The sequence below is a fragment of the Eschrichtius robustus genome, chromosome 7, assembly GCF_028021215.1.
Source record: "Eschrichtius robustus isolate mEscRob2 chromosome 7, mEscRob2.pri, whole genome shotgun sequence".
Lineage (NCBI taxonomy): Eukaryota > Metazoa > Chordata > Mammalia > Artiodactyla > Eschrichtiidae > Eschrichtius > Eschrichtius robustus.
In genome coordinates, this window is record NC_090830.1 from 135941911 (window position 1) to 136013999 (window position 72089).

Consider the following 72089-nt stretch of genomic DNA (forward strand, 5'->3'; position numbering starts at 1 on the left):
CACAAAGTCTCAGGGTGTAGAATTCACTTTGTAGTTCTCTCTCTGCAAACACGACACACAAACAACCTGCCTAGAGACCCTGATGGGTCACCAGGCGAGCCGGGTCCCTCTGCGGCGGCTGTCAGTGGCCAGCGGGGGCCAGGCTCTGGGCTGGAATAACGTGATCGCAGGCAGGACGGCAACTGCCCTGCGGTGTAGAGGGAATATGGTAATATTCTGAAATGGCAATTCTCCTAAATAAATAGCACATCAACTTACTTAAACCTAATCATAAATGGTACAAATTGGGCCCATGTGCAAACAGAAACCCGAGCTCAACTCCGGAGTTAAAGCAGCCATTGTCTCTTTCCTGACCTGGGCTCAAAAGCCTTGCGTGTCCGATTACATCTGTTAAAACGATTTGAGTGCCAGCCCCGTATTTTAATTATAAATATATAAAAATTTTTAATAAGACAGCATTCTGGGCTTGCTAAGCTTTTAAAATGCTCTTTGGGGGGTGCAGCGGGTAGAGGAGAATTCCGTGTGCCCCAGACCCAATGCCAGCATCTAATGATTGAATGTTTTCCTGCAATAAATTGAAAAAATCTGGTTTGTAAAAATGGATCCAAATCGCTTGGCATTAGAAAGGTAATTTGTTACCTGGCTTCCAACGTGTTGGACCTTGGTGAGGAGCTGCCTTTGCCAAAGAAAGGGAAAGATACAAGAGGAAGCCCGAGGATCCTCACCCCGCCCCCGAGAAGGGTCTCCACCCGCCCTCCCCCTGACCTCACCTCCCTCCCCCTTGCCTCACTTTCTCACGGCTCCAAAGAAGAGGTTCTGCCGCCCAAAACAGGGATGGGGGCGTCTCAGGACTAAAGCCAGCTCCGAGCCACCTTCTCTGTACCTTTCCAAACCTCAGGCCTGCTTAATTATGATTAATTGCCACATGGATAATCAGATACAGTTTCAAAAGGTTGGAAATGACATTCCAAGGACACCAGGGAAGACGCGAGATCTTTCTTTGTTCGCGGGAAGAAAAGGCAGGTCCCTCCCTCAGCCCCATAACGTTTTCTTATTTTAACAATTCCAAACAGAATTAATACCATCAGTATATTGTTCCCACCCCAGGGAATTGAACTTCAACTGTACAATTTCTGCAGCTGTCAGTGTTTCAGACCTCCTGTCAATAATGCAATGTTGGGGTGCCCTTCTGCTTGAATGAAAGCAGTTTCAAGTTTCTGCTTTACGTCTGTGCTTTCTGGGTGGTGGGACATGATGAGAAAGTACAAAAAAAAAAAAAATAACCGCAGTTAAAAAGCTTCCACTCTTGACTTAACTGGATCAAATGTAATAGACTTCAGTCTTTTCTCCTGATTTCCTCTGCTCGTTTTAGAAAACACTGTGAAAAGTGCAGGCGATTTTGTCTTGCCAGCTCTTCCCTCCATTTAAAATCCCTTTGGCGAAGTCAAGGATCACAGTATGTCATTTCCAGTCTAACAGAAGTGCGGGGCCGCTCAGCTCCTATTACCAGGAGGCAAATCCCTCGGTTCCCGGCGCCAGGGTTGCTGCACTTGGCTCCCATCCCAGTATTGTTCCCTCATTACATTCCAGAGGCCTCTCTTCGAGTTAATGTTTGCCCTGGGAGGTCCAAATATCCAGCAATCAGCACTGAACTTTTCTTTTTGTTGAGAATTGTAGGTTTCAAATGCAATCACTGGCTTTACAGAAAAACTTACAGGTGAACACAAAAGCACTAATTTACATTTTATGCACAAACAGTAACATTTGAAGCAGTTTCACCATATGTGCCCGTAAAAGACTTTTAGAAGATGTCTGGCTTTTTAAGACTTTATGGTGGCTGGAATTGGTTTACCAATTTAAGGGCCGTCATTTTATTTTATTTTTTAAACTCTGAATAGCATAAAAGTATTTTATCCTAGAAGGCTAACACTCCATACACGCTGCATCGTTAATACATGTGCTCACGTGGGAAACAGCCTTCAGAAAAGGCTAAACTAATTTGAACCAGTTTCAAGCACATAGCATTTAATTAAATCACATCTTCAGAATGGATTTTAAAGGTTGGGATTTTCAGAGCACGTGGACCACGCTCAGCATCTTGGCCGTGGTCCTGGGCAGCTCTGCCAAGATGCCCACGACTGACGGGCCATGATCGGGACCAATGTTTCATGGAGTTTTGCACAGGATTTCATGCCCAATCGAAACACCAGGGGGATGCGAGGTTTTGACCGTCCCGAGCGCTGCATAGACCCTCTGGCACAGCCAAGTGCTTCTCAAGAGCACAGCCAGGCAAAGCCCTGGTTTACTCGGGTCCCAGCAGCGGAGCCACTGGAGGGCCGCCCCCCTTCCCCATCAGGGAATCTGGAGCCAGGTCCACTGCACAGGGCACTGACGCTGCAGACCACCCCTGCCCCCCACCCCAAGGACCCCTCACAATCCAGAAGCTTCAGCACAAGCTTGCAGGGGAAATCGTGATGGTGAGGGGTCCAGCGTTTCCTGGGAAGATGCCCTTGGAGCCATGATGCTGAAGGCTTAGTCTCCCTGGAATGAAGGTAAAGGCACAATGCCGCTCTCTACCGGCCCAGAGGACAGACTGGCGGAGGGTGGCTGTTCCATGAGACAATCCCCCAAGGGTTTCCGGGCCTGATCCCAACACGCAGAGGACAGGAGTAGAGAGAGCTCTCTTCTCTGCCCACCGTCACCCCCAGCACTTCCTCTCTTCTGATCCGTTAGTGTTTTTCTGAGCCTCAAAATGTAAACAAAGACAATCCCCTTGTTCTGTCTCACTCATCAGAAACTTAAAAATGAAAAGAAGCCTTGTTTGGACTGTTCTCCCTCATGTTGATTTCACTCCATTCTTTTGAAAACCACAGCTTTAGGAGAATGACCACAGCCTCACTCTCACTTTTCTCCCAGAGCTGTCTGTTCACTTTCTTTTGCGTGTCATGTTCCTCTTGCCCAGATAGATGAGAGAGGCACAAACCAGTGTCCCCTGCAAGCTGGTGTCCACCCCTCCAGTGCAGCTCATCCCCCACTGTGTTTCCACGCCTCCCAGTGGCCCCCGGGAGAGTGAGCAATACCCCCCGTGCTGACAGTCCTCAGTAGCAACCTTACCTGAGTATTATCCGTGTATACTCACCTCACCTGCTATACTCACCTCCCATATACTCACCTTCCATACACTCACCTCCCGTATACTCACCTCCCATATTCACCTCCCATATGCTCACCTCTAATACTCACCTCCCATACACTCACCTCCCATACTCACTTCCTCAACTGCTATACTCACCTCCTATACTTACCTCCTCATCTCCCATATACTCATCTCCTTTACTCACTTCCCATACTCTCCTTCTACGTGCATCTCTAACACTCACCTCCCATATACTCACCTCCTCACCTGCTATACTCACCTCCTATGCTTACGTCCTCACCTCCCATATACTCACCTTCCATACACTCGCCTCCCATATACTCACCTCCTATATTCACCTCCCATATGCTCACCTCCTATATTCAACTCCCATATGCTCACCTCTAATACTCACCTCCCATACACTCACCTCCCATACTCACTTCCTCACCTGCTATACTCACCTCCTATACTTACCTCCTCATCTCCCATATACTCATCTCCTTTACTCACTTTCTATACTCTCCTTCTGCACGCATCTCTAACACTCGCCTCCCGTATACTCACCTCTTACATGCATCTCTAATACTCACCTCATATACTCACCTCCTCAGACAGTGGACCCCTTCAGAACAGGGCCTATGTCTCAGTCATCTCCCTCTCCCCCACTCCCTACCACCTCCTTCCCAGGACTAAACAAGAAATCCAGAACCAGAGGAGAGAAAGCCCTTAATCATGGTTTGGTAAAAGAGTACAAAAGCCCAAGTAGATTTAGGGCATTTACCCATTTTTGGAAAAAGCATTTTTAACAGCATTTTTCATTTTATTCTTTGTAGACCCATCCAGACCATCATTGAGAGGGGAATCCTTGCCTGGTTCCTTCATTCTTTAATTCAAAGTCTTTACTGAGCCCTTCTCTCTGCCAAGTACCAGAAGGTCAGGGAGAGAAGTGGCCAGAGGAGGTATTATGAACCTGAGGGCTATAAAAAAATAGCAAAATGCAAAAGTGGGGAAAGAATGAGTGGTGGTGAATCACCGGGCTCCCCACTGTGATCTGAAAGCATAATTAATTTGCCGGTAAGCCTCCAAGGGGGCCAAAGGAACCCAACCCATCTAGAATTTTCTGCAGTGCTGTACAAGATTACACTGTGCTGCTAAAGAGGGGGGTCCAGGGCCCAGAAACGTGTCAAGAGCTAGAAGACAGGAGCAAACGAACAGTCAAAGGGTGGCCTCAGCCCTTTCTCACCCTCTGTTACCCAAACCTAAACCAAACTGGTTCTGCTGTGTCCCAGAACAACAGGAAGGACTGAGAAGCTCATAGGCCAGGATTTCCAAAGCCAAAAAAGACCAATGTGATGCACCTAGTGGATTGCAAAGGGCTTAAACCAATATACAGGTGAAGCTAATTATTTATTTGAAATGTACTCGGGCTGATTATGCTAAACTATGATCAGATACATGTTTTATTATGCCGTATTAAGACAATTTTAAAATAGAGCATATTTAATGATTGTAGAGTCAGGGGTCATGAACTCAAATGTCCATGGGGCAGACGGGTAAGGCTAAGGCAAAGTTAGTGAAGCCAGCTAGGGCTCGAGGTGGGAGAGGAGGGGTGACAGGGCCGCGTGGAACAGAGGCCAATGTCCCAAGCAAGGCTGTTCCCACGTGGGGATGTGGGCCCCGAGTTCCCAGGGCTTAGCTCTGTTTTGGTTGATTTCATGTGTCAACTTGACTAGATCACGGGGTGCCCAGATATTAGGCTCAACATTTCTGGGTGTGTGTGAGGGTGTTTCTGGATGAGACCGACATTTCAATCTGTACACTGAGTAAAGCAGACTGTCCTCCCAGTGTGGGTGGGCCTCAGCAATCCGTTGAGGCCCTGAATAGAACAGAAGGGCAGAAGAGAGATTTGGATAGATAGATAGAGATTATAGATAGATCTCATATTGATTCTATTTCTCTGGAAAATCCTTACTAATACAAACTCCTTTAAGAGATACCAGAAACCTGCATTTTTTAATGTAAAAGCTCCTAACTTTAAATGTCAGTTTAAAAATTTTAGAACATTGTGGGATGAATAGAAATCATTGGCTGATTAGATTAAATACATGGCTGCCATATTGCAGTCTCTGTTCTAAAGTGTTTGTCAGTAATGTTTTAATCGGAATTCTAATGATTTCTTAATTTCAGTAAAGATAATTAATGCTTGAAGGAATTTCTTTTATTTATAATATTGCAAAATTCTCAAATATCGTATTTTAGGTATTTGAAGTAGAAACCCTCCAGCATATGAAGCTATGTAATAAAAACAAGCAACCTTTCCCAATATTTACTAATCATCCAAATGTTACTGCAAGTGTTATTTCACTTAATTCCTATAATCACTCTAAGAGATGGGAACCATGATTCTCTTCATTTTACAGATAATGAAATAAATAAGGAAAGTAATTTGCTGAAGCTCACAAGATCACTACTACTTTCTTGGAGTCCAAAGCTGCAATCATGGCACTATTTTGCATCCTTAAATAAAGATTAAAGCAACTTTTATTATTTTTTTGGGTGGGGGAACCTTTCTCTTAGCAATTTACAAATAGTGAACATGAACACAAATATAAGCTTTGATTTCATTTCTTAAATAATTAGAATCCTGTTTTTTCCCTCATAAACAATTCGCATTGCTCATCTTATAGTTGTTGATATTTGGGGGGTCATTTGAAAGTCATAGTTCCTTAGTTACATACCAGTTCAAGTACAACATAGCAGAAAATCACAGGTATCTAAGTGAAATACTTCTCAATTTGTATCCTAGCTCTGACATTTGTAAGTACTGTATATTGGGAAACTGACTTAAGCCAGCCTCTGTTTTCTCCCCTGTTAAATGGGAATATTCCCACCCCAATTTCAGAGTTACTCTCAGGACTAGAAATAATGTACATTAACTGCCTCCCAGTGGCTGGCACCTACTATAGAGTTTCCATTTCTTTCCTTATTGGATTATAATTAGATCTACCTAGAGATAGAATGAGAATAAAATTAGGTAAATTAATTTAAAAATACATATGTAGAAAGGTTTGACCCACCGTTTTTCACTTGTGGGAAAGAAGAAGGATTTCTGATCTTATTATTCTCCCAATGGCCTAAACTTGCCAGGAGCCCTAGAATCATTGTGAATAAGATGCAGGTGATAGCAGCCCGGAGCCAGGACACCTTCGATCCATCGCCTTGTGTCCTTGAACAAGTCACTTCTTGTCTTTTATGTAAGTCGGGCCCTGAGATTCCCCCCCAGGAGGAAGGAAGGGCTCCTGCCCGTTCTGTGTGACAGGGCTTGACAAAGCTCAAACGAGACGTTCAGTGAAAGGCCATTGGATTCTGGAAAGTGCTACAGAGATGCAGGGGTGCTGCTATTGCTGAGATGAAACTCTGTTGACCTTTGCATGGCGCCCTGAAGCGCTGTTTCCTGAAATGACGCCAGTTGACATCAGCACCGCCACTTTGGTTTTGCCCGCTTTGCACGCAATATGTGTACTCACGGGCGGTGGGGGAGGAGGGAGGCATCCTTGGATTACAAGTCCAGCCCCTTGTTGGGTTTCATGTGCCTGCATTCATCACGGATGTGCAGCGAGGCTGGGAGTCAGCCTTAGCGTGGGACACAGCGCCTCAGGCCGCGCTGCGGTGCCCAGCTCTTCTGTGTGTTTCCCTTCTGGTCTCATGCCTTGCCCTGTGTGGTACAGAATCCGCCCAGGCTTTGTGTTTTACAGCTTTCAAAATCAAGTGTGTGGTTTTACAAACTGCAGTGATGTGTCTACAAGCCAAGGAATGCCGAGGATGGCCAGAAGCCACCAGAAGCTGGAAGGGAAGCAAGAGACAGATTCTCCCTCAGAAGGAACCACCGTGCTGACACCTTGATGTTGGACATCTGACCTCCAGCCGGGAGAGGATCAGCTCCTGCCGAGGACACCACTGGGCTTGTGGTACATTGTTGGAACAGCCTCAGGGCGCTGTGCACACTTTTCACCAGCTCAGTGTTTCTGGTGCCCTGGTTCACAGTCACCGCTGTCACGTGGCCTCTCATTTCCTGAAATCCCTCCTGAGGGTCATTAAAGAAGAAATTATTCAAACACTTGTTAAACCTGCAAAGAGTTTATTCAAGACTATTGCAATAATGGCTGACTCTTTCAACAGGGGAGAGAGATCGGGCTTAACTACAAAAACGACAAAGAGAGTGGGAGTTTATAACCAAGGAGCAGAGCGAGGGGGTCAGTGGATGGAAAAATACTAGGAGACGGCCCCAATGGTACAGGAAGTCTTGCTCATGCTGGCCCAAGACTTCTGCATCAAAGGGGGAGACTTGACCAAATTTCGAGGGTGGGGATTCTCGCTAAATTGACTTAGCAGGATTCTTGCTAAGACTAGACTCTGCAGGCCAAGGGTGGTTGGGGTCCAAGGTCACGGCCTGGTTGAGAGCAGGGCTCAGGGAAGCCTGCCTAAGGTTTGGTCAAGGAGAGAGTCTTTGTCAGGGGTATGATGTCCCCTGCTTCAGGCCTCTTCTGGGCCCCATCACCTCTGAGCCTGAAGCTGCAGGTGTGGACTCCGCTAGCCAGGAGAATCTGGGCCCTGGGAGGGGCACTCAGCCCGCTGTGTGGTATTTCCAGCCAGTGCCCAGTGCCCTGGGAGAATCCCCAGGTCCCGTGGCTCCCCCCGCCCCCGCCACCTGCTGATGCTGTGACTTCTGACCTCCTGGGCAGAGGGCGCCCGGCAGGCTCTCCTCAGGAACATCTGTCCCCACTCTCCCGTCCTCCATCCTTATTTCCCGGGCACAGCGAAGCTCGTGTCCGGTGGTCCTTACCTCATGCCCTGTTCTCACAGCCTCCCAGGTGCTGCAGCAACCCTGTCTGCTTTCCAGAGTTCAAAATGCTTCCCGACATCCTCTGTGGCGCCAAGATTCAGAGTCAAGTGAGTGCCCCATTGTTGATCTGTGGGTGATGACACGCCTGTCCCCGCCTCCCCCTTCTCTCTGCCTGCAGTGCCATCCGAATCGGTCCCCAGCAAGAGCGGCCAAGCTGCTGTCAGGGCACAGAGCAGTTTTCATCCCATCCCTGTAAGCGACCTGTTTGCTCCACTGCACCTAGTGCCAGGGCTCAGGCCCGCACTTGAATCCTCAGCAGGTCACTTTAGCTGTCATTTCAATGGCCTGAGCTCCCACGTCCTCATCCATTCGATGGAGAGGCGGTGTGGGAGCGAGAGTGGACATGCTTGGTCAGGGCATCCTATGAAGAGCGGGGCCGCGGGCATCCACTCGTTTACCAAGCATTTCTGGGCACATCACACGCGCACAGCATCCGCAGAGGAAGACCTGACATCATGGTCCCTGGGGAGTGGGGACAGCAGAGCCCCTCCACAGAGTTCAGCGACCCAAGAGGAAGGTGTTCCAAGCAGGGTGACCAGGAAAAAGGTGCTGTGATCACCGGGCTTCTTGACGTGTCAGGAAAGGAGGGAGAATGCAGTCGGTGGGCAGAGGCAAGGCCAAGAGACCATTCTGCTCATGCACCAGGGATTCCAGCCCGTTTCAGGGATGGTGAGGGATTTAACACCCAGAGGGACCCAGCTGTTTGCCATCAAAACTCCCAGAGAGACAAACGCCCCCCTCTGCTTGGTCAGAGTGGCCTCAAGGGCTTCGACTCAGAAGGCAGAATGTCAGCAAGAAGGTCTGAAGCAGGGAATGAAGAAAAGGTTGTGGAAGGAACAGAAACAGGGTCTGCTCTGGGAGGGGGCTGGGAGAACTGGGTACAGACGTGCCCTTTGCTGTGGTTTGGCTACTTCTCAGCATGTGCACATATTTATTTTTCAATTAAAATTTAAAAGATTAATCAGTAGTATTTATGACTGGTCATGGAATAACAAAACTGGAGAGAGAGAAACCATTTAGGAAATTGACTCAAAAATTCACGGAGAAGGTAACCAAGCCCAGAGTGGGAGGCTGGAATGAGAAAGCTCAAGACCTATCAGAGTTCGCTCCCATCTCTGCCCCATAGCCAAGGACAACTGGAACATTCCAAGGGATTCCCCTTGACGCAAGAGGCAGAGAGTTTGATTGCAGTTGAATGAGCTCAAGGTCTGAGTTTAGAACCAGCAAGTGTAAGGGGATCGGAGTGCAGGTGAGGAGCCCAGGTGTGCAAGAGCTGGGGGTAAGGAAGGTGAAGGAGGAGGAAGGCAAGAAACCAGGTCACAGGAGCCCAGAATTACCCTCCACTTCAGCCTCTCAGCCAATTTAGAATTTCTTTTCTGATTCCTTCCAGGGTGAAGCCATAATCCAGGGCCTCCCGGAGCTCTTCAATGGTGGGATGAACCCGCTTCCTAAGCATCCACTCATTATACTGCTGGTTCATTAAAATGCTGAGTATCCCCTCCCTTTCCCAGGCCAAGATCTACCCCCTCCTAGTGTCTGCCCATTATTTCTAGTTCTGCCACTGGGGCACCAAAGAACATGTCTCTCTTTCCCTCACGGGCACTGTAGTTGTCTCACCCTCTTGCTTACCTCTGCTACACACTTGCTGGTCAAGTCATATGACAATTAATGTGTCCCCACATCTGAACCTGTCCACAGGCAATGACCTGCAGGAGAACATGGCATTAGGTGTGGTTAAGGGAACAAGGAGGGAGGGAGAAGATGGAGGCAAGGAAGAGAATATTCTCAACCACAACACCCGGGACGGAAGCCAGAAACAAAGATCAGTGGTAGCTTGAAGGGGCTTTCGGGCTGTCAGGGTCTGAACTGTGCTCCCCGAAATTCATACGTTGAGGTCCTAACCCGCAGTAACTCAGAGTGTGACTGCATTTGGAGATAGAGTCTTTTGAAGATTTTTTATTTTTTGGACCATTTTTTAAATCTTTATTGAATTTGTTACAATATAGCTTCTGTCTTATGGTTTGGTTTTTTTTGGCTGTGAGGCATGTGGGATCTTAGCTCCCTGACCAGGGATGGAACCCACACCCCCTGCATTGGCAGGAGAAGTCTTAACCAATGGACCACCAGGGAAGCCCCTGGAGATAGAATCTTTAAAGGGGTGATGAAGTTAAAGTGAGGTCATTAGGGTGGACTTTAATCCAATATGACCAGTGTTTTTACCAGAAGAGGAGTTTGGGATACAGACACACACAGAGGAAAGGCACACGACAACACAGGGAGAAGACGGCCATCTGCAAGCCAAGGAGAGAGGCCTCAGAAGAAACCAATCCTGCTGACATCTTGATCTGGAACTTCAGCCCCTAGACTTGCGAGAAAATAGACGTCTGTTGTTTCATCCATCCAGTCTGTGGGACTTGTTATGACAGCCCTCGCAAACGAATCCATGGGCTAAGGGAACTCTAGCCAGGAGAGGAGGAGGTCACACCACCAGGCTCTCCTTGATCTGGGGATTCTTCAGCCCTGAGAGGACCCAACCAGGAAACTTCTGAAGCCCCCCCCACCCCGATTCTCTCCAACATTTCTGAAGCAGAGTCATCTGTTGACATGTAAATTGTGAAGAAGTTTCAGGCTACATGGTTCTCCAAGGCCACAGGAGTGGCCTGATGAGAGGGGTGCCAGCAATGCCCCGCCAGCCAGAGCTGAGGGTTGGAGAGCGAGGGTGCACGCAGTTTGCAGGAGCAGGTAGCCCTCACCCTGAGCTGTCCACCGCTGTTGCACCAGCACTTTCCCGTGACTCACACCTCTGGCCACTCGGACAACCCCTTAGGAGCAGCTGACAGAGGAGCAGGGGAAAGTGTAAGCTTTGTTTCCTGATTGCTCACCGCGGTTACTGGCTGCAAGCTGAAGATGGGCAAGGATGTCTGCTCTGCAGGCTGGCCCAAGAGGGACCTTGAAAGACCCTCACGGTAACAGAAAATCCTCCAGGAGCAGAAGTGCAGGCTGTACACCTGGTCATCTCTTTGTGCTGGAGGAGAACTGGCCCGTGGCCAGAAAGAGTGGACAAGCCCAGTCAAGGAGGAGTGGGGCACAGACACTGGGCGTAAGGGTGTAAGCACAGCATGAAGACCTTCGTGTCACGAGGCAATACTGTCCCGAGAGCATCTCCTCCTGTAGAGGCACTAGACTCCAAAGCACACCAGTGACCTGCCAGTGGACATCAGCCACCCCAGTGTTGGCATGATGGGCCCTGAAAGGAGCGGCCACAGTGGGAGGGATGGGGCCTATGTGAGCCCAAGAGCACAGGTTCTTCTTACCAAGGGTGAACTAGCTACTACAGCCTCCAACGTCCAACCTGCCAGCACCAGAGATGACACTCAGCCCCGGCAAGGCCTTCTTCCTCAGGAAGACCAGCAGATTACTTGGTGGCAAGTTGACTTCTCTGGGTCCCTTCCAGGACAAAGGGCAGATGTGCTTATTCTTACAGGAAGGGGCACGTGCTCTAGGTATGGGTTTGCTTTTTCGCCCACAGGGCCTCAGGCAGCACCACTGCCTAAGTGTTCGAGAGGGTGTGACCCGCTGGCATTGATCCCCCGAATATCACAAGGGACTGACTCCACAGCAAAGGAATTGTGGGAGGGGTCCATAATATCAGACAGAGAAACACCCAGAAGCTGCCAACCTGGTGGGGCACTGGTGCGAGGAAATGATGACCAGGAGGTGATGCCCGAGGAGGATGGGGTGTCAGGAGGCAGGAACCCGCGGAAGCAAGGACCTTCTCGAGGGGCTGTGTCCCCAGTGGGAAGAATTCATGAGTCAGTAACCACGGAGGTGAGAGGGGCCCAGCTTGCCATCACTCCCACGACCCGCCAGGAGACTCTGTGCATCCAGCCCCCATACCTCTGTGCTCTGCAGGGTTAGGGTCTCAGTCTCCAAAGGAGGCCTACTTTCCCAGAGAGACCCAGCAAAGTCCCACTGAACTCTAAGCTGTGGCCGCCACTGGGCCCTTCAGGTTCCTTGTGCCTAGAGGTCAGCAGGTGGGGAGAGGGTCATCGTCCTGGCAAGAGAAATGAGCCTGGTCATCTAGAAAAGGTCAGTCTGCTGTGACACAGCAGTGGGGGAGAAGGAGTGTGGCCCCCAGAGACCCCCTTGGGCACCTCTGGTGCTTCCTTGCCCAGTTGTCAGGGTAAATAGATGAGTGCCCAGCTCTGCCTGAGAAGAATCTGGACAGCAGCGGCTGTACTCTGAGGAATGGTGGCCTGGGTCATACCACCAGGCCAGCTTCAAGGCCAGAAGATGTGCTAGCTGAGGAGGGGGGCCACTAGAAGGGGTAGGAGAGGTACGGAGGGTGAGAGCCTTTTGTGGTCCTGGGATGGCCACAGTGTGGAAGCAGCCGGGCCTCAGCAGGGCGTTAAGGCCTGCCCTGTCAGTCCAACACGAGACCACTGTCTTGGACCTGAGACAGATTGAGACCTGGCACCTGGGACCCTTTGCTGCAATGCTTGCACCTGGACAAAGTTCTCCTCAAGCAACCAAATACAGAGAAGCCATAAGGGACTAAAAATAACCACGTGCATGCACAGTTGGGGCAAGTTATGGACAACAAGATACAAAAAGACCAAAAAACCCAACTGCTGCTTCTGAGTAGCCGCGAGCAAAAACGGTGTCGGTATCCGGAGCAAAAGCAGGGAACTGCACATGCCCGCTGCACTCAGCACCACCAAAGCGGGGGGCAGACCATCTACGCCACCGCTCCGGCCCAACGCCTGGCCACACCCCTCCCCTCGCCCCATATAAGGAACCAGCTCACTGCCCCCCTCGGGGAGCGAGCAAGGGAAACTATTACTTGTTCTCGCTCCGCCTTGCTGCAGCAGGGGCCCCGATAGAGCCTTGCCTGAGCTTCTTGTCTGGCCTCGTATCAATTTCTATTGATTAAGGAAGGCCGAGAACCCTGATGGGTAACAGAGTCAACGTTCAGAGTTGCCGTGGAGTGGCTGCAGTTCGGTCCAGCCCCTACTGCAATTCACTTAGCCCCTCCCCCCCAGTCCTGTTTCCTCTCCATCCTTCTAGAGGGGTTGATCACTAACAAATGGCCACCCCCACCCCTCTCCATCTCAGCCTGGGCTCCCAGGGAACCCAGCCTCCATGCAGAACAAGCAGAAACCAGCCTCGGAGAGGGCTGGATTGCACTGTGTTCCCGCTACATCCATAGTGAACAGGAATATCCTTAAGGAAACAAAGACCCAAAGACAAGGAAGAGACATCGGGCACTTGACGTTGTACATTTACTTACTGTAGAGCCAGGCAACCCCACGGGGGAGGGCGTTCTCCTGTCGTGACGCTTCCGCACACACCTGACTGCGGAGACCTGCTAGTCTGAGGGCGGCGTCCTGGGACCTGTGCACAGGAGCCACGCGGAGTGAGGCGGTGACCTGTCTGGGGGTCACCCGTCTGGGGGCATCAACCCATCCAGGGCTGCCTTGCTTTTAGCATGCTCTCTCCAAGGGAAAGAAACAAAACCCCAAAACTTTTCACCTTGAGGTTTCAGATTGTGTGGTTTGCATTTGCACATTCAAAGGAGGCGCTGGCTTTCTTCAGCCTCTTCCCTGCACTCCCCTTTCTGAGAGGTCCTGTGTGTTTTCGGTCTCCTCTCATTTTCAGAGCCACCCCCCCCCCCAACACACACACACGTGTGTGCACACACACGATTTCCTGTGAATCCAACAAACAAGAAAGAAAACAAAAAGCTGGCAGATGCTGACTTTTCCGCTTAACTGCACATATTTTATAGTATTTCTCTCTGTTTTTCTCCCAAGACGCCCACCTGACCTCACTCGCTCTCCAAATTCTCTCCATTGTGGCCAAATGTCACAGATCATGTGAGGCCGTTTCAGCCCATGAAAATATGCTGCAAATGAGTGCATCTGCCCTTTGATCTTAACCCTTGTCTTTCCTTCCACAGCAATTTCTTTTCCTACATGAAAATCCCCTTCATTAGCGAGGTCTTTCTGACACAGCACAGAGAGAAAGGCAGCACCTCCTCACTCACTCTGAAGCAAAAGGAAAACAATCAGAGTTATTGGTTTGTATTTGCATACAAAAGTCTTGGCATTTCAACTAGTATTTCAAGAGCTGGGGTGAGAAAACACCCAGCTGTGCCTCCCACAAATAGTCAAAAGACAATGAACAGGCAGAAATGATCAGAGCCCTGAATACCTACCTTAGAACTAAAAAAAAAAAAAAAAAAAAAAATTAAAAGAAAAACAAAAGAAAAGGTAGTGCCATTACAAAATTTAAACACTTATTTTAATAATCCATGTAAAGGAAAGACCATTCTTTGGGTATCACAAACACACACTGAGCTGACTTCATTTTCGCATCAAAGTCTATGTTTTGTTAAGAGGTTTTCAACAGTTTCTGCAAATACCAGCAATTGGGGGGGGCATATCTGGTGCCAGGCACAGCCAGATTCCAAGTTCAAACATGACAAAAATAGTGTTTTGCTCCTAAGATATTTCTACCAGACGTCTAAATAGATGTCCCAATTTTAAGCTAATTTGGGAGAACTCTTGTGTGATGGTAAACTCCAAAGCCACAGAGTTCTCTGTCTCTAATGGTGCAGAGATGTGGCTGGAGGGGAAGCATTCATAATCGGGCTTCTTATGAAACTCGTGAATTTTCCAGGTTTCTCCAGCACCTGTAAATTTGCTTAGTTTCAGTTTGCTGTTGTAAGTCTGCGTTCAGTGTTCCTAAATGGGAAAACCACTGTGAACATGAAAAATTTTCTTCGGAATGTCTCTTCTCTGCTACTTAGGACCGGGACCAACTGCTGCTTTTAATCTTATACCCACTGGGATTGTGTGGAACTCTCTTTAAAACTGCAATGTACACAACTCCTGAAATTTTTTAAGTACATGAAAAACGAATTAAGAACAACTTAAAAGCTCTGGATTTCTCCGCCTTTCCCCCATTTCAAAGACACCTATTGGAACTTCAGGGCAGAGCGACATTGGGGGCATCAGAGGAGCAGATGGTCTGAGGATGAGATGGCCCCTCCCAGACATCCATCTCAGCTGCAGGCTGCATATCCCTTATTATTACTTCTTCGGTCTGCAGGACATTTTTGTTCTCATTCGCTAGCTCTGCTAAGATGTGCAACATGATGCTGTAACATGGAAAGCATGTGTGTACCGCTGCCCACGTGTGAAGCTTATTGTTACGTGTTTTGTCTTGGTTCTCTCTGTGCAGCCTAAGTATAAATTCTTCAGTGACACTGAAAGAGTCTGAAACGTTAAGTTTTGTAGGACTGCATGGAATGTGTACATACAATACTGTTTGTCTTTTACAGTTGCAGAATATTTTGTTGTTTGGGATACGACACAGCTGTAGTGATACGTTATTTCCCCATCTCCTTAGCAACAGATGCTAACGTCCTTCTGCTAACCTCTACCATTACGTTGATGGAACCACTCTTTGTGGCTCTCCTTCTGACAAGTGACTTTTGGAGCCTTCCTAGGAAGGAATCAAATTCGTTCTTATTAACTTTTTTTTATTGTGGTCAAATATACATAACATAAAATTTAGCACTTTAACCATTTTAAGTGTATAATTATGCAGCATTTAGGACATTCACATTGTTGGGTGTCTTATGGTTTTTAATATTGTCTACATATTAATTTATTGAGCCCAGCCCTGGGCCAATAAAGGAGTCACGATCTTTGTCTTCTTCTAATTTGGTGCAGTTGACGTCCAGCTGCTTTGATCTTGATAAGAAGGAAAGCAGAGGGCAGGTGGGCAAGGGCGTGATTTTTGATAAGATGGTCAGGGAGGACCCCTGTGAAAAGGAGCCCTAGGTCTGAGACGTGAATGATGAGGAGGGCCAGCCCTCACAAGGTCTCGAGAGAAATTCCGTGAGCATGAAAAAGACCAACAGAATGCTTAAAGTTAAGGAAAAAGGACACACAGCAGAGGAAGTTGGAGGGTGGGCAGCAGTCCGATCATGGCGGCCATTGTTGGCGGCCACGGTGGACGTGCCTGGGTGTCACTGGAATACAGTGTTCAAAGTCATGGGGCAGACGAGCCCTCCCAGGAGAAGAATCAGCATCTATTTTTAACGGGCACAGAATAATCAGCTTGTCTTGGCCTGTGACCCTGGATAAGCCCCTACTCTGGTTTCCATCTGAGGATCAAGGAGGTTGTCTTTGGGTGATGCCAAGGCTCCTTTCCAGCTGTAATGTTCAAAGACTCTTCTTTAATCTCCTTCCAAGGGTCTCATCCTTCACACACAGAGATGTTTGGCGCCGTCCACTGAGCGATGGCTCCTGGCTGGAAGGCAGTCATCTAGAAAGCCGCTATCACTCTTGAAATTTACCAATGACAGAGTTCACCACGGGTAAGAGGAGAAAGTCAGTTTCCTTGTAGGAAAACAATGTTTCTGTCTTATTCTTGAGGAATATCGTGGCTGTGGTTGATGGTGGTGGTGAGGATTGGGGGTGGAGGAAAAAGGGGAAATTGAACAAGGACGGGTCACAAAGTATTACTTCTCCAAATGTTCTCAGTAGCTTAAGGTCTAAGTCATCACCGTCTCCCTCTGAAACTTCCCTCTGTCTCTTACACCCACCACTGTTCTCCAATCTTTCTCAGCTCCCAGGGGACCATTAACAGTGAACCAGTAAGATAAGCAGGGAGCTAGTTGGAAGCAAATCAATCTCAGAGTTTACTAAAAAAAAAAACAACAAAAAACAGCCATTGCAGAATATTTATTAACCCCTCAGGGCAAATACTTCCAACAACCATATAAATTCCCTTGGCCTTTGGCTCTGAGCAAACATACCAGAGATTCAAAAATGAACCTGGTTTTAAGCTAGCCAGACTTTCTTGTGTCCAATCCACAGCCATCACACTGATAAGGGTTCGGGGTCTACAGTTTAGAAAACTGAAAAGATAAAACTGCCCTCACAACCTAAGTGTTTTTTTAAAAGAATATTTCCTTTGGTATTTCCTGATGGCTCTTGAATTGACAAGATGGTACTTGTGCTGGAGTCACATAGGTGTGGCTGCAGATCTTAACTTGGCCTCTTCCAGCAGTGTGGCCTGGAGCAGTTCCTAGCCCCCTCAGACCCTGATTGCTCATACATAAAAAGGGGACAATGTCTCAGGGCTCCTGCGACTGTGATTGCTCCCTTCCCTCTCAGAATGAGTGTTAATATTATGATTTTTACTAGTAGAGGCTGGATTCCTCAGAATTCCCTAGTCCCCAAATGAATCAATTTATTCAGCACATGCAATCGTTGGTTTTTCAGAAGTTTCTTTACATTACTATTGTTCCAAGAACAATGTTTGGTAGTGGGGACGGGCTGATCATAGCAGGAAAATTTGAGCTTGAAACCACCTGGCATCAGGGCACCACATTCCTTCAGTGGCTTCTTATGTTGGAAAAGGAGTTGTGAAATCCCACAAAGTTTGAGGTGGGCTAACATCACTTTCCCTACAAAGGGAGTAGGATATTAACAAGCATGGAAGCAATGGTCCACAGACAGGTCTGCGGGAAGACATGGCGGTTGCCATGACCTCATGGGGTCTAGAGCAAATGCTGGGGCACAGCTAGGACTGAGTATCCAGCCCTGAGAGCCACCAGCCCATGTAGCTGAGGAAACCACAGGGACAGGGAACCAAGCAAGGGCATAGAGTCAAGGTCTCCTCCCTACTGCTGGGCAAACAATTCAAAGCCCTCCACCCCCCGTAAAGGTTGCCCAGTTCTGCCCTCTTCAGCCCCATGCGGGGCCCTGGCTTCAGTTCTATGTAGGGCACCCGATTCCCACTGTGGGTAAAGTCCCGTGGGGAGCTCACCCACCAACAGGGCAAGCGCCGGTGCTCACGTCTGCAGACACAGCTTCCACGGCCAGTTCAGGAGCAAGCACCATAATGCTGTGGCCTAGAGAAGGTGCCTAGGAGGTCTTCAGGAGCGATCGCTCGAGGAATGCCAAGAACACCTCTTAAAAGAGGGGAGATTGGAACCGGCCTTGCAGGCTCCCGCTGGCAGATATGGGAGAAGACTCCAGGAGAGGGAGGAAGGGGAACCCCTGGGGAATAACAGCCTGAGCTGGCCAGGACCCCTCTCCTCGGCCCAAGCTGTGCTGACTTGGGGTGTTGGAATCCACAAGCATTCGGAGATCTCTTCCAGGTTTTAGGGGTGGAGTGGAGAATAAGACAGCCGAGACCCTCCCTGGAAGGATGGGTGGGTCGGGAAGGCCTGGAGACAAACACCAACTAAGACACAGATCAACCAATTGTCTTGAGTATTGAGATGGCCGAAAGCCAAGGAATGAGCCACGGTCTGTCACCAAGGGTGTCAGAGGAGCATCTGTGGATCTAAATGTCCAGGGGACACCTGAGTGCTCTGTGGAACCAGGGAAGGGCAGGGGAGAAGCTTGGCTTGTCTGAGGAACAGGAAGAAGGCGGTAAGATAGCTCTGAGCGGGGGACAAGATGGGATGAGGACACAGCGCCCTGTGGGTGTTTGCCTTGGCTCTGGGTGTGCTGGAGCCTTTTAGGCATCACATGACCTGATACGCATCTGAAAGAAAGTGTCTCCTTGACTGCCCTGTGGACAGTGGACGCTGGGAGGACAGAAGCTGGGGTCCAGTTAGGAAGCCATCGCGGCTGATCCTGAGAGAGTCTTGGGACCGGCAGCTTCAAGGAGACAAAGCCTGAGGCAGGAGGGTGAGGAAGACCAAGGGCCACACCTCTGCTTCACGGGCCCTGAAGTACCCGTCCCATTTGTGAAGTCACCGTGGTTGCTTCATTAGCACTTTTTAGAGGGCTCCTCCAATGGTGCTGATGGGCTTGTTCGGAGCCCGCGTGTGGGATCTTAATCTAGGACAGTGTTTTGCCAGGTTCAGGAAGTTCTTGGGGAGGGTTGTGAACTCTATTGGGCCACTAAGGATGGTCCTGCATCCTTGGGGAAGAATCCACGAAACTGGGCTCTGCTGAGGGCATGAACTCATCCCGGTTCTTATTTATCCTGGAGGAGTAATAGCTTGATTCTCTGTAGAATCAGTGAGTGTTAATCTGTTCTAGAATATTCTATTTCGAATGTCGCTATCACGCTATTCTAAACAGAGATGGGATGATATTCTGAGGGACACTAGTTACGCACCTTTAAATTGCCACTTGATATTTCTAAGGATGGTTTCTAGTCGAATCTTCAAGCAGATCACTGAGCTAAAAAATAATAATCAATTGAAGATGCCCTTTGATATTAGTACTAAACATTTTCCTGTTGCAATTTAATTAAAATCATGTACCAGTAGTGTGTCTTAACCTAATCACTATTTTCCAGGTCTACACTGAGAAAATTAACCTTCACAGCCTTTTCTATTCCTCAGTCTTTTTTCAGTTTACTTAACAGAAAAAAAAAATCACGATTTACTATAAATTTTTAAAAAACCAAAAACCTAGCTTTGACATTTCTCTGCTTTACACTGAGAAAACCTTTTCAAAAGTACAAGATTTTGCAGGAAAATTTAGACAAATTTAAAGTATCATAATCATGCACAGAAACCTTGATTATGTCAACTGAACATAAACACCTTAACACCTTCAATAATTAATCTTAACATGAAATTTGGTTACTTATGTAAATTTTTAGCAACAGCTAAAAGCACAGACTACGTAGATTTAAAATACATCAGTTACTTACAAGGCATTTATTTCTTACAGGGTGTAAAATATTTTTAGGTTTTTCGGGTTGGTTTTTGTTTTCGTTTTTTTTTTTTTTTTGGATTAAGTGACAGGAGTTCTTTGTTTCCAAATAGGGTAGACTTCAGAGAAGTTTATTTTGCCAGTATTGTTCGCCTATAAAATCTCGAACATAAAGAAATATAAAAGGAGAGATTAAGTTAAAATCTTTCCCCACATCAAAAACCTAGAATGATGCTGAAATGCCATCAAAAAAAAAAAAAAAAAAATTCGTGTACCAGGCACAACCTGCCACTCTAAAAGATTTATAAGACCTCTCGATAAATTATAAGGGATTTGTGGACGTTGTGTCTATTGATTAAGACATCAAGCACTATGTACCAACCAATAATGAATTACTTCATGCTGGCAGATAAAACTTTGTGATATTTAAAATTACAGACTTGAAAGTCAGTAAAATTATCCCTAATTACGCAGAAGGGAGTAACACCTTCGCAGTAAACACGATAAGCACCTCAAAAAGCACTAATCATTTTAATTAACAATTTGGAGTTTCCTTCCACCTCTTTTCAAGGTCACCTCCTCGTTCCTGGAGGGGCAGCGCTACCGCTGCTGTGGTACCGACTTCCATCTCACTACTCACCGCAAGGATTAAGTAACAAGAATATTTTATAGGACTGAGTTTTAAAAACAAGTTAATTGTGGACCAAAGTAAATATGGAATCGTGGCAGCCCGTTAGCAATGATTTAAAAATGAATTGCAAATCTAATTTTCCATCCTTGTTAAGATTGTAACTTGTCTTTACCAACTCCCTCGATTGGAATCATGAAATATGCCTGAGCTGTTGAATATTCAGATTATAATCCAAGTCTAGGAGAGTTTAGCCATCAATGCCGCAAATGAATCTCATGCATAACACAACCTATCTACATGGTATTTGTATTCTCTGTTGAGTACCGATTAATACATTCATTTGTTCAAGATTTATGATTTTGCTAAACTGTTTTCTCTCTTTTGTAAATTAAGAAACCAGAAAGAATAGGGCTTTGTTATATCAGTGGGTTTGTTCCATGCCACACATTTAATGTACGGGGTCACTCAAAATATAATGTGTAGTGAAAGAATCTCATTAGGGCTAAAATGAATGTAAAATGTGTCAATTTGATCCAAATGAGAACTGTAGTAAAACCATGTTTGATGTTCGTGTGCAATAAATCTTTAACATTTGTCTGTAAAGTATTAGAGACCCCACAGGGAAATCTGTGTTTGTGATAGCAGCACATTTCCCATGGTTTTCCTCTATTATTCTTTGTTGGCATTTAGCATATGGAAGTAAAAAGTGAAATTCTAAGATGGGGGTTATTAACTGTGATTCTAAAGTAAATAGAAAATGTACCTTATGCTTAACGTACTTTATGTACTTAATGTACTTTAGAAAAACTAGGAAGCATTTCAAAAAATGAGAAAAGCGAACCTTTGAAGACACCTTCATTGTGCATTTTGAGAGATGCTGCAAATAATCTTTCAGTTTCAATCTTGGAAAACGGTGCCTGATATGATCCATGTTTGCCTTGAGCGTCTTTTAGATTTGATTTTGGTAAGATTCTAATGTTTTCATTTTATGTTGCAAATGTGATGACCATTGTCTCTCCAATTCATTTTTATTTTGATACATTCATATTGTTAATTACTGTTGTATTTCAATTTTCTCCCTAGTATTTTTGTTCCTTCATAATGGCTTTATGGTTCGCTGGACCGAAATGACTAAAATGAAAGATTTCCAAGATTTCTTCTGGGAGTAATTTACAAAAGACCACCATTTTTTAATTGCTCCTGATGTTTAGTTCTGGATATCTGCTTCAGAAAGAAATCAGTCTCCGTCTTTTAGGTGCCATACTGAGCACATTATCATCTTTTACAGAAATCTTGATAATTAAACATTTTTTTTCTTAAATTACTTAAACATTTTCTTTCTCAATCTGATTTCTCTAGCAGCTAGGAGCACAAAAAAATGCATGACCATTTCTGTTTACATTAATTTAATTCTTTTTGTTTTGCAGAAACGTATTTTGCTTTTTAACGTAGTGAAAAATAATAATAATCAGTGTGACGTCAAAAATAATTAAGAGAACTCACCCAATAGGTGAGTTTTTCCTGTAGAAGTATGAAAAGAAAATTAATTTCCCTGTGTTAGGATAAGGAAAATCATTTTCAGAGTCCCCAGGTAAAAGAAAAAGTTAACAATGGATATGTCTTCAGTAAGAAACAGCTCATTTTAAAAAATCGATATGTTTAAGATTTCATAGCATCATTGATAAGATTGGTGGGAACGTTCTGTCAAGAAGCAATTTCTTGTGAACACCACGCTAAGATTCTCTTAAAAGGTGACATTCCCTGTTTTCGGCACACATTCCCAGGAAATATGCTGATTTCAAAGTCAAATTAGCATGTGGTTGGAAAGGGGAGTCTCCCTTCATCACCTTTAACTAGATGGCCATTGCCGACTTGGCACAGAAAATTGTCACAGTGGGACATGTCCTGTAACTATTTTCTGTATTATGTAGTCACCCAAATTATAAAGTCTGCGGTAATTGATAACTGATATTCTCGTTTTCTTTTGTGAAACTTTGTTAACATTGACTCTGATTTAAAATGTCTGTATTAAAAAAATGTGGAGATTAAACTATTGTACATATGTCTTCACAAAGTATTGAGTAGTGGCCTGTGTCCAGCTGAAGATTATTTCGTCAGGCCAAGGTTGAGCACCCTAAACCAGGCAAAGATTCTGTGTTGGACATTGTTCCCTTTCACTTCATATCCCAGGAAGGACTCTTGCAGTTTGGAATATATTGCATGACGGTTTTTGCAGCAGATTTATTTTCCTAATTACGCACTTCTTTGATTAATATTAAAACCAGTGCCATCTCCTGAATGTACACCGTGTTGGAAGGGGGTCCAGGTGCACACTAGGAGTCCAGGGAAGCCAGCCCGATATTTTACTGTGGCAACACAAATACAGGATCTGGAGCAGACTACAGTGGATTCTGTTAGAGAATCGTAATTCTAGAAAGAGATTCCAGAGGAAGCCTGGTCCAGCCCCCTACCAGGGGCAGCCCCCATCTGGAGCTCCCATAGACCCATGTCTGTAGTCAGAGCGACCTTCACTGTCCAGATGAGCGTTAAGATTTGGGGACCCTCTTGTGTGGGAATCTTGCAAAGCCCTGGGACCCCTGTAAGCCTTCCTCACCCATCACCTCAGCTGTCCCTGCCTCCCGCCCCCAGTTTTATTCCCAACGCCCCTCCCCGACTTATTGCCATTATTTTTCTGCTGGATTAATCTTTCTACCCCACACGTCACTCACCTGATTGGACTTAAATTCAGAGTTAAATTCAGCAGTTTCCTCAGCTGGCATTCCAAGTCCTCTACAGCCCAGCCTTCCTTCTTAGTTGCCTTTTTTCCCTCTATATACTCTGTATTCTAGGCAACCTGTAGAGGTAGAAGAAAGACCAGGGAACAAATTCCCCTCACTGCCCCTTAGTAGCTGTGAGAATTTGGGTGGATTAAGTTCCCTAAGCTTCTGTTTGTGTCTGAAAAGAGTTCCTACCTCTGAGGGTTACTGTGGGCATGAGCAAGTCAAATTATGTAAAGTCTGTGGCAGTGCGTGGCACACAGTAGGTGCTCAATAAAAGTGAGGTTCTTTTATTCAATACTGACAACCTCCTAAACGTCCATGCTGTTCTCACCCCAGTCACTCAGCCTGTGTCAATTCATGGATCGCTCTTCCCCTGCCCCCCTCCCTCACCTGTCAGAATCCTCGCCGTCCTTCAGGACCTGTCTATTAATTCTCCTGTGGTCCACTTTGTCATCTTCGGGCAGGGCCCAATGCCTCTGCATCTCCAGGGCTAGCAGGAACAGGAGTGCACTCAACAAATTAGCCTTGAACGAATAAATGAAACGAAACGTAACCTCCTCCCCGGAACCGCTCCTGCCCCTCCTATCCAAAAGGGACCTTGCCCTCCTCCAAGCCCCGAAAGACCATTTTTCTGCACCTTTAAGGTGATGTCTAATACTTTCAGTCTTATAATTGGGGAGATAAGCTATACACAAACACAGCCATAATATATTGAGATCCTTGAGGGCAAAGACTGTCTCAGCTGCTATGATGGAAACGTCCATGACATTCATGGCAGACCCTAAAGGATTATTTTGATGGAAGGTGTTCCTAGCTCCGTGTAATATATCCAATTTAGCCAAGTGCTCCATCAAGCAAGTTTCCGAGTCTCTCACCGACTTAATTATAGATACATAAAACTTGGCAGGGATTACATGAGTGACTATTTAACCCCTAGATCCGTCGATAAATTGTTGACATTGTTCTGGAAATAATCCCTGAAACTTGAGTTATTTTTTTTTTTTTTTCTCCCACCAGCACAAAGTTGAGAAGGCGACTTTTTTTTATGAGCTCCCCTCCCCCACCTTGTTCCAACCCTCATACGTGCAGGTCTCTTTCCAGACATCTTTGCCCAGTCATAATTACAGTGTGTTCCCAACCTAACTGATGGCTGGAGTCCTCATTAAGGACCATTACCCTGAAAAAGGTGTTTATTGAACCTGGCAGAGTGCTGATATTTGTTAGACCCTGTCATATGGTTGATGGCGTTTAGTCAGAACTCATTGGGAAACAGGAGTGAGCCGTTCAAACTGGCACTGGCAGCTGGGATGCGGAGGTGAGCTCAAGATGGCAGGACGAGTCTCCTTGGTGCCCGCAGGCCAAGGAAGGCTGTTCCACCAGGTGGCGGGACTCCTCAACTCCCCCCGCTCTGAACACTGTTAAGTGGATTTCTGTTGAGTGAAAGATGCTCATACCCAGTAGATAGAAATTAGAGAAACCATGGTCTCTTTGGATTTCGCAATGACTTCTGTCTTACACCAGCCATGCCAGGATTATTTTCAAAGGATTGTGACTAATTGGAGAATTGATACCATTGGGAAAAAGTATGTTTTCAGATAAATCAGTAATTTAATTCTTTCTATAATTACAAAGGATTGAGCTCACCGAGAGACAAAAATATTCATTATCTTCCAGGGAGATATGACGAAGATAGAGATTTTTGTGTAAAAAGCTAGAATTGCCATACATTAGTCATTATACTTCTTAAAAATACGTAAACTGTGGAAACTGGAAGGTTGGCGCATCAAGGTCCAGAGACAAGGACTGGCCTTGATTGGTCCTCCTCAGCTTGAGGCTGGTGCCTTGCTTTTCCCAGCTTTCCCCAGCATTTCCAAGCTACAGTCTTCTTTTTGCTAAAATTGATTGACTCCGATGATTTTAAAACATGTTTGATGTGCTGCAAATGCTGATGCGGGACCAAGTCAACGAAATATGATTTCATCTCTTAGAGGGATTCACAGTCCGGTGGACAGAGGGATGGTGTGCTTCTGTAAACATTTCTTGATGTATATACACTCTACAAATACGTGTATAGACCAGGAATTGTGGAAACACAAAAGCTGAAAGACCTAATTCTGCCCAGAGAGAATGGACTCAAAGCAAAAGTAATGGCTACCTTGATGGTGGACTTTTGTTGAGGACTTACTCTGTCAGAACCTGCACTGATCGTGTGCTGACTTTATCTTAATTTGTCAAAGCACCATCTACGGATTCTCTAAATCTTAAAGGATGAGTCGTAGTTGCCCAGGAGGAGAAAGAAATGAGAGGCAAAGGGAACGGCCTCAGGAGAAGAGCCCAAACCTTCATCTATTCGTTCATGCATTTGCACCACAGATGTTCCGGGTGCCGGGCATCAAGCTAAGTTCTGGGATTATCAGAGGAGGCAAACACAATCTCTACTGTTTCTGAAATGAGCTAGACTTAGTTGAGAGGGAAGAAGAAGCCAGATTAGGCAATGAGGCCAGGGTGAGAGCTGGGAAGAGGTCAGGGAGGCCGGGAGCCGAGCGTGGAGTGAGGTGAGGCCGGAGGGCTCGGAGACCAGGTGAGGAAGTTCTGCTTTGTGCTGACAGCTACGGAAAGCACGAGATCAATCAAATTGGCATTTGGAGCGATCCTTCTGACTGTGGCGTGGTGGAGGGATTACAGGAGGTCAGTGTGGACGCTGGTTCACCAGGCGGGAGGCCCTCCATGGTGCATCGTGACGTGGACAAGGAGACAGGTAGATGGGTCTCGTGGGTTCCTGGGAGGCGCTCTCCCTGTCCTCCTGAGATTGCACGAGACTGCAGGTAACACAGACCCTTTATAGAGGCTCCACCAAATGGGGATGGGACGTGTGCTTCTCACAAAGCAAGACGGTTGGAGACCACCATCCCGGGGCTGGGCCAGTGGCTCCACAACCTTACAAGGCACCTGTCTGGGCCGCTTCTCCCTTCAGCTCTGCCACCCTTGGCGAGAACTTTCATCCCCTCTGTCGCTCATGTAGACCTGAGGCTACCCCAGTTTAAACCTCTTGTTCCCATTCCAGGGAGGAAGACGGAAGCCAGAGCAGGAAGGGGACACCACCTCCATCTGGAGAGCAGACATTTCTCAGACATCCCCGACTTACCAACTCCTAGGTCTCTTTGACCAGACCTGTGTCACATGACCACTCTAGTGGTGGGCGGGCTGGATATAAAGTTATTTTTAATGTTGTTGCTGATTTTTGGCTAAGCACATTGTTGCCTCAAATAAAATCAGGTTTTTTATTAGTAAAGAGGAAAGTGGATATCAGGTGGGCGATGAACAGCTTTTCCCACACTGCCCTTTCCCTCCATCACTATCATATTTCACTATATTGATAGTGTTCATGACCACCGAGTTGTGTACGTATTTGCTAACGGTCTTCTCCCTCATGTAAACTCCAGGAGATCGGGGCCTTGCTTGTCTTCCTCCCCACTGGATTCCCAAGGCCCAAAAGAGTCCAGCAGATAATTGGTGTCTAACAAGTATCTGTTGGAGGAATAAACAAGGCAAATTCTTGCAGCGCTGGTGACGGATTGGAGATGGGTGAGGGGGGATTTAGAGAAAGGGGCTCAGAACAACTCCTGTTTCTCCTTGTTCCCAGGAACAGATGGTGGTACCATTTACTGAGGAAGGGAGCCTGGAGGAGGACAGTTCAGGGGTGAGGCACATTGACTTGTAGGTACCAGTGAGAGCTCCACACTGGCAGCTGGCTAAACAGATGTGGAGCTCGGAGGAGAAGTCTGGCTAGAGATGTACCTCTGAGACTCATCCAAGAATAGGTGGAAATCAAAGCCAAGGCTGGGGATGAGATTACTGAGGGAGAAAATATAAGAGGGAAGGACCATTCAGTTGCTGGCAAGGTAGGATAGATTGGGGAGAGTTCGGGGAGATGTGCTGAAAATGCCAGCAGAGACCAGCTCAGTGTGGCTTTGCTGCCCACGGTAAGGCGTCTGGACTGAGCCATGCCTGGAGAACACCTTGTGTTCATTTATTCACTCATTCAGTGAGTATTTACTTATGTTTACTATATACCGAACACTGATTTGGGCCGTGAGATACGAAAATGATGAAAATACTGCCCCAAAGGGCTCACTGCCCTTGTAGGGAGGCAGGGATAAGAAGAAACTGATTTAGGAATCAATGTATAGGTGAAACGATTGAGATGTGCACAGGGACACGTACGTCTCAGAGAGGTGGGTGGCAGGGTGGCATCGTAGCTGTGGTAAGTGATGACTAGGAGTTCACCAGCTGGCCGGGTGTGTATTAAAGACACACCCAGCCTAAGAGCCTGCAAAGAAGGTGGCATGGTTTGTTCAAAGCACTCCGAGCTGTTGGTGCCATTGAAAGCAGCGTGAGGCAAGAGACAAGGATGGAGAAACAGAGCAGGTTGGGGAAGACGATGGCTCATATGCAGGAGCTGGTCACATTTCCTTGTAGGTGGCAAGGTGTCACACAAAGGTTTCAAAGAATTTTATATTAGCTGGGCTTAAGCGGAAAATCTGAGTGCAGATTGGTGTGAAGAGGTCTGGCAGTGGTCTAGGCAGGAACTAGCACAGTTCTGATTCAAGAAGATTTGATAGAAGTGGGACATCACTGGGACGTAAGGAAGAATGGAGATCAAGGATGACTCTTAGACTTCTATCTTGGAGGACGGGTACATAGTTATTCCACCAACCATGGGGCAGAGTGACTAAGGAGAAGGAGGTGGCCAACTCTGGATAAACTACCTACCTGTGGGATACCACCCCCGTGAGTATGTGTGGGCTAATAATACACAGGGAGTGAAGAAGAAAACAGAGGTTACGCTGTCTCCCAAGTTTCTGATTTGGGTGACCAGGTGGACAATGGTGCCGGGAACTGTGTGTGGGGGGATTGATGCAGGTTGGGAAGCACACGTCTAGTCTGGGACACAGGATGTGAGGCGTCTACAAGACCCCCAGGTGGGAGTGCCTGCCTGGGGACCAGAGGTCGGAACCTGGACCCGGCAGAGTAGAAGTTTTTGAGACTTGAGCAACTGATCTTTGCTGAAGCCAAGGGAAGGGTCAGCTCCCAATGGGAGGAGGGCACGAGCATAAGAGACCCTAAATCCGGGGGTAGGAGAGAGTTTTGCTGGGCATCAAATGATGTGAAGGCACTGTAGAAATACAAGGAATTATGTCATGACACTGAAGGACATTCAAAATATTGTCAGTCAATGTCAATCTCAAATTACACATAAGCTAAAGTTTTTAAGAGGCTATAATGATAAAAACAATGTAAATTTCATATATGAAACATCTATGTGTATATATTTCATATATTTATATGTTTTATATATTTCTATGTCCACGTATTTATGTTTTACCCTCCAGGGCCACCGTGATATGGCAAAATGAAAAGTCAGAAATGCACCAGAAACGCTGGCTTCTGACTCACCAAGCTAATAGGTCACCAGGATGTTTTATGGAGGAGAAGGAACACGGAGACAGAGACCATCCTCTTACAACTTCCTTCCCACAAAGAGATATTTTCCTCCACAACTCCCCGAGAAAAGTAGAAGATGAAATCTATCCGCAGGCTTCTGTTTATTCTGAAGAGAACACCAGTCATTTCACCTGAGCAAAAGCTGTTTCCCTGAATTGATTCAAAACCCACATGCACCCTATAGCAGTAAGGACAAAGTCTAGGCTTTCGACTCCCCAGATCGGATTTAAGTGTGAAAGGGGTATGTTTCCTTCAGGGGGTGGGTGTAACTCTCCTACACAAGGAGAAGGGCCCCACGTGGCCTGAGGGGCCTTTTCCTTGGGGGCTGCTGTTTGAGGTGTTGGGTTCTAGGGTTGGGGCCTGAGCGTGGGCTGGGGCTCCTTCACAGATGAGCTGGGGGACTCTTTGCAAATCGACTAACTACTCTTCTAGCAGTTTCTTCCTTTAGAAAAATAAATAAATAATGTGTCTAAGGGTCACGCCGGCCTCCCTGGTGTCACGCTGTGATTCTGAATCCATCAGACAAGAGGAGGTATGGCCCAGAGCAGGACCTCAGCAAACCTACGGTCTATTTCTCCCGAAAACACTAGGAGAAAGGGACCATGAAAAATCCAATCAAGGAAAGAGAATACTTAGTAGAAAAGATAGGCTGCTCTTTCTAAGAATGTAAACCGTTAGCTTTCTCATTCCTCTGCCGCAAAGTGAATATTCTGGAGCCCTGACTATCACCTCCACCAGGCGTGAGTGTTTTACTTCCCGCTGGTCTCAGATGATCCTGTAAATTTCCTCCCAAGGCTTCAAGAGGTCAGCCTGACAAACAAGGGGCATTTTCCCAAAGGGGCACCAACCATACTTCGCTCCAACTTGGTTCCAGTTGTTAATTATATTATATGGAGCCCAACAGATGTCTCTTCTTACAGCCAAAGTGCATTTTCTCTTCATTCATATATTTTATGCTTTTGATTTACAGCTTACATATATTTCTTGGCTGACCATTCCCTGGGTTGGAGGAGCCCGGGGTGGGGGGTTGGCGGGGAGGGCAGTGCATGGCCAGAGCAGGGACCCTCCACTGGATGGAGACCTCATCCAGTTCCCGGGATACCGGTGAGTGCCAGAGTCATTTTTCCTCTGCCACTAATTTGCATTCCTCTGTATCTGTGTCCAGAGCTTCCATCATGGAGGCATAAAGGGACGCCTTGCCCTGCCCTCCTGCTGCCACCCGGCCCCGGGCGTGCCTGCTGGCCCTGCTGCATCGCAGACGATTCCTTCTTGCTGGACCGTGATTTTCCTCCAAGAGGTATGCCAGGCTCTCAAAGGATAAGAGCTGCGATAACTCAGTTTTTTCTCTCGTCTGACGAACGAGGAGCAAACTAAATGGTGTCAGTGTAATTATCAGCTGTGTCGGTCGGTGAGCACGACAGCTTAAAATGTTTAGTGATTCCACGGGACCGACCTCGGTTTGTACCACACCTGGACCCACCCACCCCCCATGGTGCCAGTCACACAGGCTTCCAGTCGCTTCCCTCCTTCCAGTTGGGTTAATGTTGGCTGCAGCTGCAGGGGTGTGGAGAGCTCAGCCTGAAGGTCACTTGCACCCAGGCTGGGGGCGTGGCTCTGTATTGTGACTTCTGCAGACAGGCTTCTGGAGTTCTTTCTTTATTCCCTTTCTCCGCTGTTTCATCCTCCTCTCTTCCACCCACCTTATCTGGTTTCCACTCTTCCAAAGTTTTGTTTTGTTTTGTTTTACAGTAGGTCCTTGTTGGTTATCTATTTTAAATATAGCCGTGTGTACATGTCAATCCCAAGCTCCCAATTTATCCCTCTCCCCGACCCTCCCCCCCCCCCCCAGCCCCGGTAACCATAAATTCATTCTCTAAGTCTGTGAGTCTGATTCTGTTTTGTAAATAAGTTCATTTGTATCATTTTTTTTTTTAAGATTCTGCATGCAAGTGATCTCATATGATATTTGTCTTTGTCTGACTTACTTCACTTAGTATGATAGTCTCCATGTCCATCTATGTTGCTGCAAATGGCATTATTTCATTCTTTTTAATATTCCATCGTATATACATACCACATCTTCTTTATCCATCAACACAGTTTTTGCTGAAGTCACCGATGGCCTCTGGCTCCCTAAGTGCAGGCACACTTTTCCAGCCTGTTGCTGACTTCTCAGCAGAATCTAATTCAGGGCAGCCTTCTCTCTGCCCTGTTTCTGGAACACCAACTACCTCCTTGCCAGGCTGCCCCTCCCGATTCCCAAGAGTTCCTGCAGGATCAAGCCTAGCCCTTCCCTCTTCCCCCCTCAAAACAATCCATGGCATCTCAGGTCCACGGCTTTAAAAGCCACAGATGTCCCAGCCCAGGCTACATTTCTGAATTTTATATCCATGGAATCAAATGCTACTCAGTATTTCCCCTTAATCTCAAAACTCAATTGTCCCACATAGAACTCACCATCTTCCACCAAAATCTGTTTCTACGCCTCATGATGTCTTCCTCTCTGTGACCCACCAGACACATCAGAAATCTGTTCCCTCCCTCCCCTCCACTGGCTTCATTCAAGCAGACAAGTTCTGGGACGTTGAGTCTCGAAAGGTCTCTGAATGCACTCTCTTCACTCCCCCCACCCACCAGCCATCTGACCACCATCATCACCTGTCACCTGTAGGGATGAATGTCTCCTACGTGATTTTCATGTTTCATGCCTCCCTCTTTTCAACCCTGACTTCACTAGACTAGGCTTAGGGGTGAAAAATACATGTGACACATCATGCTGCTACTTTAAACGGTACACCTTACTCTGCGTGTGAAGTTCACAGTCCTTAGTCTGGTCTGCAAGGTCCTGCATGGTGATCCCTGTCTGTGCATCTGGCCGGTTTCCCATCAGTCTCTGTGCTTTTTATTTATGTGCTTTCTCTCTGACTATTTACTTAGTCAATAAATAGCAAGTGTGCTTTTTAACGCCATACACTTTTCCTCATGCATAGACCGCCATACAGGAGTTCTAGGGGTCCCTTTTTCCTGCTTCGCCCCTTGTCACCAAAAGTTTTCTCAGCCTGGAACACACATATGTGCACCTACACACACACATACACACACACAATCTCCATGCAAACCCACACCTGGTATCTTTTTGGAAAAAAATAAAAATTCCAGGTACCAAAGTAGCTTTTAAAATGTTTATACCTGTTGACATGTTATTTTTCTCTCCTAAGAAATTTATCCTAGACTATTGACAAAACATTAAGTAAACTGTAATCAGTATAGAGTTATTTATAATTTTAAAAGTTATTAAATGAAATGAGAGGAATCGTGAAATAAATAAGGGCTGAAATAGAACAGAATACTTGTAGTTATTAAAATTGAGACTTTGAACCACAGCACTGCAAATTCAGCTTGAACCCCTGCCCCATGCTGTTCCAAAGACATAATAATGACAAAGTAGGAGGGAGAAAAATTATAAAAGACACAGGCACACAAAAAAGCAGGGCCACGCCTCCTAGGACCCAAGGGAACAGGAAAGCCAGGAGGTGAAATGGGCTCAGGCTGCAGACGCCTGTGTGGGCAGAGCAGGGGCTGCTGGGGTCACCGCCTAGCCACACTCCACAGAATCCCCGCTGGGAACTGGGGCAGGAAGGGGGTTCCCACTCACGAAGAGAGACAGGCAAAGCTGCTTCTGACAGTGATATCCATGGCTGCACCCCCTGTGAATCTTGGGCCTGAGGAAGGAAGGACCATCCAGATGCAGCCCTGTGCCCAGAACTGAGCCAGCCCCTGGCGGCCACAGTGACCTGAGTCTCATGCTGCACCTGTGTCCAGGGGGGCCAAATGGTGACAAGGGACAAGCTCCTGGACTGGGGGGAAGGCAGGGGGAAGTCAGAGAACTCCTTTCTCTCTCGAGAGCCACGAACACGAAATTCCAAGAATCACTTGCAGAAACCTCTTGCTGAGGAAAACAGGGGACATGATTATCGATGGGAAGAAGTGTTTGCTCCAGGTGAAATTAGAACAACAGACTTATAGGAAAAAGACCTTAAAATCAGCATGTTTTGATTCCTCAGTATGTAAAGAAAAAAAGCCTATTTTTAGAAGACAAGAAATTACGAAACAAAAAGGAAAACTTGAAATGGGACTAAGTAGCCATGATAAAAAGGAGCCAGATGGAAATCTTGAAAATGAGCAGAGGGAAGGTTCAACAAAGAGAAGCATGAATCCGACAGAGGATGATCTGGAAAGTTCTGAGAAAGAACATTTGTCAACCCAGAATTCTACACCCAGCTAAATCTTTTTCAAGAGTGAAGGAAAATATATTTTCAGATAAACAAATGCTAAAACTTTGCCACTCAAAGACTCAGTGAAAGAGCTGCTAGACGTCTTACTTCAGCAAATATACAAGCAAGCCCAGAGGGAGGGGGTGGGTGCAAGAAATATGGATAAAATACATCGGTAAGTTTAATTAATTATTGACAATGAGAAATTATAATTATGTGTGCTTTGTATGGCGAACCGACCTTAGACAGCCTGATTAGGAAGGTGTGGGAGGGAAAGGACGTTAGTCATCGGGTCCTTTAAATGTGCTAAAGACTTTTAGTCTTGTTCAGGAGTTTGATGGAGACATGGAATAACTCTAAAATATATGTTTGTGTAATTTTTAAACAAAACTTAAAGAGAAATACAATCTATAACTTTCAAACCAGCAGAAAAAAATATAAAAAATATAGGAAAAAAAAAAAAGGAATTCCTCAGAGAAAATAGAAAGAAAGAGAAAATAAAGATAAATGTTGATAAAGAGGGCCAGGAAGCAAGGTAGTCATAATGCCAAATGTGTCCATTATTGCAGAGAATAGGATAGATTAACCTTACATATTAAAATCAGAAAATCAGTCAGATTAAATATATATATATATTAATATATACGTATATGTTTCTCATAAGAGATACAACTAAAACAGAATGAATCAAAAATATTTTCAATAAAGAGCTGGAAGAACATATCCCAGGGAAGTACTAATTGAAAGAAACTTGTTTCAGTGATATTAATATAGAAAATATAAAAATTGAAGGTAAAAAGAGAGACCTTACATTATGATGACAAGAATAATCAAGAACGAAGATATTTCAATTTAATTAGGAAACGATAATAAAATACATTTTGAAAAATAAAAGATTCACTAAACAAATCATAGTTTAAAGAGGAAATCATAACACAGCAATGAAAATTATGAAATATTTGGAATGAAGGACCATGACACTAGTACATACAAATACTTGTGGGATGTATCTAAAGTGGTTCTTGGAGGTAAATTTATAGCCTTAAACACATTTATTGAAAGAAAGAAATATTGAAATCGATAAAAAGAAAATAGAAGAAAGGAATAGTAATATCAAGAGCAAAAGTAACTAAAATGAATATAGAGATCTAAAGATGGGTCTTTAGAAAGACTATTAAATAGAAAAAAAACCAACCAAACAACAACAAAATAACTCCAACAAGAATGAACAAGAGAAAAAAGAAAGAAAAAGTGAAGAAAAGAAAGAAAAAAATGAAGATATTAGGAACGGAAAGGAGGCTTAATTACAGACAAAATATTCTGAAGAACTTTATATCAATACATTTGAAAAGTTAGAAGAAATGTACAGCTTTCTAGAAAATATTTACCAATACATTAATAAAATATATTTTATTAATAAAATGCAGAATATGTGAATAAACCTATAATCACTAAATAAATTGAATTGTTGGTAAAATAATCGAATGCCCCAAAAGACGCTATCCCAGATAGTTTTAGAGACATGGCTAGCCTTAGAGTTGGATTTTTCCAAACCTTCAAGAACAGATAATCCCAACTTTACACAGCCATAAAGCCTAGAAAACAATTGAATATCAACCCAACTTAGATTTTTTTCTGGGAATGCAAAAATGGTGCTACATCTGTAAATGTCTATACCACACTAACAAATTAACAGAAAAAATATGATTTAGCATAATTTATAGTAGATTCAGAAAAGCACTGAATAAAACCACTACTCATGTTGAGTAAACAACTCTTACATAACAAGAAATATAAGAAAACATTCTTGGGGCTTCCCTGGTGGCGCAGTGGTTGAGAATCTGCAAGGGACACGGGTTCGAGCCCTGGTCTGGGAAGATCCCACATGCCGCGGAGCAACTAGGCCCGTGAGCCACAACTACTGAGCCTGCGCGTCTGGAGCCTGTGCTCCGCAGCAAGAGAGGCCGCGATAGTGAGAGGCCCGCGCAACGCGATGAAGAGTGGACCCCGCTTGCCACAGCTAGAGAAAGCCCTCGCAGAGAAACAAAGACCCAACACAGCCATAAATAAAGTTAAAAAAAAAAAAAAAGTTAAGGCTGTACCTCACATATCTTATAAAAAAAAAAAAAAAGAAAACATTCTTAACCTAATAACAAAGATCATCCCCAAGCATAGAGCAAGCATCATTTTTTACAAATGTTTATTTATTTATTTATTTGGTTGCAGCAGGTCTTAGTTGCGGCTTGTGGGCTCCTTAGTTGCTCAGGCGGGCTCCACATGCTGCAACTATGGAGCCAGCGAGCCACAACTAAAGGAGCCCTGGAACAAGCATCATTTTCAATGGCAACTTATCATAAGCACTTCCTTTCTAGACAGTTACAAGGGAAGGATACCCCAGATCTTGAACACTGTGCTGGGGGCCTTAGTCAATGCAGTATGAATAAAACAGAATGTTTAAATGTAAGTAATAGTCAAAAGGTTATTGTGTGCAGATATTATGTACATGAAGTGGTAATTCTAAGAGAAACCGATGTATGATAATTATGAAAACTCATTCATAGTCTAATAAATGTGAGTCAAAACAAAGCACTATCTTATATATCAGATGGGCAAATATTTTGGCAATGAAATTCACTAATAAGTAAACTGTAAGATTGCATTCTAATACTCCCTCGGCAGACACTTAAATTCGTATGGCTTTTCTTTTATTTCTATATATTAATGGGGATTTCTATGTATTAATGGGGACTTGCTGAGACAAAGAATATGATATTAACATCTTAAAACTTGGGTTCTGCAGTCCTGGCACATTCATAGGCACTTAGTTAACACTGGTTAAATGAGTAAAAGAAACATGGACAGACTATTCATATGACTAGGATACATTGCTGTTTTTGTTGAAAATAGTTTCCCACTGTGTGATTGATCTTTTATAATGTTGATGGTAGTTAATCCTCTTAAGTTCAGGCAGCTGGAAAGTGGAGGAGGTGGGTTCCAGCCCAGGTGTGTGCAGGGCAAAGGCCATGCCCTCGTTTATGACATTTCATTAGATATAAGGATGTGGGATTGATGGGGCCAGACAGGTATGCAGGGACCAGGCAGAGCATGCCCTCATCGAAGGTGTTCGGGCTTTATTTAATAACTCTTCCAGGTGAAGGAGGGCTGGGGCAGTATAATAGGCTTGTGCCTGGTAGAGGAGGGTGCCTGGAATTTTTTTAATTTAATAATTTTAGCGGAAGATCTAAATAGGCTTTTCACCAAAGAAGATATACAGATGGCCAAGAGGCACGTGAAAAGATGGTCAGCATCACTAATCATTAGAGAAATGCAAATCAAAACTACAGTGAGGTATCACCTCACACCAGTAGAATGGCCATCATCAAAAAATCTACAAACAATAAATGCTGGGGGGGGTGTGGAGAAAAGGGAACCCTCCTACACTGTTGGTGGGAATATAAATTGGTACAGCCACTACAGAGAATAGTATGGAGATTCCTGAAAAAACTGAAAATAGAGCTACCATATGATCCAGCAATCCCACTCCTAAACATATATCCAGGGAAAACCATAATTCAAAAGTATACATTCACCCCAATGTTCACTGTAGCACTATTTACAATAACCAGGACATGGAAGCAACCTAAATGTCCATCGACAGGTGAATGGATAAAGGAGATGTGGTACATATATACCATGGAATATTACTCAGCCATAAAAAAGAATGAAATAATGCCATTTGCAGCAACATGGATGGACCCTGAGATCGTCATACTGAGTGAAGTAAGTCAGACAGAGAGAGGCAAATACCATGATTACTGTTTATATGTGGAATCTAAAACTATGGTACAAATGAACCTATTTACAAAACAGAAATTGAGTCACAGATGCAGAAAACAGACTTATGGTTACCCAGGGGGAAGTGGTGGGGGATAAATTGGGAGGTTTCACCCCACTATCTGTAAAAGATAACTAATAAGAACCTACTGCATAGCACATGGAACTCTGTTCAGTGCTCTGTAATGACCTATATGGGAATCAAGTCTAGAAGAGAGTGGATATACGTATGTGTATGGCTGATTCACTTTGCTGTACAGCAGAAACTAACACAACATCGTAAATCAACTAGACTCCAATAAAATAAAAACAATAATAATTTTAAACAGGGGAATGGCATGATCCCATGCCTGTTTGTAGGGGGAGGGAGGGATCAATAGGTAGAGCACAGAAGATTTTTAGGGCAGAGAAACTACTCCACACGACACTGTGATGGTGGATACACGACCTTATATGTTTGCTCAAACCCATATTATGTACAACACCACGAGGGAAGCCTGATGTAAACCAGGGACTTCAGTTAATCATAATGTGTCAATATTGACTCATCAACTGCAACAAATGCACCACATTAATTCAAGAGGTTCCTAATGGGGAAACTGGTGTTGGGGCCAGGCTGAGGGAGTGTATGTGAATTCGCTGTACTTTACAGTCATTGTTGTGTGAAACTAAAACTTCTCTAAAAAAAATAAAATCTAGTACTACTAATAAAAAATGTCATTCTGGTGATAAAAGAGAGGCAGACGGGGGTGTGGTGAGGGAGACGGCGGGAGGCAGCTTCACCGTGAACACTGGGGTCACTCGGAGCGAACCTAGACCTCTTCCCACGAGCACCGTCCATCCTGCTGCTCTGGGTGCACTGGGAACGGGCAGGGAGAGGAGCCAGCAGGTTCCTCCCGGTGTTTTGCCTGGGGAGTGAGTGGGTTGGTGAGCTATTTCCTCTGACAGTCAAGGAAGGCCTTTGAGAGCAGCCAGCACACCGGATGGGACTCCTTGCCAAGGCTTGCATCTCAGATAACTTCCTCCCTGTGAGGGCTACCTGAGGAAGTTGGTGCATCGGTGTACCGAGTGCAAATGGCGGAAGCACTGCTTTGTGCATGACCTACATTCTGGGAGAATGGAACCGAGATGATTTTGATAAGGACCGAACGAAGCTTCGTCAAGGGAGCAACCCACACAGTTCATTTGGAGCTGCGCCCTAAGTGCTTAAAGAAATGAACAGGACTCAAAGTCGGCCTAGGCAATCTCCTCCTGCCAGATATAAAGACGTATTTAGTGGGCATATTCGGTCTTCCAAAGACTAGGAAGAAAATGAATCCTGAATTCCAGAGAAATTCAGTTTCTCTTTGAGTCTCCTTCTCGGCAAGCCATGAGTCACAAGACTTATAGCGGACCGCCTCATAGGATCCACTGGCCCTGGGTTTCTGCCCCCTGACTCTGAGTCTCCCCAAAGAATACCTTGGAAGACTTTCCATTACAGTTATCTATACTTTAAAAAAAAGTGAAAGTGGGTGGGTATTTGTACATTACATGTCATTCATCATTCCAAATGTAATTTTAATCAGTTCGACATGAAAGCATCTTAATATTCTCAATAATGGCACTGGTAACTTTAAATATTAAAATCCACATTAGGAATTCCCCTGCCTATGTGGAAACTGCAGTATTTGCATTATGGATTGTGAGTATGACCCAGTCTATACTTTCCGAGCTCAATTTTAGATGATACTTGTGCTGGTTCCCAAGCCCACAGCAAATGCCAGGGAGATTAGTGGTAAACAAGACCCTAACACATCAAAATTAAATGTTCCTGAATATCAACTGTAAACAAATCCTCATTATGCAGCAGGGGTAATTCTGTACCACGTGTTTGTGACACTCAGAGAAGGCTTTTAGGACACACAGCATTACCATCATTTTTTCGACTGGGCTTCTCATAGGACCTCAGATGAAGTCCCTACCCTTAATTTTAATTGCATAGGCTGCATTCTTAATTAAAAACTGTACAAATGGATTTTATGCCATGCCAAAAGAAATCCAAGTTCATTAGTTGTAAAATCTTTTAAAAATTGATGCAAATATGTGGATTCCTTAAAAGTTTGAACTTGAAGTCCTCATTTTATGTTGAGTTGCTTTTAATCTAGAGAATAATGAAGTCAGTATACATTAAGGTGTTTTTTTTTTTTCTTTTTCTTTTTCTGGGGGTTATTTTCTGTCTTTCTGGTTTTACATTTGTCCTTGTAGAATGAGATTCATTTTAAATTCAAATTCTTTAGAGATTTGTAGGGGGAAATCCTTTTGACCTTTCCTCTCTGAGTTTCTCAAATGAAAGCTCATAAACCCTTTAATAATTTTGCTTATTAAGGCACAATTACATCATCTTCAGTGATAATAGAAATCAAACTTGCCAACCTATAGAATTAAGAAGAGCTTTCTCTAAATGCACATCATTTACTTATTGCTGTAAATTCATAGTTTTCTAATTTAAATAATTTTCTCCAAAATGTTATCAAAGCCACTTTGCGTTTTTTAAAAATCTTTAGACAGCTGAGCTCAGTCAAAGAAGTGGAATGACCATTTTCTCTCATTTTAGTTGCGTGTTGCCAAGCAGGGTACCTTGTGCACAGTGGGAATTCAATAAAGACGTGTATTTGTTGAAGGTATGGGTGCTGAGTCTCACTGAACAGAAGGAAGCTTATCTCTTACAGACAGAAGAAATTTGGGCAGTTGGGTATATGGAAGTTAGTTATGACTAAATCATAGCCCAGTGTTTCTCTGAAAAAAAAAAAAAAATGGCTCTACAAAATTTGTTACAGCAGAACAAAAAAAAGAAAAAATGTTGCACCTATACCTTGCATAGAGCTGCTGTCCCATATGCCAGCCACCGGTCCTACATGGCTATTTAAGTTTAAAGTTAAATTAGTTCAATGTAAATAAAATTTAAAATTTGATTCTGCAGACATACCAGCCGCATTTCTAATGCTCAGTAGGCAGACCATCAGGGCAGGAGGTTCTGTGGGGCAGTGTTGACGTGAGACGTTTTCGTACACGTACGTGTGTCTCATCCTTACCTGCCCCTGGACTTTGGTTCAGGCCATTCCCACCTCACTCCACACAAAACATCAAAACTTGCAATCGCTCAGCTCCTTCAAAGTGTGCCTTCTCCATGAAGCAGACTCTGGCCTCTCCCCTTCTTATTTCACTTGAACCTGCTCACAGCCCTCCTCAGGCCGGGATAGAGGATCCTTGAAAGCAGGCCCTTTTTCTTCTTCCCCAGCCACAGGGGCGCTTAACCAAGGGGCTTTTCATGAAACATCTCCTGTGTGAGGATCATGAATCTCACTTACACTATTCAAGCTGACTTCCTCCCAGTATCCTGGCGTGGGTTGCATCAGACACATCAGGATGCTGTAGGTACGACCCATGTGTGACACGTGATGTGAGGGAGCTGCCCGGCAGCCCCTCTCAGGTTCTCAGTGAAGGCCAGAGGCCCCAACCAGCCCCAAACTCCCTCTCCAGAAGGTCCCAAAGTGTTAGTGGAAAGCCCATGCCACCTGAGGGCAACTTCTAATGACCACAAGCTCCTGCCTAAGCGAGGATGCACTTCACTACTATACCAGGGAGATGTAGCAGGAAAAAGGAAAGCCCTGGTCAGAGTCTGAAAACCAGAGTGAAACTCTTGGCCAAGTTGGTAACCAGTGTAACCTCCGCATGTACTCCTTTCCTATACGTCTAGAATCTCAAAAAGACGGCACATGTATCAGTCAGGCGCTGCCACAGAACAAATCAACCCAACGATCTTCCTAAAACAACAATTTTTATGCCTCGTGAGTCCGTGGCTCACTGAGCGGTTCAGCTGCTCTGGGTGGACTCGCTCATCTCGGCTGGGGTCTCGTATCTGCAGGCGGCTGGCGGGTGGCCTGAGACGGCCTTGGCTGGGATGATCGGCTCTGTGACACAGGACTCTGATCATCCAGGGCGAGTTTTCGTAGCGGAGGCAGAGGACAGGAGAGTGCGCAGAGGCATGCAAGGCCTCTGGGCACTGCCACGGCCCCCATCATCCATGGGCCAGCAAGAGTCAGAAGGTGGCCTGGAGTCAACAGGTGGGAGAAGAGGCCCCCTTCCTTGATGGGAAGAGCTACCAAGTCACACTGCAAAGGGCCCAGATCTGGCGAGGAGTGAAGGATTGTGGTTAATTTTTTTTTCAACAGAGCAGCTTTATTGAGATATAATTCACAAACCATACAATTCACCCATTTTCAAGGGTACAATTTAATGTTTTTTGGTATATTTCCAAAGTTGTGCAATCATCACCACAATCGAATTTAGAATGTTTTCTTAACACCAGAAAGAAATCTCATATCCACTCAAAATTTCTCCGCATTTCCCGCCAAGTCCCCCACTGCGGTCCTAGGCAGCACTACTCTACTTTCTGTCTCTATGCATATGGAGGTTGTGGCTATTTTTGCAATGCATCTGTCCATACAACCTCTCCTTCAAAGGACTAATATGAAACATGCTATTCCATGAACTACAGGGCACTAATCTAATTAGATAATCGATTTAATTTCTGATTCTATTGCACCCTGAGAGGTTAGGCTAATGGGTGCTGAGGCCAGAGCCTGAGTTCCATTGTCAGATGTCCTGGAGTTGATGTGTAATGTCCACCTTTGACCAGAACCTCGGTGGAGGAGACTCCCATGCCTGGGAGGTTTCCGAGGCAGAGGCAATTGTCCTCAACCAGGGATGTTCTGGCTTGAAATTTCATGTAAAAGCTGCAATAACTTCTAGGTTAAGAAAAGTTCATGTTTTTCTCCCACTCCTTTTTTCTCTCTCCTCTTCTCCTTCTGCAAATGGAACTAGGAGTGTTGAAATGTTGGAAATAAAAAAAAAAAAAAAAAAAAAAAAAGGATACTCTCATGGTATTTCTGATCCAAGCAGAAGCAGAAAGTACCAAGGGATCTCATGGGAGGACCTCTTCTCAATGATTTTCAGTTGAATTTTTACAGGCCCATGAGGTTAGGAGAGTTAAACAAACTTTGGATAAATGCCACTGGCTTTTTATTCATTTATGAACTAACCCTTCAATTCTTTTGAGGTTCAACCATCAGCACTTTCTACAGAGCCTGAGAACAAAATGTTTCAGTATGATTGGAATACACAGTGTTCAGAAAATATAATAAAATGGAAAATAAGGCCCAGAATTTCATTTAATAGAATTATTCAAAGACTTCTTCATAAATTTTGTTTACACAGAGATTCATTTGGGTCAAGTTCAGTAAATCAGCAAATAGCTAGGCTGGTCCCTGACAATTCAGCAGCCTTTCAGAATTCCAAACTTTCTGCCCAGTTGGCTCGGTCTGCCTGTGGATTCCAAATGTCTCACTGTAACGAACAGCCAGGAGAAAACTGTAAATTTGATCCTCCAAGCGAAAGGAAACAGTTGAAGATTTGCACCATCGTGGATCCGACAAAGCTGCTAGAACGAAATGTGTCCTGATGAATAACGTGGAGATCATCTTCCCAAATTTACCCCTACCCCTCACCGCCCGCCCCACAGGACAGAAGGAGCCAGACAAACTGAGACATTACATCAGGGAGGAGGGAGGGGGAAAGGGGGGTGCTTACTAAGCACCAAGCCCAGCACATTGTATTGGTAAATGCCCCCTTTTTCCAGAACTATTCAGGAGATGGAGGAGAGAAGCAAAGAGAGAGGAAAGAAAAGTCGCTATGAAGGCTCAGTACCTTTAAGTGCTTTGTTTAAACAGAGAAAAGCGCCAGGAACACAGGAAAGTGAGCTGAAGGGAGACACCAGCCTCCCCTGCCAAACCAGCCTTTTCTCTGTAAAGCTTTTGTTTCTTCAAAGGTGCCATAAAGCCTGAAAGGAAAAGAAAGGAGGACTAGAATGTCATTCTTTTCAGATCTTTCTTTTGCAGTTGACTTTGATTTTGGACTCCACAGCCTGCCTACCTTGGCCGTGCTTTCCTTCCCCACCCCGTTTTGGTTCCATGAATTAAGTTTATCAGCCGGTAAGGGGCTTGTCGTTAGCAATCCAGGTAATAGCATACACAGGATCCATTTGTATGGATTCCTTTACACCTTGAAAAGCAACATCTTGTCCTGGACTTCCCCATTTCAAAGACTTACCTGAGACTATTTCACAGACTCTTGGAACTGCAAGAGTCCTAGAGGAACCACGGAGTGTAATTGTCAAGCCGTGTGCCAGAAAAAAAAAAATGCACACAATGCAAAAAGCTTTTGGTTTGTCCTAGAATCCTAAGCTTTACCAAGAAACTTTGGACCCCTTCTAAATATCTCTTGGCTCCTTCCCAGGACGAGGAACAGTAGAAGGTGGTGAATAGTTAAGGAGGGTGTTTTCTTTTTTACCCGTTCTCCCAAGCTTCTTTTATCAAAAACAAATAAACAAAGGCCTCAGTGCAAACTCTGCCCTCGTCTATTCTTGCACTTTCTCTTCCTAACCACCAGCCTCCCTTTTCTCCCTGCAACAGCCAACCCCAGGTCTTTGATCTTTCTAATTCACAAGTGAGTTCAGATATTTGAGTACCTGTGATTTCCAGACATTGTAAAAGGCGCTGAGAGGGCCTAGGTGAGCAAGACGTAGTCCCCGTCCCCGGCGAGAGAACTTGCGATACTGTGTGATAAATTCTCACCGGAGGTATACACTCAGGATTCCTGGCACCTACAGAAGCACTAACTATGATGGGGAGGTCAGGGATGATTTGGGGGCAAGGGGGGGATATTTTAACAGGATATTAAATATGAGGTCAGAGTTTTCGAGGCAGAGGAAGGAGAGGAAAGTGCTGCAGGAACAGGAACGCAGCACAGCAAGTGCAGTGGAGGGGACGCTGTGTCTAGGAGAGAGAGAGCCTGCCAGGCGGAAGCTCAGTGCCTGCAGTGCAGAGGACGGGGAAGCAAAGCCAACATGGCCACCGGTGAAAGGCCTTGAGTGCCCCGAGGAGGCACCTGGGTTGTGCCCACCTTGGATGGTACCAGTGGATGGTTGGGAGGTGACCTGAGAAATGTGAGGACCAAGAACAAGATCACCTGCCAGGAAGCTGTGCCATCATCCAAGCAAGGAAGGGGCAGATGTATCTGAAGGAGGCTTCAGAGGGGAAGGGATAAGACTCAGTGACTGGTGGCCAGTGGAGAAGGGCTGGAAGGGAAGACTCAAGGCTGCCTGAGAGGTCTAGGTGACCTCAGGAAGGTCACAGTGATGGCATCGGTGCAGAGGCAAAACCACTGGGAAAATGTCAAGGGCAGGCATGAGGAAGCGACTTCGGCTGGGGTTGTTTATGGTGTGATCCACCCAAGTGGATTGTCTAGGAAGGCTCTGGAAATACAGGAATGATTCTGAAGAGGGGTCTGGAGAGAGAAATGTGGGATCCAGGAGCATGTCAAGCACAGCTGAAAGCCTTGGAAAGACTGAAATGACCCAGAAACATTCCATAGAGGAGCTGACAGACCATAAAGTATCATGACATGTGCAGATATAAAATGCCATAAGATACAGGCCTTGTCCCTAATCTCACTCACCTGTCTTGTAAAGAGGCAAAGTATGTACACATATCAGGAGGAGAAGATGGACATCAAACCAGGAAATGCAGTAAGTTGCTACAAGCCATGGATAAAGTGAGCATTCACTGATTACGCTGGTAGCTCATAGGAAAGAATGTTGAGGGTAGAGGATGAGAGAGAAAGAGGAGAAGGCAAGGAGAGCATCTCAGAGGAAGGAAGGCTTGAGCTGGTCTCTAAAGGCAAAGGGTCCCACATGCTGAACGAAGAGGGAAGGCAGCCCAGGGGCCAGCAGGACCACAAGGAGTGGTTCTGGTCATCTGGGACCACTGGGCCTCAGCTGGGAGTAGGGGGTGAGGGGCAGAGGTCATGGTAAGGAAGAGGCTGAGAATATTCTCAGAGGACAGATTATGGGGGCATTTATGGCAGGAAAAGATATTTGGACTTCATCTTGTAATCAAGGAGGAAATACCAAAGAATTAGGTGAGAGGGTAACATGATGAGACTTGCAGTCTTGAAAGGTTGTTTCGGCCGAGGATGGAGGAGGATTTGCAGAACTCTGAGCTGTAAGGAAAGCAGACCAATCAGAAGGCCACTCTTTCTGCAGATGAAAAAGAGTCATGGTTTGAACTGCAGGCAGGAGAGGGACCACAGACGTTAAGAAGAGAAAAGAGAACCAGTAGGAACTGGTCACTGCTACAGCTGCTGAGGAATAAGGTAGTGAAAAGACACCTCTCAATTCCAGGCTGGGGCCCGGTTGACGTGGGTTCTGCTGACCTAGATGGAGAACCAAAGCAGAACAGCTATTTAGGGAAGCCAGTGAGGTGAGATCTGGGGAAAGGGAAGGGGCTGAGAAAAATTATCCTCAAGCTCTGTTGTGGGCTGTTACACCCACACCACCTCAGCTCCAGACTGGGTGCTCCTGTCCATCTTATCTTTATCATTGCTGTGTCTAGGTTGAGCCCTTAAATCATAGTTTTACCATTAAAATGTTGAAATACAAATCATTACATTAAAAATATATACTCAGATCTTTATCTACAGACATTGACCCATTCCAGGCTTCTCTCAAATTTTAAATAAGTTATCTTACTGCTAGAAAACCAACTAGACACAGCTAAATTCACTTACCACCAAAAGTAATGATACTACATGGGTGTCTAATAGGACTACTTCACCAATCCTTGAGGGAACACAAATTCTTCTTAGTCGGCTCATTGAAGTCCTAATTTGAATTTCCATCATAGCATATTTTCTGTCCCACCAGTGTGAAATAATGTCGCGGGAAGAAAGTATAAAATTTACACAAATAGTAAGTACCAGATAGTCCAAAATTTTTCTGAGCATAATAATGTCTTCCAGAGATTGAAACATGGATTATCTGCAAATAATTATCCAACAACTATGGTGTAATGGCATTACTCATCTATTTTCTGGGATAATATCATCCTTGAAAACTACCATGTGTTTGCTAAGCAAACCTATCACCTCTTTTAGTATATTCATAGAGTAAGTTTTATGACAATTCTCTGTTCTTCCCAAAAGCCAAGCCAAATATTTGTTCTCCTAAAATAGCTAACAAAGCAGGTGCCACCAAAAAAAAAAAAAAAGAAGACAATTGAAAAGAATTTATACTACAGAACTTGAATTTTTTTAATGTAAAAAATATAAAATTCATCTTTTTAATTTGAAAAGAATTTATAATATAGAATTTGAATTTTTTAAATGTAAAAAATTGAAAATGCACCTTTTTTTGGTGCCTATTTGCCTGTTGACCCCAATTCTACTAAAGCTCTCTCATTTGTAGAAAGACCTTGAGAAGGGAAAGCATAGCAAATATAAAGGCAAAGGAGGGGGTGAGCTGGATAAACAGAAAATATGAGACAGAAATACTCTGAATGCACACCTGCAAGTCTCCCAACCAAGTCATTGCCACTTGTCCACATCAGAGCTTGAGAAAAGGCTTCAGAAGTCACTTTTCCAGTTTCCTCTGTCTGGGAGTCTGCTTCCATTGCGGATGTAGAAAGCCTCAGCAGTTCTTTGCTCCCACCCGAACAACGAGAAAGAGCATGGCATAATCTACAAATCTTACATTTTCTTCAGCTGATGTCACAAGGCAACTAGGTAAACTGAATTCTGACAAGCCTTTCTTAGGAGACATGAGACATAATAATGGTTTCACTTTTGGCAGTGCACACGGGGAAAAGAGGCAGACACCATGAGAGCAAGGAAGAAGAAAAAAGCTGACATCTTAACAAACTCTTAGAGACCAAGTGCGGGCTACAGTGAGAATTTTAAATCCCCAGACACAAAGGGAGACCACAATCCCTCACAAGCTTTTTTCTGGGGGTCACTACTAGGTGCTTACAGGAAAGAATGGAGGAAGGGAGAAGATTTATAAGTCCCCCTCATTAGCACATATACACCAAACCCTACTTCCCAGAACCTTCTCTCATATTAAGGAAAAATCTTAAACCTTTAAGGAAGGGACAGGGAATCCCTACCCAAACCCTAGGACACAGGCAAAGACCGCTTTGATGCCATAGAAGAGGTAAAAAAAAAAAAAAAAAAAAATCTCTCTCTGCTCTGGCAGGAAACTCCCCCTCATCAAAGATACTTTTATAGATATGTAGCAAAATTTGACTGCCCATGGCAAGGGGAGGGTAGAAACACTAAGGAAACCCCAACCTTAATGTACAGATGTACAGAGCCTGCCTAAGACTGAGGATAGGCCAGGAGAACTGAGAATCACCCCCTAATATCACCTTGAGCCTTGCACCAGGTACAAGCAAAAGCAGTCTACCACTGTGAGTGCAGATCAGAGTGAGAGACCCCCAGTTTGCAAAGGTATATAGGGACTGTTGAAAACTAAAAATGCAACAGGAAATCTGAAAAACTCTCAGGCAGCAGCCAAGGTCCAGACAAGACAAAAGACTGCAGCAGCACACCAGTGGAAGAATTTCAAGTCTGTGGAGCTTTAAATATAACTATAGCAACAACAAAACTATATGCAACTTAGCTAGTGAGCAGATTGGCTCAACATCCCGCACTGATGACTGGACAGAGGAGGAGTCATGCCCGTTTTGAGCATAAATATGTTTTACCTCAGGATCCACTATTCTTCTCCACTTAATGTCCTTCCTTCAACTAAAAATTACAAAACACACACACACACACACACACACACGCAAGAGGGGAACAACCTTTCAAGAGGTAAGACAGTCAACAGAAACAGACCCAGAGTTGAACCAAATGTTGGAACTAACAGGATGGAACTTCAAAATAACTGTAGTCAATATGTTAAGGATCTAGTGAAAAAATGGACAAATTTGCATGAAAAAAATGGGGGAAGTTCAGCTGTGTGATGGAAATTACAAAACAGAGCCAAATGGAAATGCCAGAAACAGAAAACACAATATTAGAGATAAAGAATTTCTCCAATTGACAAATTAGCAGTCTGGACAGAGCAGTAAAAACAAATAGTGAATTTGAAGCTAAACCAATAGAAATTATCCAAACTGAAAAACAAAAAGAAACAAAAAGAGTGGTGGTAGGGGAGAGACACAGAACAGAACTCTCAAAACATGTGGGATGATATCAGATAGTTTAACATACTTGCAGATACAGTCCCAGAAGCTGAAAAAGGGAATGGGGCAGAAGAAACTTTTCAAGAGATAATGACCAAGCATTTTCCAAAATTAAAGAAAAACAAATCACAAACCAAGAAGCTTAAGGAACTTTGAGAAAGATAAATTAAACACACACACAGACACACACACACACACAAACATGCTTTAATACATCATGGTCAAACCACTAAAAAACCTAGAGAAAAACTTGAAGATAGTCAAAGAAAAAGAGCATTATATACAGAGAGACAAAGATGAAAAATGTTGGAGACTTCATGTCTGAAACTTTGAAGGCCAGCAAATAATAGAGTGACATTTTTAAAGTACTGAGAAAAAAACCCTGCTAAACAAGAATTTTATAGCCAGTGAAGAAAATACCTTTCAAAGGGAAAGCAAAACAAAAATTTTATACAAACAGAAGCTGAGCAAATTCATCATCAGAACTGCACCACAAAAATACATTAAAAGAAATTCTTCAGACAGAAGCAGTATGCCACTAGAAGGAAATTTTGTTCTACCCAAGGCATGCAGAGTTCCAGATGGTAAAAATGGTAAATATAAAATAATTTTTTTAAGATTTTAAATTTCTTTAAAGGATATTTGACTTTCTAAAGCAAAGATAGCAAAAATATATTGTGGGTGTATAACATGTAGAGTAAAATGTGTAACATCAGCACAAGGGATGGGAGAGAAGAAATAAAAGTTGACAGTTATGAGATTAGTGCATGCTACTCAAAGCGGTATAATAGTATTTGAAGGTGACTGAGATAAGGTAAGGATGTATATCACAAACCCTAGAGCAGCCTGTAGAAATATATAAATGGTATGACTAATAAGCCAATTGTGGAGATAAAATGGAATCGTAAAAATCACTCAATCCAAAAGAAGATAGGAAATGATGAAAAGGAAAACAAAAGTTTTCCTTTTCAGGTGGGACAAACAGAAACCTAATAGCAGCCTGGTATATTTAAATCCAACCATATCAGTAATTACATTAAATGTAAATGTTTTATAAATCCCAATTAAAAGGCAGAGATTAGCAGATTGGCCAAAAGAGCAAGACCTAATTATATGCTATCTCTAAGAAACCCACTCTAAATATAAAGACACATAAAGGTTAAAAATAAAAGAATGGAAAAAGAAATAAAATTAAATCAAAATATTAAATCAAAAGATTAAAATAAACCTGAAGTGACTACATTAATATAGGACAAAGTAAACTTTGGTAAAGAGTGTTACCAGAGACAAAGATAGGCATTAGATAATAATAAAGAGGCAACTTCATCAAGAAGATATAATTTTACTAAATGTATATGCTTAATAACAGCTTCAAAATACATCAACAAAAACTGGTAAAACTGAAAGGAGAAAGGAAAAAAATCTACAATTATAGTTGGAGATTTCAACTCCATTATTAGAGTTCAACTCTATTACCAGTATAATTAGAAAGTAGCCACTCACACAGCCTTTTCAAAAGCTTATAGTTGTGTCAGGTGGAGGGACCCCTTCAGATTTTGTGTCTGACTCTTTGGACCTGTGTGTGTGGAATTCTAAGGAAAGTCAGAGCAATGAGGCACAGGGGTCCATGTGGGCAAACATCAGGACTCATGCAGTGATGCTGTGAGCATCTCTGGCTTCTCCAGTGCTTTTCTGGGCCATAATAACTTTGGAAGGCATTGGCTCCAATTCAGCAACCCTGTACTTCTTCTCATGCATTTATCCACAAGCATTTGTTTATCAAATTTTCCTTATGAAATGTTGCATCTGTAGATTTTGCTCTGTACACCAAAACTTCAGTAACTACTGATTGAATGGGATGCTGTGAATGAACCAGACATTAATCATTAATTAATTAATCATTAATCATTGATTAATAATAACACGTAACAGTATCTCAGACCAAATCAGAGCACCACACAGCGCTCATAGGTTGTTTCATATGTGTCTTTAACATCTGAAACAAATTGGTTTAACTATAATTTCACCAAGGCAGTTGGATGAGGGAGAGAGAGTAGGAAACTGGCAAGAAATCTTTTACTATCTCATGATTAAAATAGTAATAATAACAATAATAATAATAAACGCGCTAGAAAGTGCCTCTGTATCCCAGGAACTATGCTGATATCTCTGCATTGACTCCTTCAGTCCTCCCAACAGTCCTCAAGACACAATTGGCCACATCTTGGGGATGAAGGTCATGAGTATTGTGGATGTTTTACACTGTCTGCCCAGGTAACTCAGCTAATAAATGGTAGAGTCGAGATTCAAACCCAAGTTTGCCTGAATGAACAAACCTCACTTGAGTATGTTGGCTAAGAACAATGACTTTGAAACCAAGTATTTATTGGACATTCACTTTGCTTAAGAAACCTATTAGAAGCTATGAGGGCAGGTGGGCTAACAGTGGCTTTATGGATAGTCAGGGGGCAAGGCAAACAGCCTCCGTCTCGTAAAGCCAGCTCCCAGGACCACAATCAGAGGGTACAGGTAATTGGAGGGAGGTTGCTGATGGTCATTTCAAAGGGCAAACAGATTAAAATCTATTCTCCTGCCTTCCCCAAAACAGCACTTGTTCTTAGGGATAGAATAAAAATAGCCTTTAAATTGACTTCACCATCTGTTTGGAATAATTTTGCATAATGTGAATAAGCTTTCTAATTTATCATCTCAGATTAGTATCAAAATTTTTAGAGGGAGATGCAAAGATTGAATTCAGTCCTTGTCGATCAGTATCACATATCTTATTTTATACATAAGAAAAACTGAGGTGGGGAGACATGATTGTTCCCACTATCATTTATTTAGGGGTTAAATGGGGCAAAAACTCAGTTTGGGGCCTAAGAAGTCTTTCTAGTTACTTTTCGAAGGATTGTGGTTTGAGGGTGATGGGTGCTCGAGGGTATGAGCACTCCAAATGCTGCCCAGGAAGGGATGTAGTTGTGTCGTCCACTCTAGACATCCCAGCAAGGACGGTCACCCTGGCCGTCCTGGAAGGGAGCTTCGCTGTGACCCCGCAGGGCACACTGAGTCCGCAGGGCACAATGAGTCCCCAGTGCAAGCTGCATGCTCCACATCTGCAGCTGGCTGCACACACCACCTCACACGTGTCTCCCATCGCCCGGCGCACACCCGCCCCTGTGCGCTCAGGGACCTGGCCTGGGTACCAGGAATGATGTGAGGCTGTGAATAGTCTGGACTGTCTCTGATATATGATGTGAGGGGGAAGGAGACTGGACGGAGGGAAAGGCTGTGAGGATTACTGAGCATTCCACTTCCAATTTCCTGACTCCCCCCTCTGGCAACGTAGATGGGCCTGGCTTTTGGTCAGTAGAGGTGGCGGGACTCTGTGTGTGAACACAGGCGGGAGCACGTCCCCCAACCAAATTGCTTATTTAGAAAACCAACCTGAAACAATCCACTTAAAAACCTTAAAAAGCTATTAAATTTCTATATATTTTTCTTTCATAACTAATACATATGTCATTTTTGACAAGATGCGTGTTACTGGTACCGTGACGCAAGCTCCGGAATGAACAGTATTGAGTTGCAGATATAATAAATAATTATGTGAGTATTTATGCTGGCGGTAACCTATGCACTTAACTAGAATGGCACTTTATTTTCTTTCATCCTTCTGGTATGTTGATGAAGAATATATCCTGGGAAAAAAAGAACATGGTTTCCAAAGGGAGCAGAATCCTGAGCGTCTCATGGAGCCTCGAAAATGCCTGTGTTTTGACAAAGTCCGTCAGTTGCATAAAGAAAACCAGATTCTAATGATTACTGCCCAAACCAGCTCGGGCAAAGTGAGCAAAAAAATCTCTCTTCTCTTGTTTAGCATCTTTTATTTTTTTGTCCTGGTTCAAATTGGCATACACTTGGAAAGTGTGCTCACGGGAGAATTTTAATTTATTGATGCTCCTTTGCCCTTACTGTACATTCCGGGCTCCTATGTGAGTATAATGGATGAAGCAGATGTTTGACACCACAGCACCTCTTCATAACTCCACTCTTCAAAAACAGTTTTACAAGTACTTACTCGCATTGGTTCCCATTCCTCACAGGAAGCTGAGGTCATCGTGAAACATGAGGCTGGGGCAGGAGCCTGCAATCATGTGCTTTGCAGCTGGGCCTCCATCTTCTGAGCACGTTAGCGATTTATGAAACAGCCATAATTTTCAGCTTATGGACAAAGAAATAAAAGTGTTGACACCATTATCGTAACATCTGTGAAGGGAAAAATATGAGCCGATTTCTAAGTGCACAAATGGTACCAGAGTTATAAAGATTCTTTTATGCTTAATTGTATTCATTATCAGCGGTAATTATTTCAAACACGAGCAGTTTCTTCCAATTTAATGCCAACCTAAAAGGTTAAGACCTTCCAATAGAGGCTTTTCGACCTCATGATTTGTTGGGTCTGCAAAGTTACGCTAATTGGGAAGCAAGAATGGCTTCTGAGGGCACGCCTGCCTTGGTTTCAGCTTGTCTGTGTGGAGCAGATCTCTGACTGTTAACATCACAAAAGGGCACTTCCAGGCAGGGTCTAAAAGGATTTCCTGGCTTGCACTGTGAGCTGTATTTTTATCATCAGCGGAGTGACTACTGAGGGCTCCATCTCTCCACCCACTCCCCAAGCATCCTTGGAAAGAAACTTCTGCAATTTTGGGTGCTGGTGTTGAATAAGGCACTGCGGGAGAAGGCCCCAGAGCACTCTGGCATGTCACTTACGTATGAGAAGCTGACCTCCTTGGCTAAGGTGATTAAGGTGTGTCCTCCCTGTGTCAGCAGATAAAAACCACGGTGACCGACACAAGCCCTCCTGTTCACTGTGGGCTGAGGTGACCCCGGAATCTTCAGCCTTCATCTAACAGGTACCCGCTTTTAAGTGGCAGCTGTCTTCAAAGGATTGTGGTCGTGAAGACAGCTAATGGCAGAGGAGTTGACAGAGCCACCATCATGCTGGATAAGTGTATGACATCAAGTGCATGTGTGTGTGTTTGTGTGTGTGTACATCGTCTGCACGTGTGTGGGCATGTCTGGGGAGCTGGAGAAGAGGTAGAGAGGGCTCCACTGTCACTTTCTAAACAAGCTCTGACTTAGCTCAAACTTTTTGCCTATAAGGCGTATTTGGGCGCAGCCCTGGCGATGTTCTCCCGGCTACGCTGAGGCAAACAGCCTCCTCCCGGGTAGAATGCAATCCGGGAGCCCGGAGTGGTTTTCTCAGCCCCATCCATCACCTCCTACATCACCCTGTTCCTTGATGCTGAAAATCAGTTGTCAAAATACTAGGAACCTGACCCTGTTTCATCTCTTAATTCCTCTCCAGCTATTTAAAACCAGCCATCCCTGCGCATTAACTGTAATAAATCCCAGCTTGCGTTAACTTTCAGAAAGTCTGCTGTTGGCCCTCGAAGATGTCAGCTTCATGGGACCATGGGACTTTCTTCCATGTTGACACATTTACCCCACTGCTAACAACAGCTTCTGGCACAATGGGTCTCCTCTTATCTTAGATACCCTAGAAAACAGCTAAGGCAGGCCTCGCAGGCCGATGTCTTACTTAAAGGTGAAATTCCAGGGCAGAGAGAGAGAAGGAAGAGGACAATTGAAATAGGGTGGGAAGCGAGTACAGGGCGATGTGTTATCTCCCTGGCCCTGCTCTGCAACAGACTCCAAGCTACCAGACCACGGCTTGACAGGTGTACCCTCTCAGACTGGTGAGATGTCACCAGGCAGACCGTATGGAAAAACCATGCCCAGAGTTGTGTTCCCTGCAGGGAGCAATGCAGAGGGACTCACCCGCCTGTCCCTGTCTCCCGCTGGCCACAGTGCTCCCAGAATGCAGGCAAATCCCCCTCCCGTCTGGGTTGCATCACTGGAAGCAGCCCCTCGTCTCACGATATAAAGTCCATCTGCTTACTCGGCTTTGGCACTCAGGCATCTAAGCCCACTTGCTCAGGACTGTGCTTCAAGACTAACGCTGCTCGTGGGCTACTCTGCCCCTCCACCAACCTCACAGGCATAGAGACTTCATAATCCACGTGCCCATCGTATCTGCCAGGTTGACCAAAAGGCAGTCCCAGAAGACAACTCTGCACCCTCCAAGGCGTGAGGCTGAGCCTTGCACAGTGCAAGACAAATGACCCTCTGTTTGGTACCTGGTGCCACCTCTAACAGAAAATGATAATAATCTGACAATGATTCCCTTCCAGAAAGTAATTTGGACGTGTGCCGATGAAGAGTGTCTGCCAGACTGCAGTGCACTTGTCTTTCTTCTGCCCACCACAGCAAATTCAGGTCAGATAATTAGCACTCATCTTTATGACTTATGCTTTCTGAATTTCTGCAGTACTAGGAGTAGGAGGTAAAAGTTCTGAAACCTTCCATGAGGTTGTTGTTGCCATGGCAACCACTCCCTTGGAATTCTCAGACTTATTCCCAGTCGGTGAACAGAAGATGTTCCAAACCAAATACTGAAAGAGTCCTAAAAGCCAAGCAGAAGGCGGGAGGGCTGGAGGTTTGGGCGGCCCCCAGAAGGCAGCAGTGAGGACAAAGTAGTCCAGGAGGACAAGGATTCCCCCTCATTCTGCCTCTCGACTGGCCTAGGGACCTGTGCCCCCGACGCCTGTCCTTGTAACGTATCTGTCAGGGTGCCCCATGCCCAGCCTCGTCACAGCAGTGTGGGCTGCATCTGGGTGATGTTCAGAAGGTGACGCACCTCTCACTAGCTCCTGCCTCTGCAACCAGCCCGCTGCGTGCCCATCGGTCAGCCACGCCCACTTTCTGGGTATCAGCGGCAACATCTCTCTATAAATGAAGGCTTCAGGCTGGCTACCTCCCAAGTTCTCTTTCTGTTCTAGGGCATATGATGCAGCTATTAAATGGAATCGCTGAAGTTCTGGTTAATGGCTGGTTGGCTTGGGATCTTCTCCTGTAGGGCGCAAACTAAGATCCCCGGAGAGGTGAGGTTGAGGCTGCCCCGTCTGTAGAAAGTTCCTTGCAGGAATGACAGCGCTAGGTCTTTCTTCAGACCTTGGAGGGAGCAGGGTATTGTGCTTGCCTTTAGTTGGTTTGATCAGAAATCATTATCAGTAAATTTTCTGTTTGTCTTCAAGTCGTTTCCAATAATATTGTGAAGAATAGGGACAGCAAGCAGAGAAGAGGACATTTCGGTCCCCGTAACTAGCTCGAGAGAGGGTCTGACTACTGCACTTCTTCAGATGAGGAGACAGAGGTTCAGAGAAGTCCCGTAGCAGTGAGCCACAAAGACAGGACACACGCGGAGGCATATTCGTCCCGGGCCTCCGGCTCTGCTCAGTGTCAGCCTCTGTTCAGCATCTTCTCAATGTGAGAAGAAAAAACACCTACCCAGGTCTCAGGGACCCAACATAATTACTAGGAGAAGCCTACGGATTTGAACTTGAACCTTGACCTTTTCTGGCTTGTGGGAAGTACTTTGCAAACAGTGGATTGCAGTCCTGCCTGGAGGAGGTGTGGATGTGGGTTCAATTTTTTTTTTTTTTTTTTAAAGCTACCCACAGGAAACTTTATCACGTCAAATCTTTCCTGGTTTTCTCACACTAGTTCTTTTTTTTTTTTTTAATTTATTTATTTATTTACTTATGGCTGTGTTGGGTCTTCGTTTCTGTACGAGGGCTTTCTCTAGTTGCGGCAAGTGGGGGTCACTCTTCATCGCGGTGCGCGGGCCTCTCACTGTCGCGGCCTCTCTTGTTGCGGAGCACAGGCTCCAGACGCGCAGGCTCAGTAGTTGTGGCTCACGGGCCTTGTTGCTCCGCAGCATGTGGGATCTTCCCAGACCAGGGCTCAAACCCGTGTCCCCTGCATTGGTAGGCAGATTCTTAACCACTGCGCCACCAGGGAAGCCCTCAATTTTTAAGATATAGAATTACTAGGTCAAACTTAAAGAGAAAGTCTTTGAATCTGCCCTCCCGGCTGGGGAGGAAGTGCGGGGTGAATGGCCATCTAGTGTAGGAACAAAAGTGGAAGAGGACAAGGAACAGGAAACCCTCTCAGAGGAGGTGATGGAGCAGGTCCCAGCCCATCTGCAAATCCTCCGGGAGGAGGGGGAGACCCAGGCGGGTGGATGTCACCTTAGAGACAGTTGGCCCCCGGTGTGTGTGGGGAAGTTCTGGGTCCTCTTTCCAAAGCACCGTTGGTGGCCTTTGTGCACCCTTTCTTTCAATCAAATGCGCCTGAAATTTCACAAGATCCAGGAGGATGATGGTTTGTACATGAAAAGCTACCTCTCCTAGAACAGCTTTTAAAAGTCTAATTTAAAATTTCAGTGTGCTTTGGGGGGATGGAGGAGACAAGGGGAACGCAAGCCTAGGGGGAGGCAAGGCTGCAGGATTTAGAAGAAAGCAAAAAGGCCCTAAAATATGCATATGCCCCATGAGAATTTGAGCACTTGTCCCCCCAAATTTAAGGTCAGTGTATAGTATGGCATGCCAGAGTGAACAGCAAATGTCTTAAGCTATTTGGGTTTTGTTTCTGATTTTTTTGAGTTTTAAGTAGTTCATTCATATCTGGGAACGAAGCATCCATGTCTTAAATCTGATTTATAAATATATCTTGTTCCACACCAATTTAGAATTCAGACCCCTCCATTCCGTACTGAATTAAAATACCCAAGTCTGCCAGGAGCAGTCAGCTGAGATGAGTTTGAGGTTTGGGGTTTTTAAAATTTTGTTTTGTCTTATTTTTTTAAAACTACAGTATGAAATGATTTTAAGCAAAATTCCCAGGAAGATAACTTGGGCCAAAACAATCGAATGCTTAATGAACTCAGTTCCTGAGCCTGCTATTTTTATCCCCACTTTCATCCCCCTCCCACTGCAGCTGGGGTGGCAGCATGGCAGCAGAGAGGCAGAGCCTAACTCGGCCCTCGCAGACAGTGATGGAGCTTGGGAGGGAGCCCGTCGGCGGCAGATCTGTAGCTTAGTGCCATCCCCCCCAGCCCCCCCCACCCAGCGGCACTTCTGGGCTGGCACAGGGACAGACGCCGAGACATCCCGGCTGCTCTCCGAGAAACAACTTCCAATTCCTTGGCAGGTTGCTAATAAACATTCACAGCAGGAAGGAGGCCATATCTAGAACCTGGAAGCGTGTTTATAAGAAACGCTCATGAAGTCATCGGGGTCAAAGTTGATCTTCCTGTTATTGAACTTGGCTGAGAATGTTCCCGTGGACTTTGGCAGCCAGCCGACATTCTTCATTTAAATGGAGTCGTAGGGAAAAAGGTAAGGGCGCACCTTCAGAGAAAGCCGAGCCAGCCAGGACGCTGCCAATGCAAGCGGGCATCCTGACCAATGCCTCTCCCTTCCCGGGGAAGTGCTCTTTGCGGGGCCACTCTCAGAAGCTCGGCTTAGAGCAGTGGGGCACCTGGTCCCTTTGGTCACACAGCAGTCACGCTGCATGTACTGACCCCATGTCACTGACCTGATGGCTTGGGAACAGCCTTGGCTTCCCCTTCTCCTGACTGTGGGCGTGACTGTGGCCGGTGGTGTCTTGTCTCTGTCCCAGGGCTGTGCAGCTGGCCAGCAGGGCTCTGACTCCACCAGCCATGGGACAAGGGGTCATCCTGCAAACCCGCCATTCACTGAGGCCCCTATGTTTCTTTCCTGGGAAAGTTTCCGGTGGGGTCGTCCATTCACACCAGTGAGTGGTGAGGCACGGCCAGAGGGCTCTTGCAGGAAAAACACACAATCACAAAGCTTCATTCTCTAGGTTAAGTAGGCTTTTATGAGCCCTAGCAAAGCCGACTCCCACAAGCTGTGAAACCCCGGGGGCATTTATCATCTACCTGCGATGGCTGTTTCCACATCAGGGTCTCTGTGGGAAGCTCGCTCGCTGGGTGGTTTGTTTTTTAACTGAAGCTGTTACAGGCTCTCTGCTGTGGCGGCCCCAGCTTTTACCATCACGGGAGCCTTCTTATTTTCTTCACCATATTGAAAAGGCATTTCCTAAATTCATAATGTTTTAGACACATTATGGTCTTAGGATTGGATTGTGAAGTCTGCGTGGAAGAGGGTCTGGCCTGCCCCTCAACTCTGGCCCCATTTCCTTAAGGAATTGGTGAATGCAAATGCTACAGTTTTATATTTTTACAGCTGCCCATATTTTCTCATTTAATTCTCATAACTCTGGGAAGGAAGGCAAGGGTTATTATTCCCATTTCTCAGATAAGGAAATGGAGGTGAAGGAAACATGTGTGATGCACAACTGTGCATTTTAGCACCAGGAGCCGAACCCAGGGCTTCTGATCCCCACGTGGCCTTTCTCCACCCTCCAGCCCCCTCCCCATCCCGGGGTAGCTCATCACTGTGTACACAGCCCCCGGCCTCTGCCAACGCTGGGGCCCTAACCTGGCTTCTCCCACCTCATCATCCATCCCTCCAGGCAGGGGAATTTCCAGAAATAGGCACGGATGAACAACAAGCCCTCAAGCACTGGAATTCCGTGCACAGTGTTAAGTCTTTTATTTTCCTTTTAGAATTGTCATTCCTTTAGGCCATCTCATCCCTAAGTCTTCACTCAGGTATGTCGAAGGCTGGTCCTAATGCTTGTGTATCTGAGGGGCCCGTACACACGTGCCCACAGCCTGCAGCAGCCAGAAGCACTGTGCTGGGGGTCTAGGGAGGGAGTGAGGAGTGAAAGATGCACACGGAGAGTCAGCAGCGCTCCCCGGGGGTCCTGGAAACACTCGGGGAGGGAATGGGACTTCATGGAGGTTCAAGTCGAGATTGTCTTTGACTTAAAGCACGGGGAGACTCAAGGAAGCCGGACATCTGGGGACCCTTGGGTGACCCTGGTCAGACTTGGCAGTTGGAATGTCATCCTCTGGGTTTCCACTCTGGGGAATGGGGAGCCATCAAGGGCTATTGGGATACGGTGGTTGCACATCCAGATTTGTGTCTGGGGGCTCTCCCCCTGGCAGAGAGAAAAGGGGGAAACAGGCGAAGAAGCAGGAGAAAGTCCCAGAAGGAAGAGAAATCCAAGTGAGAAAACAGCAGGTGGCTACAGCCCGGAGGCTGCAAGCCAGGCAGGAGGGTGGGATTTGAGAATCTCAGAGGAGGAATCTGCGGACTTAGAGATTTATGAGGAAGGGATTTAGGGAGAGGATAATATAGGAGTTTCTGATTTGGGGGGACTTGGGTTGGGTACGCCCTTGACAGCCTGGAGAGGAGGGTTACAGGAGGCATAGGATTTATTGGCATGTTGTGGGGCAGGGAGGAAAGGATGTCGGTGAGAAGGAGACACATCAGGGTCTTTAAAACTGTGTTGGGAGATGCTCACAGAACATTAGGGTTGGCATTTGGATCTGAGGCCGGGACCAGACCAGGGATCTGGGAGCTTCTGTCCGCACTCACGGTGAGGCAGCTGATGAACCTCCTAAAAGCAGGGTGTAGAGGGTGAGAAGAGGGTGGTCCTGGGGCGATGCCGGCCCAGAGGCAGAGGAGCCCAGGGAGATGCCTCCATTTTCCTTTCTGCTGAAGTTCAGGAAAGCCACACATTGCTATGGGGGTGAGTCCCAAAAGCTTTCACCATCAGCAAGTACCCCGAGTCCTGGAGCTGAGGAACCTTGGCCACTGCAGCCGCAGGTCTATTCACAGAGGTGCCCTGAGGAGGGAGTGCTGGGTCTGTCTGTTCATACCTCCCCTCTCCTCCTTCTGTCTCAGGCAGCTCAGTCCACTGTGCAAATTAAAAACACACGAGCAAGCAAGAGCACTTCTTCAAGGGAGCTCTGGCCTTTGAAACCTCCTGGCTCTGTTGGCCACGATGGCAGGGATGGTTTGATCACAGTTCAGCATCAGCACCCCATGGGAACCTTGCATGCCACTGGCTGCATCCTTGTTCTGCAGGACACCTCCTCTTCCTGGGCTCTGGTCACCCTGGAAGAGGGCTTCTGCCCAGTAAGCACATGTCAGAGGAGTCCTCCACTGCTGGCTGGGCCAGGCAGCTCTGCTGACAATCACAGTGGCTCTGCCACAAAAATGTCAATGGGTGACATTGCTCGTGGATAGAAATGTCCACTCCTGAATTAGGGCAAGAGGTACCCCAAGTGCAGAGAAGACTCTGTCTCCAGAATCTTCTGAGACCACCATCAGAGCTGACTTGCCTCCTGGTTGAAGGTGCTGTCCAGATGAGAGGGACGTGGAGCAATTCCCCTGGGGTGGTAGGCCACCAGGACAGTGCCAAAGTGTGGGGAAGGATGCACCTGTGGTAGAGTGGAAGGCATGTAAGTCCCAGTGAAGATGCCGTGGGAAGGAGGCTGGAAGCTGGTGGAGAAAGTTCCTGCACAAGTGTGGATTTCCCCAGGTTGTCAAAGGCGTCTCCTTCATGCCGGTGCCCAAGGCTCACCTGTTCAGAGAAAGGCTCACCTCTCCCTGACTCCTGCTTCGCCGTCCTTTCCGGCCCTTTCCCCACTGACTTAGAGACCAGCGCCGCCCTTACCCCCTTCTCCTTCCTGCACTGGGGCAACCACTCCTCCTCACAGCTGGCTCCACACTCAGACCTAGGTCAGCCCTGCTTGGGGGAAATTTTTTTCTCAAGGATCAGCTAAGAAATAAAGATACGAGGCCAATACTTCATTCAGTTTGCAGTGATTCTTTTGGCGGAAACAAATTAACACAGAATAAAAGTGACAGTGGCTAAAATGCATATGGTCAAATTGTCAAAAGACTCAAAATTTCTTGGCAGACCTACATCTGTAAAAGTGATCTGGAAAATATTGGAATTGAAAATTATGATGACTGCAATAAAAAGTATACACTGGCAAAAGCTACGATTAATTTTAAAAATATGTGGACAAAGAAAGATTTGTGAATCAAAGCTTGACTGCGAAATTTACTTGGGAGAGAATTGATTTTGATGAAAATAATTTAGCTAAATAATTCCTTGACTAACTTTCTGTACAGAAGCTTAATACTTCAAGTGTTTCTATTTTAATTTTAAATTGGTTTAACTAGACTTGCTCCAGAAAATACTTTCTCCACAAAAACTATGTACTGATATAATTATGTTTCAGATATTTGCATTCATAAAATGTTATCAAAGTATTTCCAGAATGTAAAATATGGGGACTAAACAGCTGAATCAAAATGCTATAAACCAACTTCTGGTTCCAGACAAAATAGAATAGACAAACGTCTTCCTAACGCCCTCACCCCCACTAAGTACAGCTACAAAAACACAGACATTATATACAAAATAAACATATGACTCTGAATGGGAGAAGAAAGAACATAACTGGCTAGGAAAGGAGGTCCTTGAGAAACAGCACAGTGGTGAGTGCCCTGGGTTTTCCTTTTGCCCCCTATGTATCCTGAATGAGACACCAGAGAGGCTTGCAGCCCCAAAACATCAACTGATACAGATTTTTAAAAGCCTAAGAAAAGCCTGTTTTCTCTAGCCAAAACACCAGGAAACGAGTTATTTAGATATTACCACAGGTGAAAATTATCCACAAATGAAAATTTTGATAAATTAGACTTTATCAAAATTTAAAACTTTTGCTCCACAAAAGATCCTGATAAGAGGATGAAACATCAAGATACAGACTGGGAGAATAAATTTGCAAAACACACATCTGACAAAGGACCCGTATAAAGAATTCTCGAAACTCAACAGTAAAAGTACAAATAATTCAATTAGAAAATGGGCAAAAGACAGACCCTTCAGCAAAGAGGATAGATGGATGGCAGATAAGCACACAAAAATATGTGCAACACCGTCACATATTAGGGAAATGCATACTAGAACCACAATGAGATATTACTATCCATCTATTGGAATAGCTAAGATAAAAAATTGTGACAATACCAGATCCTATCAAGGATCTTTAATACACTTTTGTGGGAAATGCAAATGGTACAAATTCTCTGGAATATAGTTTGGCAGTTTCCTAAAAATCTAAGCATGTAATTATATGACCCAGCAATCATACTACTGACCGTGTATCCCAGAGAAATGAGAATCTCGGTCCACCCAAAAATCTGGGTGTGAGTGTTCATAGCAGCTTTATTTATAAAAGCCAAATGCTGGAAACAACTCACATATCCTCCACTGGGTGAATGGCTAAATACACCGCTGTACACTACATCACAGGACTCTACTCAGCAGTAAAGAGGAGTGAACTAACATCCACAGAATAATCTGGATGGATCTCAAGGGCATTGTGATGAGTGAAAAAAGCCAATCTCAAAAGTTCACATACAGCAGGATTCCATTTATGTAACGCTCTGTCGCTAAGGTGGTTACAGACATAGAGAACAGATTAGTGCTACAAGGGTTTAGGGAAGGGAAGCAGCGGACGGAAATGCTATGACTATAAAGCAATAGCACAGAGATCTTCTTGGTGGTGGGATAGCTCTGCATCTTGACTGTGGTGACTACACCCACCCACACCTCTGACAAAATTTCATGGAACTGAACACACACACACGAGAGCGTGCCAAACTGGCAAAATCAGAATAACGTCTGTGAATTGTCCCAAAGTTAATTTTCTGGTTTTGGTATTGTGTAATTACATAAGCTGTTACCACTGGCTAAAGCTGCCTGAAGGCTTCACGGTGCTTCCCTGTATCACCTTTGCAACTTCCTGCGAATAGATAACTCTTTCAAAATAAATGGTTAAATGCAATGCTATGTACCCATGTGCCCAGGCTTTAACGAAGCCATGCCTTACTCTTAGCTCAAAAATTATCTGACCTGACCCATCTGGGCTCATCCCCAAATCTAACCTTGATAATTAATAAGGATAGTTTTTACATTGATAATATTTGCCATTTTCCAAACCTAGCAAATTCCTTTGAATCCCTATGGTTTTACATATGCCATTTTCTTCATTTAAAGACTATTTATGGGGCTTCCCTGGTGGCGCAGTGGTTGAGAGTCTGCCTGCCAATGCAGGGGACACGGGTTCGAGCCCTGGTCCGGGAAGATCCCACATGCCGCGGAGCAACTGGGCCCATGAGCCACAACTACTGAGCCTGCGCGTCTGGAGCCTGTGCTCCGCAACAAGAGAGGCCGTGATAGTGAGAGGCCCGCGCACCGTGATGAAGAGTGGCCCCCGCTCGCCGCAACTAGAGAAAGCCCTCGCACAGAAACGAAGACCCAACACAGCCAAAAATAAATAAATTAATTAAAAAAAAAAAAAAGACTATTTATGCCCCTTCTCAGGCATAATGTCAGCTCTTCTTAGAAATTCAGTTCCAGATTTACTCCTCTGGTACTCGCATTTTAATAAGATTTAAATATATCAATGATATATTATTAATAAATGGATTGCATATTGATAAAAATTGTATAAATACATATGTGTGTGTATATATGTTGCATATCATATAGCAATCATGTATTACATAGCATATATCATATTATAACTCAATCACAGTTCATCTTACAGAAACATATTTTTGATGGTAAAGAGCAGCAGAATGCGTCACCCCAAAATATGCCTCTTTAGATGTAAGAAATAATTGAGCTGATTATTTTGAGAAACTGCAGACACAAGAGAAGCTCTGAAAACAGAGTAGAAGTAGGGGAAATTTACCTTCGTAAAAGGCCCCTCCATCTGTCAGTGTCTCCTGCTCAGTGGAGAAGGTACCCACTTAAATCTGCATCACAACCTCACCCTTGTTTACCTGCTTTTCCTTGTGACTTCCCAGACTGGTCTCCTCACTCCCAACATCTTTCTTCTGTCTTTAGGTATACATGTTAAAAAACTTCTGTTTGTTTTTCTCTTGTTAATCTTTTATTATAGAGGGTCTCAGCCAGGAGCTCAGAAGGGTAGAGGGAATGTTATTATTCCTCCTCTACAACGGGAATAACTGTGATTCAGTCGCCAAAGGAGAGATGAATCTGCGTACTTTTAATCTACATGACCAACCTGAAAGCCTATGTCTGTGGGTACATGTATGTATATACACACATGCATGTACATGCTATTTTGGCTGTATGTCAACATACATCAAGATATATATGTATGTACATACATATGACATACATATATAATGTGTATAAATTATATATTTTTTTCTATATGTACATATAAAAAATGTCGTGGTGTGACATATATACATTACATATCTATAATACATATTACATGCATACAGACATACACCCATGCATGCTATATTGGCTATCTATCTATCTTTCTACTGAACATGTCATGATATGACACAGATCTATATGATATGTGTTTCTATCTTGCATGGATGCATACACACGCACACAGGCTATCACTTGGTCACGACATTTGAAATTCTGATGGAGGGTTCCCTGCACCCACCCCTCTTCGATGACTGTTGTGTCATGGTTTTCTCAAAACGACTCCCTGACCAGTGTCTTTTTTTTTTTTGAGCATCTTTATTGGAGTATAATTGCTTTACAATGGTGTGTTAGTTTCTGCTGTATAACAAAGTGAATCAGCTATACGTATACATATATCCCCATATCTCCTCCCTCTTGCGTCTCCCTCACCCCCTCCCCATCCCACCCTCTAGGTGGACATAAAGCACCAAGGCTGACCAGTGTCTTGAGGTGAGGACCAGTATGCTGTACTGGGGTCACTTGCTCCTGGTCCCTCTCAGCTTAGGATCTTCTGTCAGTCCACCCCAGGCTGGGGGCTCCTGCTGCCCACCAAGGCAGAGCTCTGGGCAGGGACTCTTGGATTCCAGGCCAAAATTTCTTCCCTCTTTCCAAGGATTCTGCGTCTGGTACCCGGAGCCCCAGCCTTTGACTGCAGGGGGAGGGGGAGGGGAACAGCAGCTCCTGTCCTGTGCCCGCCCCCCTCCCTGGCCAGTGGCTCTCCAGGCAGGACCAGCCGTCCGTCCACCTCACAGCTCCAGGGTCTGGAGGCCTCCTGGAGCACAGGTGAGAGGACCCTCAGCGTGGTGGTGACTGTTCTTTTCGGAGAAACTTTACCCCGGCGCTGCATCTCTGATTTACAATCCCTGTATCCTTAATCTGGCTGGAGGGTCCAAGATGGGTAAAAGCAGTTCTTAGCCATATCCTTCGTGAGTTCTGAGCGTGGCAATCTGTCACACACTCACTTCGGTGACAGAAGTGATAGAGAGTTACTATCCTTTACCAAAAAGCAATTGCATTTTGAGCTATTTGGTGATGAAACGGATCAAGAGAGGAGAAGACAAATCAATCTTTCCCTAGTGGTCTTTGCAAGTAAACTCCCAGGGTTCTGAGACCTCAGAGTCCCTTTCACATTGAGCATCCAGAACATTCTACGCTAAGCAGGGGCCATATGGTCCGTTAAGCCAGGTGCAAAAGCAGCCGCTGTTGACCCAGCACCATCTCACACACCCTGTGACTGGCCTCAGTCACCTGAAGCTTTACTGGCCTGGGACACACGGTCTTTCAGAGGCCTTGATGGGAAAATAGTCTTTGGGGCCCTTCTCCATCTTGAAAGGAGGTGGATGGAGGTTCCCACAGGTAGGTGAGGTTGGCAGTTTGCTCTCTTGGGGACATACGTGTGGCATTTGTATTTTATGTTCCTTTGACCTCGTGGCTCTTTTCCAGTTGTTTGAAGGGCTTAGGCGTGCTTGATTATAGAGTTGGAACTTTTTAAGGCAGGGCAGCAAAATTTCATAAAACTGCAATGTCTAAAGCATCAGGTATAATGGAAAGAATTCCATTATTCGTTTCAGCTGCAGGCCTGAAGGGAAAGGTCCAGAAGGGTATGACCCAGCCCCTGCCCGGGCCAGCAGGGCGTCTCCTGGGCTCCGAGGGCTTGTGGCACCGGGTGGCAGCAGCTCAGGGTACGGCCACACCAAGACGTGCTTTAGACTCGCTGGGAGGGCATCTGTGTGCTGGGGCCGTTTCAGAAGTTTGATCACTGACTTACTCCAAACCAGTGAGAGATTCAAGAAACCTGGACCTCGGGAGTTCGCAGGACCTGGCAGAGTGGACCCTCGGCCAGCCTCAAGCGAAATCTAGAATCCCGCTCTCTTCTGCATTTGGCGATGGAGGGGAACCCCAAACTGATCTGGACCAGGCTTTGCTGAGAGGGAGAGAGAAACCAACAGAATGGGAAGCATGGTCTGAACTCGTGTTTCTACCGCAGCACGTTTTTCAGTTCCCTAGACGTGCATAAGCCCGTGGACCGGCAAGGGATGGGAGGGAGAGACTGGGGGACCCTCTGGGCAGGTGGGGGGAGGAGGCCGCTGCCAGGCGGGTACCACCGTGGGCCAGCTGGGTGGCCGTGGGCAAATGGCCTAACCCCACCGAAGCTGTTTCCTCTTCCGTAAAATCCTTTGGTGAGGTTTCACTGCTGGAGGAAAGCAGAAAACAGCAGGCACTGACTCTATGAAGTAAAGGTATTTGGGTTTTACTGTATTAGGAGATCGGCTTTTCTGTTTCAGTCAGGAGATCAAGCTGCCCCGGGGAACTCCATCATTATGTCAGGCCTCCCAAGTCAGAGCCGTCATCTGGTGGCTATTTATGGCTATTGGATGGCAGTTCTGGCCATGTGACCACAGGGCACATCTCCATCCATGGATGTGACCTGACACACGGGAGTCCGGGCCTCATAGAAGCCTGCACCAGGCCCTGTGTACTTCCTATACGCCAGGGGACTCAGGATTCAGCTTAATCAGCAAATTCGCAGGACACCATGACTAAGCACTTCCCTGTAGGTCTTAAACGGGCATTTTAAATGCCTCCAAAGGGGTGCGTGTTAGACGTCGTCCTTTGCTGCTGCTGCGCTAGAGCGTGCCTGGCCCGTGGCCTGTGGCTTCACGTAGCACCCTGGGCCCAAGCTGACTGGCGGAGTTGGCCCTGGGTCCTGATGCTGAGTTAAATACGTTAATAAACATGTTTTCAGGGATCCCTCCTCCCTGAAATGTGCCCTGATATCTAGCACATTAACAAGTAAGTGCTGTTAGGGGAATAGAAACCAGAATTATACCATCAGAAATCATATTTAGGGGCAAACTCCTTTCCCTCTTGTGATCGCAAGCTGGCTTTTTTATTTTAATAAAAAACAGAAGTGATGACTAGCTCTACCCTCCTCGGCACTTAAGAAAGGGACATTTCAGACACAGGGAGCTCACCTCTGAAATTAAAACTCTGACAATCTGGGAAGCTTTGGTTTGTTTTAATTCTGGAAGCAAATTAAACTGTATTTTCTAAGGAGGAGGAAGAAAGAAAGGGTCAGACAGCAGAATGAAAAATAACTTATGTTCGAGGCACAGATTTTTTAAAAAACGAAACCCAGAATTGCATCTTGTACAAAGTAGAAATTTGTCATTATTATTATTTAAAAGAGAGTGTAAGGGTCTTCCTTTGTCTGAGAGCCTTTTCTTGTCCAATTCTCCCCCGGTGGCATTTTTCATGCCTCCGTCCCTGTGCTCGTTTTAGGAAAATCACCCAGGTCTTAGAGACACAGTATCTATTAATTCAATTGTACTCATTGCAAAATACACAGAAGATAGTCCAATCTGGCAAGGTTTACGCCATTTATCTTGAACAAAGACCAATTTTTCTGTCACCAGAGCTACCAGAGGCCAGACTTCTTCAGAGACTGAAGTTTAAACCCCTGTTTATTTGGCTATGGCACCAAACGAAGCCTTTTCTTCATGTTCCAGCAGTTTTGGAAAGCCAGCTGTTCTAAATTTGGTTTAAAACATTTGTTAAAGTCACCAATAAATGAAAGAGAGAAGGAACCGAGCTGGCTTTGCATGAGGAAAAAGCTCTCAAGTTTCCTTAAACAAGACAGGCCTTCCTTCTAGATCGGTTTTATATTTGGGGGTCTTTCGGGGGTTGTTTGCATCCAGGTCTGCAGGGGAAGGCTCTTCCATCCTGCCTCTCCTCCTGGGAGCCCAGCTGCCCTGACGCCGGGGAGCCGAGGGCCAGCACAGCAGGCTGAGAGGAGTAGGTAGGCTGAACCTTCAGCGAGCTTGGCAGGAGGAGCGAAGAGACCCCAGGCCAGCTGTCAGGACCCCCCGCCTCTGCCCACAGTCCCAGGTGCAAGAGCATTTTCACCGTGAACGTGATTGAGTGGGTCGCCAATGAGCAGCGGTGGGAACGGAAATCCTTGATTGAGGAACACTTCCAACACTGCGCTGAGATCATCTGTCTGGAGTAAAAAGCTAACCTCCTCCTAGACACGGCAGGGCCTAGAGAGGCAGACCCCTCCCCTCCGAGACCCCCGTGCCCATCGTTGGCTCTCAGGGAGCTCAGGGCTCCCTCCACTCAGAGGCGGGCTCTGAAATGCTCCTACCAGGAAATGTAACAACCACGAATGAGTATATTATGTGCACCAGTCCTTAGATTCTTGGATCTTTATCGCAGAACATTGAACAGAATTGCAACATTTCTGGAAACAGAGAATCTAAGCTAAACACGTCTCCAAAAGCAAAGGTTCCAAGTGATGGTGGCTTCTTTCTCCCCCAAACACAATACACATCATGAGGACTCAGAACTCCTCTTGGCAAACCGCTTTTGAGTTCTTAATCAATGTGCTGAATGGAACACCCCCTTCCACCTGGGGGCCCTTGCTCTCGCTGACCCCATCTCACAAGGAGGTCCTGCCTCTTCCTACTGCCCATCACACACTCCGCCTTCAGCCTGTCTCATGCCCCCCTGAATTTTCCCAAGTCTGCTTTGACCCCAGAGCCCTATGTTGCAGTTGTTCCTACATTCACTCTTCCAGGTACAAAGCTCATCTCTCCACCTGGGCCCTGAGCCTCTTGGGAGCTGGGTCCCTGTGAGACCCATGGCCACCAGGACAGGCGTGACACCCAAGGAACACGAGTCCCCACATCAGAAACCTCCTGAGTGAAAACACTTTCTCACGTGGCATCATAATATGTCACGGTGAAAAAACGTTTCCCAAGATCCAGTGAGGTAGGTAAAGTGAACGCTGAATGCAGCCCAGAACCATATTGTAGCCCTCCTGACATTTCCAAAATAGTGACCAATAAAAGCTGCTATTTATGCGTGCCCTACTGGTGACACTATTAAATCTTTTGGCTGCACTGCTCCAGGAAGGTTACAGGCTGAAAGCAGTGTGAATTGGAACCGTGTCTAAATTGGAATTTTATCTGGCACCATTTGGCTTCAACTTGGATTGCTAAGCTCCAGGTTTTACTCAGACTGGAATTATTCAATAGAGGGCTCACTGCTGTGTGGCATTTTGTAAAAGTGTATATGAAAAAAAAAAAAAGAGAGAAAAAAAAAACTTGGGCATGCTGCCCACATATGTATTTTGTTTGGAAAGGACCATTTTCTGAACTCCAGGAATGAAAAGGAGATCTAATTTATTAGCATTTCAAAAATCATCTCGGCCACAGAAGGGGTAAACAGGGCGATCATGATTAATCTGAATTGAAAAGGCACATTTTGTTCGTTAGATCCCTAAACTATCCAAGCTACATGTTTTGTAATAGTTCAGATGTTTTTTTCCTCCCTACCCTTCAGAAGTGACAGAGAAAAATCCATTTCTTGGCTGGAGTAATCTCAGATAAATTAATATCATTTTTCATATAAATTTGTTTGGGGATGCTTGAAACTGTAGCATAACCTATTGGTTTCATTATTTGAATAAAGTTTGAGAAATCCTACAGCTGTTCGCTGTCTAAATTTAAACCTACTGTCCAATTCAGCTGGTTTTCACTTAATGTACATTTCACCTGGTGCCTCAATAATGTTTTAATATAAAAGTACAGGCTTGTGAAACATATGCTCAGGGTTCCTCTGAACCTTAATAGCTACGGAAGGGGTAACAATTAGCAGTTTTGTTTTCCAGGGCTTGAAAGTTTTTCCTGGGCTGCTTCCAAAAATTTGGTTCCTCATTTCTTGACATTTTTGGAGTTTGGAATCAATGACCCACACTGCCCTTCCATAAGAGTGTCAAGCGTAGAATAAAAAATTGCATCACATCATTTTTCATCGTGGCCAGATGAGGTCTGAGTGGAGGAACAAGGAACAGGACAGAGCGAACATCTGAGAAATTGGCTTTGCAAGCTGGAATGCGATTCTGCTCAAAGGGGCCACTTTTTCCCCCCTTTCTCTCCAAAACAGGCAGGTTGTAGACAGATCTGGGTCTTAGCCTGCCACCCCAAGGGCCCCAATGTCAAGAAATAGTGATAGAACACCGTTCATTTAGGCAACATCTGTAACGCATATAGCAAATTATTAATAGCCCAATATGCCAATCTGCCACTGTGCATTTTTGACATAGTGGGGCCAGGAGCACGGAAGTTTTGCAGCTCAGAAATGAAAACGGTGCTCCCGATGAAAATTAAACACAGGTGCTTTGAATCTGCGTGTTCGAAAGTGAACATCGCTGGCTGCTTTGTGGGGACCAAAAGTGACAATGCTTCCAGCCCGGCTAAAAGGTTAACGGAGCTCGTCTGTGGCATACGTAGGCATCAGTGTTATCGACACGGTGTTCTGTCACTGGATGCTGGTGGCTGCGATGCTGGTGGTACTGCGAAGGGCCAATTATGCAACGGAGGGTGCTTCGGAGGACCAGGGAGTGGAAGCCTTTTGCTTACAAAGAAAACACACACGAAACCGCAGCACAAATCAAAGCCCACGGCGAGGGGGAGCTGCTTTAGATTCACCGCGTGCCATCATCCCCTAATATTAGCCACCACTCAGGATTTCCGAGACAACTTCCCTCCTTCCACTGCAAACCTTCACCTCTATTTTCCTTTCTTCCTTTTTTAAACGATAACAAAATCTCATGTTCATTGCTTACAAATTAACACAAGGAAAACAACCTTTTTTTTTTTTTTTCCTGGAGTGTCATCATTTGAATTTCTTAACTACCTACATCCGTATACTGCCTCCGTTTTGAAACCACTTTGCTTAGCATCTGCAGATTAAAGGCTGTGCTTGAACTTTCTGCCTTATTTTAGCTGCTTTCCCTTGACTTCACGTTCACCTTAAAAGTGCTGCTGCAAGGCACTCAGGGAGTCGCTGACTAACCCCCACCAGCCTCATGTTGGCTAGTTCTCACTCTCTGCCAACCCTTTTTATGAGCGGACACTTCCGGGATGAACTCAGCACCTGTCCACAAACAGTTATGCTGCTGGGCAGAGAGTGGCATTGAGACAGACGGAGGCCAACACGTTCTCAAACCCAGCTGCAACGGGGCAATATCCTGAAAACTGTTCACATGTGATTCTTCTGTCTTTGCCAGAGTTACCTAGAGGGCACCACCGCCTGATGGGTCATTGGGATCCGTCACCCAGGGAAAGAAAGGCAGAGCGGGATAATTTCCAGCTCTCTGCAGGCACATAGGAAAAAACGATGCTGCCAGGCAAGAGCTTTGCCAGTAGGACAGCTGTGGGGAAACGGCATTTGCCAGATTTGTCATCACCTCCTTCTAGCCTGTTCAACTGAGCTTGAGGACTCAGTCTGAGTGTGAGGGCTGTGGCCCACCTGCCCATGACAGGGAAAGTAGAGGAAACGAGGCCCCTTCCCCAGCTCTGGGGATAAGACAAGGGACAAGGCAGGAGAGTGGGTTGGGCAGGTCTTAGTCTTAATTACTGAGATGTTCAGGGACCTCCAAGGAGGCATCTTAGTTGCTTTAGGTTCCTATAACAAAAACACCAGAGGCTGGATGGCTTGTAGACAACAGAACTGTATTTCTCACGATTCTGGAGGCTGGGAAGTCCAAGATCAAGGTGCTGGCAGACTCTGTGTCTGTTGAGGCCCCCCCTCCTGGTTCACAGACGGCTGTCTTCTCTCTGTGTCTCCACATGGAAGAAGGTGTGAGGGAGCTCTCTGGGGTCTCTTCTTATAAGGGCACTGATCCCACTCACGAGGGCTCCACCCTCGTGACCTAATCACCTCCCAAATGTCCCATCTACCAACACCATCCCCTTGGGGGTTAGGGTCCAACATATGAATTTGGGGGGAATAATTAATATTGAGTCCAGTGCAGGAGGCGTTCTTGTTCTCTGTCCTGTTTGAGACCCCAGGCGGCAGCTGCCAGACAGCCTGGTATAGGTGCTGGCTTCAAGCAGCGGCAGAAGCCGAGTGAGGACAAACCACGGAACTCTGAGCCAGCTGATGGGAATGGTCGCAGGTGGAGAAAGCAGGATGCCCTGGGGACCACACGGACAGCAGGGTTCCAAATCTTCTCCTCCACACCCCTCTGCAGACCCCTGG